The sequence below is a fragment of the Nannobrachium achirus genome, assembly GCF_963921795.1.
Source record: "Nannobrachium achirus genome assembly, chromosome: 21".
Lineage (NCBI taxonomy): Eukaryota > Metazoa > Chordata > Actinopteri > Myctophiformes > Myctophidae > Nannobrachium > Nannobrachium achirus.
In genome coordinates, this window is record NC_137828.1 from 9961771 (window position 1) to 10033859 (window position 72089).

The 72089-nt window shown below is 41.5% G+C and overlaps 1 protein-coding gene and 1 pseudogene across 2 annotated transcripts in view; both read right to left on the reverse strand.

The window, feature by feature from the left end:
* Window positions 1-2812: 2812 nt before the first annotated feature.
* sh3glb1a (SH3-domain GRB2-like endophilin B1a) lies at window positions 2813-37657 on the reverse strand. Its single transcript, XM_080751882.1, has 9 exons — window positions 37434-37657; window positions 34325-34466; window positions 30967-31095; window positions 26361-26494; window positions 22380-22472; window positions 12430-12519; window positions 10304-10404; window positions 8616-8865; window positions 2813-5435 (listed from the first exon to the last, which is right to left on the reverse strand). The coding sequence occupies exons 1-9, from the start codon at window positions 37494-37496 to the stop codon at window positions 5328-5330; spliced, it is 1110 nt and encodes a 369-aa protein (XP_080608008.1). The 5' UTR covers window positions 37497-37657; the 3' UTR covers window positions 2813-5327.
* A 10315-nt stretch (window positions 37658-47972) lies between these two features.
* LOC308306884 (crystallin J1B-like) overlaps window positions 47973-72089 on the reverse strand; it is a 28649-nt pseudogene continuing 4532 nt past the window's right edge. Inside the window, exons 3-10 of the transcript in view lie at window positions 68517-68696; window positions 67295-67393; window positions 65894-65989; window positions 64796-64952; window positions 54857-54974; window positions 52990-53067; window positions 49281-49420; window positions 47973-48074 (exon numbers count right to left, since the gene is read on the reverse strand). The product of the transcript in view is annotated as a crystallin J1B-like (transcript). The remainder of the gene's footprint in view (window positions 48075-49280; window positions 49421-52989; window positions 53068-54856; window positions 54975-64795; window positions 64953-65893; window positions 65990-67294; window positions 67394-68516; window positions 68697-72089) is intronic.

Sequence of the window (72089 nt, forward strand, 5' to 3'; positions counted from 1 at the left end):
TATTTTCAGACATTTAACCACTTAAATCGTTGATACTTGACCTTTCACTCTGTATTTGGTCTGCTCTTTTTTACCTCTACAACAAACCTATTTGCCGAAAATAGCCGATGTGAGGATTCAAGTTGTTAATTTAAAAGAATTGTATCACACACAGATTTGGCAGCCACCCCTGTAGTAACTCTGAGGATCAACTAGGGGTCCCAGACCCCCTGTTGAAGACCCCTGTCCTATAATTGATAGAAACCAAGCCATTTATTGGGTGAACTATCCCTTTAGCAGCGTCCGTATTTCCCCTCTGAGGGTGGGAAGGTTGCACTGGCTTTGACGGATCCCTACGAGAAGCCATGTGCCTGCTCTGCTGCAGTGCTTGCTCCGAGCACACAGACCCAAACCAGAAGGTAACCTAGAATACCTCTGTGGTGATGCTCTGGTGGGGGTGGTTGGAACAGAGACAGAGAGAAACCGGAGAGGAGCCTCACTGAAGCTTGGAGCCACAGCTACAGTGCTATAATAATAATAATACATAGGCCTACAATTTTAATAGCGCTTTTCTTGGTACCCAAAGTTGCTTTACAGGGGAAAAAAAATGTACAGCTTTCACAGCTGTACTGTCCTACAAAGAGAGTGCAGTAACTACGTACAAGAATTTCACTAAAAAATGGGTTTAAAAGTGTTACAACTTACAACTGATCAGCCAAATGAGATAAAGGCATTTAAGTGATATTACACTGATTAGGGCTGTCACAATTATTACATAATCGTCTAATCGTGATTATTTGACATAATCGTGATTATTTTTCATAATCGGCATAATCGTTTCCATGTCAAAAATAGTGGAAATAGCCAATCTACAAGCTCACAACGCGTCGCGTTTTTAAATTAAATCGTTAATCGCAATTATTTGAGTGACAATTAATCGTCATGTAAAATGTCATAATCGTGACAACCCTAACACTGATTGTATATCTGTTCTTGAGCTAATTGTTCATCCCCCAATATCATGAAGGCTAATTTGACCTTTGGGGGACACAAATAAGTCGCTGTGTCCGAAAACGTAGTTACTGTACTCTGCCTTTGTAGAGCAGTGTAGATTTCCCAGGTTAAATCAATGTTGATTCACAGTGATTTAGCTTTTTTGATTAATCGAATAATGTAGTGTTTCTTTTATATAATATACTGTATATATATTATATAGGCCTACATATACTGATTAATTACTTACTCGAATTCGAGTATTTTCTTTTTTTTAGTAATACTTCTAGTAGGATGTGGAACGTTAAAGCAGTGAGGAAGGGGAAGGCTATTTCTGTCCTGCACCCCCTGTGAGATGTACATTGTGTTAAGGTTAAGGAACTGCACAGGGCCCCATCATAGCCACGTGAGGCTGAGCAACAGGCATCTTTATTATAGGAGCTTAACAGGCACTTTTCTCAGGAAGGAAGTCAACAGGCTGCTCACCAGAGCCCCACTTCCACTTAACCCCTTCCGCTCACACCGTGGGCCTGGAGTGTCGACACAGGCAGGGCAGGGGTGTTGTGCCAAATTCTGGGCCCTGCCCAGGGTACAAGGATTCACTGCGGGCCCCCACCCCATGAATGTTCTTCATAGGGGGAGGGGGTTTAACCCACAAAAATAATATCTGTGACAGATATTTTTTTATCTGTATCTTACCATCCACTTCAATGGAGAAACAGATATTTGTATCTGTTTATCTGGCCCAGTGGGAATGGGCCTTAAAGGAGTAGTTGACCCCCAAACCGACTTTTTTTCTATTGATTACTCATGCCATGGAGAGTAGAGTTCAATAATATTTTTTGGTTTTTGTCACATTCCTAAGACAACAATTTGATTTGAGTACATTTACCCCCATTGATTCTGGATGGGGGCCCGTTTCGAAACGGGTTAGGATTTGATTTGATTTATTCCAGTTACAATGCTGATTCTGCTTATCGATTCCCCGTTTCGGGTTCCATAAATGTACAAATAAAGAAAAAAGGATAGAGCCAATGGCAAAAGTTACTAAAAATACTGGTGTTTAAATTAACCAAACACAAGTGTCCCCTGTAGTAATTTTACAGACATACTTGCCAACTTTAAGAGTAACCAGTCATTCCATGTCAACACAATGAAAAGCAGTAGTGGTTAAAAGCTTATTGTACCCTTTATTTATAGGAGAAATACTGGACCCGGCCGGTTCCTATTGGTAACCCAATTTCGATACTCAACCACAGCAATCAGTGTAATTGTGTTTGTTTTGTTTTTTTACGTCATGTTCATGTTTTTATGTTGGTTTCTTACTGAATAGGTGCTTGGTCTAGTTTTTTTATTTTATTTCCTAAATTACTATTTCTATGCATTCATGTTGATGTACTGATGTATTTATAACCTTGTACTGATGTTGATGTATTCCCTTGCTTATTGTAAATCGCTCTGGATTAAGAGCGTCTGCTAAATGCCTAAACTGTAAATTGTGGTTCAGTTAAATGACACCGTGCCAAAGGTATCCCCTTCCAGTTATATCTATTTACATATTTTGTAAATTAAATAAATCAATACATACATACTGTACAAAATAAAAGCACAGGATGGCTGTGCATATATACCATTGTACCTACTGTATACTGGACATTGTTCTGTTCTGCCCTCTGCTGGTTATATTTCGCAAGAACATCCACACACACAGATAATATTTACTTACTTTAATATGGCATATACAGTATTTATTTTACAATAGTATGCTATCATATCAGTTACACAAATAACAAAAAGCGGCCATTCAAGCCGTAATATATTTAAAGGGGAAGACCACCCATTTTCAATATTGAACTATGTCATTAATATACCTTAGAGGAGTTGTGTTGTGGAAATAGAAAATCTTTTTCCCCCTCTTCTGTGTTGCCTAAAACTGGAAGATTGATTTGGGGTTTGTATTGCAAATCAAAACTTGATGACATCACACATTGTACTTTACAATACAAACCCCCAAAATCAATCGAACCTCCAGTTCTAGGCAACACAGAAGAGGGGGAACTTTTTTTTTTTCCTCTAAGGTATATTAATGACATAGTTCAATATTGAAAATGGGTGGTCTTCCCCTTTAATAAACTCCCAGAACGCAATAATAAATGTTTGTTTTCTATGTGGACAGAGCTGAGCTTATAGGGAATGAGGAGGGGGGATAATAAAGACATGTTAGTAAGTCAAAACTAAGTCCACCTACGGCCTGTTATTCTTCAACGTAAACAGTGGGTCAAGAAAAACCACAAGGCACTCAACCTATCCCACATCATGAGCCTGTTCCATATTCATGAACCAAATTGGCCACAGCAGGTGTGGTTGTCTGGTTGAAACTATCTCTCGCTCACAAAGAAAACACTCAAGTCTCAGTGAATCCAATATAAAACGCAATAATAACCAGGGCTCAGTACGAAACGGTTTGAAATGGCTTTAAAATCGGAATACTTTCGGCATGGTTGCTAGAAATGGCGTTTTAACGTAAAGTCTCCACCACCGGCATTGTTGTTAAAGGACCAGGTCACCTCTGGGACAACCAGATCTTATTTTATTGTTGTGTGGGACACGATCAACACAATCCAGAATTATTTTTTGTGTTCAATCTGTGTTTTTAGATTTCAGCATGCTTCTGTGTTTTTAGATTTCAGCATGCTACAACTGGTCATATGATGCATTTTGCATCATATGACCAGTTGTAGCATGCTGAAATCGGCTGAAATACTAAAATATCTAAAAACACAGATTGAACACAAAAAATAACTCAGGATCGTGTCCCACACAACATTAAAATAAGATCTGGTTGTCCCAGAGGTGAACTACTCCTTTAAGACTCATCCCTCCGGTGTTGAGGATCTCTTTTAGGCACTTGAGACGGCATCTGGCAAGAGTTATTTTTTTTAATTACAATTTTAGGACGTCTCCTATTCAAGCCTCTCTCCATAATCCACTGGAAGTTACTGCAACACTTCTCTTCTGACTTAACTGTCCAGTAAAAGGCTGGGCGCGAAAGAGCAAGGCACACGTTAACACAATGGAACTATTCACACTAGTTTGATCCATGATGACCCCATGGGTCCTCAAACATCAAACGATTATCAATCATAAAATAAGACTTAAAAATAAACATCAACCCCAGCATCGTGTTCAGTCTCACGCTTTAAGTGCGTCTTTTGCGAATATTAAAAAAAAAGTGAAGAAAACGCATCATCACATCAAAAGAAAAAGCATTTTGGGTCACCATCTGAGTTATGTGTTGTAAACAAAGTAATTATCTTTCAAATGGATACGATTTTTACAAATTCTGGCACACGTGTAGCGGATGGCATGGAGGCAATCAGGAAGGCACGGAAAGCGGTTTACAAAATGTAAATGTACGTGGCAAGTTGGTATACATGACAAAGGAAGGCGCCCGTTACCCGTCCCTTCACTCAAATTCCGTTCATTTCGGGATACGACGGTGGAGCCGAGAGAATGGCTGGCTGGCTGGCCTCGGCTCTATGGCCCTGCGTTGGGAGAGATGTAGTAAGGGGATTTTATAAGATATTTGACCAATCTGCAAAGTAAATCGTTACCAAGACATTTCTTCACCAATGTGTTTCTAAAGGTGTGTAATAATGTGTACTAAAAGGTTGAAATTCAACTCCCGGGGGAAACCTCATAAAAAAACTGATTTGTGTTTGTATCCCATTAATTTACTACAGGAAAATACCAAAAATAAATGTGCTTTAAGTAGCATGTGAGGGGTCAAACTAGGGGTTTTTCATGCTGCTGAATCCATTGCAAGCATTTGTTTTGCATGAAAAACATTCCTTCTGCTAAACACAGACCCACAAAACGATGGTTTAGTGATGAATCATCACTTTTCACCATTTGTAGGGGCCATTTGTAGCCCACGGAATGTTTTTTCACGCAAAACAAATGCTTGCAATGGATTCAGCATCATTAAAAACCCCTAGTTTGACCCCTCACATGTTACTTAAAGCATATTTATTTTTTGTATTTTTTTCCTGTATAGTAAAGTTAATGGGACACAAACACGAATCATTTTTTATGAGGTTTCCCCCGGGAGTTGAATTTCAGCCTTTTAGTACATATTATTACACACCTTTAGAAACACATTGGTGAAGAAATGTCTTGGTAACGATTTACGTATCGTTACCAAGATTTTCTTATGTTCCCCTTACTAATGACATATTGTGACTGTTGCACTGAAACCGACTGAACGGGAAGTGAGAAAAGAGGCCCCCCTTCCCCTGTGGGCTGGATATAAATATGAGATGGCGGGCTGGGCTGGGTTTGGGACGACGTCTCTTTTAGTTAAGCAGCTCCAGGTAGGTGATGGGCACCTTGCCTTTCTGGTTGCCCCGCTCGCCCATCAGCCAGTCAGAGTCCATGCCGGGAACGCTGCTCACCGTGATCACCTGGAGGGACACAGCAGCAGGGGAATACGAGTTGTTGACACTTTCTTTAGTTGTTTCTTATTTGTCAAAGACTATAAATTGACTTTGACCTCTAAGGAACAATTGCTGTATTGACTTTGACCTCTAAGGACCTTCCAGGAAGAGTGCTCATGTGCGCCTTGCGGTGACACGCTTCCTAGTTTCTTCTTTTTTCGCACTGATTTTTGACACTGCACTATTAGGTTGTTAGTGTTGGTAGTTTCTGAGTATTTTTGCTTTGTTTTACAATGACAGTGAGATACTTGTTTGCACTAACTAGCATTGACTGCTATGGTATCTTTTGCAAGACACTTTATGTATATATACTTATATATTATTCGCCCCCTCTATTGATGCACCTTCTCCTTATTGGTACTGTACTGCTCTTGTCTTTGTTTTTTTTTTTTCCCTCTTATCTATCTTTCTTACGTCTCTGTAACTTTGTAAATAACTGTATACTGCTGTGCTACTACTGGACAACTAAATTTCCCCCTTGGGATAATAAAGGTATCTATCTATCTATAAAGGTGGTTGCACACTGCACTGCGTGTTTTCGTTGCGTTTTGGAAATCCGAAAGCCGTAGGCCAGGGAGAGAGAGAGGAAAGAGAGAGCGAGCAAGGGACTCAGTGCAACAGCTGCGAAAATCGGAAAAAAAATCAACCCTGGTCCGAAAATAAATACGAAACGGGCGGCAGTGTGCAAACGTGATTGACATAATGTGAGGTTGATTATTTTATTCACGCACTCCGATATTCGGCCCAAAAACGCAGCAGTGTGCAAAGACCTTAAGAGCAGGGGTCTTCGACGTTTTCAAGGACCAAGGACCCCTTAACTGAGAGAGAGATAAAGCAGGGACCCCCCTCTACATATTGTATAAATGCGTCATGCCGATTGTCATCGACTTCTTTGACAGCACTGTCATCAGTCTGTTGGATTCGTGTTAATGTTTTTTCAGACATTTAGCCGCTTCAATCGCCGATACGTAGTAAACTTGACCTTTCACTCTGTATTTGGTCTACTCTTTTTGACCTCTACACCAAACCTCTTTGCTGAAAAATAGCCGATTTACAAGCTCTCAACGCCTCGCGCTGCGAGGCGTTGAGAGCTTGTAGATCTGCTATTTTTGGCTAAAGTTGTCCTCAGAATAGGGACGCGAGGGTTCAAAGTTTTTTATTGAAAATAATTATCCCATCACACAAGGATTTGTTGCCCCCCCTGTAGTAACACAGAGGACCCCCCAAGGTGTCCCGGACCCCCTGTTGAAGACCCCTGTGATAGAGCACCGAAGTCTGACATACTCTACTACTTTTACGCATCCTACCCGGGTCGCGTTTCTTTTCCCCCCCATTCTGTGTTGCAATGTGTTGTGAGCTTGTAGAGAACTGCTCTTTTCTCAGAATGTTGGCCTATTATGACTTGGCCACATGTGGTTAAGACCCGGTGTGGTTACAACAATACACTGTAACACGGCTGAGAGGAGGGCCACAGGAACACACTTACAGTGATGTGGCAAATAAAATAAAAAAATGCTGTGCTTGCAGGTTTTTTTTTTTGTCATCTGAAGAGTTTTCCTCTCAGATGACAAAAATGAAAGTACCCGTGTGTTGCCAGATTTTGCAAGAGAAACAAGCGTCGAGGTCTTCTATGAAAACGAGATAAACTAGATAAAAAACAGAGCTATGATGACTAAAAGTGAGACTAAATATGTTGACGATTTCGTCAACAAATAAAAAAAATTAGAGACTAAAATGTTGTGGAGGGACCAGTGGAGAAGAGAAGAGATCCAGTTTATGTTTGGTTGCTCTGAAAATAACAGATCTACAAGCTCACAACGCGTCGCAACATGCAACCAAGTATAAAAAGACCACCAAGGATAGTTTGACGACATTTTTGTCGACAAACTCAACTGTGGATTTAGTCGACTAAACATCAAAACTAGACTAAAACGAGAACATTTAAAAACTAAAAACTAAAATATAACTAAAACTAAAGACTATTGTATGCTATAATAGACAGGGCCAGGGGGGGTATGTGCCTTTAAGAGTTGCCGGGCTGCAGAGGTGTATTATGGGATGCGCTTGGTGCTGTGTTTACTTTATGTTCTGGTAGAGAGAAGTGTGGCCACGCATAATACAGAGAAGTGATAGTTTTTGTTGTTACGAATGATACTGAAGCTAGAATCCTGGTTGTTCACGTGATTTTGTGGAATATATCGTTGTTATTAAAACACCAGTTCTCCAGCACAGACTCCTTACTTCTTTTAGTATAGAATAAAGTTAAGGATTACTCTAAAACGAAGAGGACAGTGGTTATAATATGACTAAAACTAAATACAGGGTTCCCACACATCTTTATCAATTAATTTCCAAAACTTTTCCAGAATATTTAACCCAATTTCCAGGACTATATAACAATAATTCAGCTCAATAACAGGTCGCTTACTCCTATGTGCAATATGCCTAAAGACAGGTAGTGTATGCCAGTGGTTCTCAACCTTTTCAGGCCGTGACCCCCAAAATAATCATGTTTTAACTGGGGACCCCCCACCCTGACGAGCACTAAAAGTTGAGGAATTTTGTGAGAGTAGAGGTTCTATTGTGAAAATAGCAGATCTACATGCTCACAACGCCTCGCAACGTTGTGAGCATGTAGATCGGCTATTTCCACAATTTCTGCCTCTAATATTTGACAATTTGGCCAATGTTTAATTTGTCATTTCAGAGGTATTAACAAAATCAATACCCAAAGACAATGCATAGCTATTTTCTTTAATTATAGGCGATAGGGCCTTTCTGTGTGGAGTTTGCATGTTCTCCCCGTGTCTCCTAGGGTTGATACCCTCACAAAAACATGCAGTAATCCTGGTCTCAATAATGCCTCCCCCTGGCCAGCCGGGGCGCCTGATGGAGGGGAAAGGAACTGGTTGGAATAACGTGTTCCTTCCACACGCTACGTCCATCCCAGGGAAATCCCCCCTGTCAGGTGAAAAGAAACAACTTGGACTACTCATGCATTGAAGGAAGCATGAGGTCAGTCCGTTGTCTCCCCAGGCGCGGCAGAGGGAGAGCAGAGCCCAGGATTACATAGGCAATTGGCACTGGGTGAAAATGGGTTGCAAAATCGTGGGATAAAAAATATAGAAGTAAAAAAAAGAACCCCACCTCGTCAGCCAGCAGGGAGAGCTCGCTGCTGCCAGCGGCGTCGTAGTCGTAGAGGACGCGGGCCTTGCGGCTGCCGCTGGAGCTCCGCAGCTCGCTGAAGCCTCCCGACGATCCAGCGGCCGCGCCGCCGCCGCTGCGGCCCGGGGTTGGGCTGGGCAGGGGGGCCGACACGGGGATGGTGGGCACCGAGATGCTGGCCCCGCCGCCGGACACAGACGACTGGTTGTTGTTGGAGAACGAAGACGGAAAGCTGCGGGGGAAGGGGGCGAAAATTAGCGGTTTTATGCGGTTTTGATCGTGTTTTATTCGGGTTTCCGCAGTCTATTTTTTAGCTAAATGTAACACAATCGGGAACGGCTTTCCTTGCATCTCCACATGCACCATCCAGCAAGATATATTCTGGATTTCTTGGTACCACTACCAACAGTCAGACAACAAGTGCCAGTTTCATAAAATCATTCAGTTCCCAGAGCTTTTCAGTTAATCTACTTAGTTACTCCTGCATGTTGGGGAAACGCCACGCATGCCATCGTACCATGCCATGCATAAAGCTAACTAGCCTTAAAGGACAACTTTAGTTTTTTACAACAAGGGTTCATATTTTAGATTGTAATTAAAGAATATAAAAGATGAGTGTTAAATTGATTTCATTTACTTCTTTCTATTGTTTTAGAGATTCTTATTTCAGTGGTTGGGGGCATGCGTACAAGTGGCTAAATATGTCATTTTACACACAATAAGCCCATTCCCAAGATACAACGCAACCTTTCATGGTTGGATGTGACTTATGGGGGCTAGAAGTGTTACTGGAAATAGCAGCAATAACTGCTGGCTTATTGTGTCTAAAAATACATATTTAGCCACTTGTACACATACCCCCATGCGTACGCATGCCCCACATTTTAGCACGGTAAACTAGATAAAACAATCGAACGAAGCAAATGGAAACATTTTAACACTCACTTTATCTTTTCTCTAATTACAATCTAAAATATGAACCCTTGTTGTAAAAAAAAGCAAAGTTGTCCTTTAAAAGATGAACCCGAACTAGGCCTATAGACAAGTGATTCTGTGAACTAAAATGGGACGATTCTCATTCTACAACTTCTGCCACCAAATGTAAATCACTGATTTCTTTCCAAACTCCCCTTCTCCTAAATGCAATTTCCCATTTCTCATTTTGTTTTGTTGTATTTGTTGACGACACATATTATCGTGTCATTTTTATGTTGACTTTTATGTTGAATATGATGAATTCAATACATACTGGTAGGACCAGTATGTATTTCTTTTTTGACTAAAAGTATTCGTGTTCCTCCATCCGCGTCATCAGCACCCACACCCTAGGTGGGGTTGGCGATAGGGCCTTTCTGTGGTGAGTTTGCATGTTCTCCCCGTGTCTCCTTGGGCATAGGCCCTTACACAAAAACATGCAGTAGTCCTGGTTTCTATACTACCTCCCCCTAGCCAGCCGGGTGCTCCCCAATGTCCCCTGGCGCGGCAGGGGGAGAGCGGAAACCAGGACTACAGGTTAGGTAGTCACCGGGTGAGAAAAATGGGTTACAAAAACGTGGGATCAAAAATATAAGGAAAAAAAAAGAAAGAAAAAAGTATTCAATTTCAAAGTGATTTTTAAGTATAGTTTAAAATCCTGCCAATAATAAATATGTGACGTACTGCCCTCTTACCTGCCCAGCTGCTTTTGCAGATCCACCATGTACTGGTAACACTGTGCGTAGTACGTTGTCTGAGCCTCCACAAAGTCGTTCAAGCAGCGCAGATGGTGCGCCTGGTCATCCAGAGATGGTGTGAGAAAATAAAGAGATAATTCAACATAAATTACAGTAAGTACCACCAGTATGACTTAACCCATTTAGGCCTAGAATTATTGAATGCTTTAACCAGTGAAAAATAGCAGATATACAAGCTCACAGCGCGGCACCGAGTGCCGCGCTGTGAGCTTGTAGATCTGCTATTTTTGAAAAAAGTCGTGAAAATGTGTGCAAATCTTTGAATATATGTATTTTCAAAGAGAACGTTTGTAACTCAAATTTTGCTTCTGGGTGGTCCCTGGAACGAAATAATTTGAGATGGGGGTCCGTGGCCAAATAAATATCATTTTGGGGGTCCTTCACATGAAAAGGTTTGAGCACCACTGACATAGTAGTCTCTCAAGAACAGACTAACTGAGCTCCAGTTAAGTGAAAAGGACCTTTTCTTTGACGATGGCCGGCCAGATTGCTGACATAGAAACATAGGTTTTTTCCCAAAATCTTAGAAGGATTCAAAAGACACTTATAGAATGGGGTCAAAATTCTAATTTTCACGATTTTTCAAAAATAGCAGATCTACAAGCTTGCAGCGCGGCACTCGGTGCCGCGCTGTGAGCTTGTAGATCTGCTATTTTTCAATAGTTAAAGCATAAAATATTGCGTCATAATGTGTTAAGGCCTAAATGGGTTAACCGCTATAAGGACCCTTTGGTGCCCCCTCAAGGATAGGACAGGGGGTCTGCTACACTATTGCTCCCAGTCCCAAACACTAGGGGGAGCAACCATGATCTCTGGTGGCACAACATGTTTAGAACAAACATGGAAAAGTTCTCTTTCTACTACTCTACCACCAAAATGTGGAATACCCTGACACCAGCCATTAAAGCAGTGGTTCTCAACCTGAGGGTCAGGACCCCAGTGGGGGGTCCCCAAATTATTTTGGGGGGTCCCCAGATGATTAACTTAATGTGCAACATTGTTTTCTCACTCAACAGTAAACAAACCAACATAAAGTTTAAGTGTATAGAGGGTATATGAACATTTCTAAAGTGACAATTTAATGAGTTTTTTTATACTTCTAAAATGACACGTTAAAAATTGGCCAAAATGTCAAATGTTAGAGGCAGAAATTGTGAAAATAGCAGATCTACATGCTCCCAACACCTCACGCATGCCATGTAGGTCTTGGTCTGAAAAGGTTGATAACCACTGCATTAAAGGATGTGTAACACTAGTTTTCTTTTTCTCCCAAAATTGGCCTGAAAAAACACAAGGGGAGGTAAATGTGATATTCACATCTCTTGTGTGTATATATAGTGTTTGTATTTGTTTAAGACAAGTATTTTTGTGTAATTCTTTTATGATATGTTGATGAACTGAATACATAGGACCTCAACAGAAACAAGTCCTTTGTTGTGATATCCCATGTACCACGTGCTGTTTTTACATTTCTGACCAGGGACGTGCTGGCCATAGGGAAAAGCGGGACAACTCCCGGCCATTAGGATAAATTAAAAATAAAATGTCGGCCTTCGTTCCATTTTGGGGGCTGTGCGGCCAACAAAGTAACTCGTCACTGTCGGGCAGAAACCTCGTATCTCCAAGTTTCAAATTTGTATTTTTTTTCGCAAAGCAAAGCCCTGCTTCATCATACAAGGCCGTTGCACAAAAGTAGTGAAAACAGCAGATCTACAAGCACACAACGCCTCGCGGTGCGAGGCGTTGTGTGCTTGTAGATCGGCTGTTTTCACTAGTTTAAATCATTTTTAAAATGATAAATACAAAACAAACGGTTTTGGACGTACAAGGTTTCCACCCGACAACGACGAAATATAACTCATGTAATTGCCCCGCTGGCTTGTCACTTGTCATGATCTGAAATGGCAAATATTTGAGTAGCAGCAGCGCTATAGAGAGAGAGAGATCTCTCTCTATAGCGCGCAATGAGGGCCTCCACAACTCTTTTTCCCGGGCTGAATCAGGGGCCCAGCACGTCCCTGTTTCTGACCACAAGTATTCAACATAACTAAAAATAAACGTACGTGTGTGCTGCTCACTCCCTCCAGGAGGAGGCGGGTGATCTCAGCCTGCCGGTCAAACTCACTTTGGGTCATCCGGAGCTCCTGCTCTGCCTGAGAACCACACACACACACACAGTTGCAGACGCTTTTAATCCAAAGCGACTTACAATAAGCAGATAAAACATCACAATAATAAACAGGATAATATGTCAGTACATCAACAGCAATATAACAAATGCAAATGGATATCTATCTAGGAAACTAAATAATCAGTCCAGAAAAGGTTCTAAAAACCTAAAAACAAATGCTGACTAGCTTCATGTATAGTCATTGAGTGTTTCAGTAGTGCTAAGGGTTTAGGTGGAGTCTGAAAAGGTGAGTCTTCAGTCCACGGCGAAAGCTAGCATGTGAGTCCGTTGTTCTAAGTGCGACAGGGAGTTTGTTCCACAACTTTGGGGCCAGGAGGGCAAACTGTCACACACACACACACAGACACACACATAGAAACACACACACTCAGATAAATCACGCTTTTACAGAGCTAATGCAAAACACATTACAGAGTTACCGTAATGAAAATGTATGTTCTCAAAACAGACTCAAATGTTTCAGGTCACAGCACAGCACAATGACTTGTCGACATACACCCTCTATACGTCATAAACACAAGAAAAGAAAAACATACAGAGCACGTGGGTTGAAATCTAATCTACAAAAACATATAAGTCAACTCAAATTTAATTATGATAAAAAGTGAGTGTGAAAATGATGATACAAAGAGTGCCGGGGCGACGCCATAAATAAACCCAGAATAAAATGACAGGCCAGAAGAAGTACTTCAACAAGAGTCCTCTTGAACAGGGAGGAGGGAGGGAGGGAGGGAGGGGGTGGTGACCAGCAATGTGTGAGCGCTAAATCAAACGGAATGATTCTGCCACAAGCGGAGCACGGGTTATTGGTGGTGGGGGGGGCCAGGGGCCTCACAAGGGGTAGGAAAGTGGGACTGAGTTACCAGGGCCCAAGGTGGAGGGGCCCTAATAACTAGCTATTGAAAAATAGCAGATATACAAGCTCACAGCGCGGCACCGAGTGCCGCGCTGCGAGCTTGTAGATCTGCTATTTTTGAAAAGTCGTGAAAATGTGCGCAAATCTTTGAATATATGTATTTTTTAAGTGAACATTTGTAACTCAAATTTTGCTTCTGGGGGGGTCCCTGGAACTAAATATTTTGAGATGGGGGGTCCTTCACATGAAAAAGTTTGAGCATCACTGACATGGAAACATAGGTTTCTTGGCACACATTTTCACGATTTTTCAAAAATAGCAGATCTACAAGCTCGCAGCGCGGCACTCGGTGCCGCGCTGTGAGCTTGTATATCTGCTATTTTTCAATAGTTAACATTCATGGGGGGCCCCGCAGTGAATCCTTGTACCCAGGGCCCAGAATTTGGTGTGACGCCCCTGGGGGGGCTGGGGGTGTTCCTTTTCCTCACACAGGATTTGTTATATCGGGCCGGATGGAACAATGGCATGTTGAGAGCGCCTACGTGAGGAAAGGTCTGGTAAACATAGAGCCTGATGCTTAGACTACACATGCACACAATGCCATTACTGTCCAGACTACACAGCTTGCATTACCCTTAGTTTGTGTGTGTGTGTGTGTGTGTGTGTGTGTGTGTGTGTGTGTGTGTGTGTGTGTGTGTGTGTGTGTGTGTGTGTGTGTGGTAGGGCATTCACAAATAGTGATTTTTAGTATTCGAATTATTCAACCTCAAAGTATTCAAATAGTCGAATATTCAACAGGACTGGCCAAACTGTCAAATATTAAGAGGCAGAAATTTTGAAAATAGCCGATCTACATGTGAGCATGTAGATCTGCTATTTTCACAATATTTATCTGCCCCAACTGAGTCACATTAAATGTAATACCTATAATTCCAAGTGCTTGTCAGGGTGGGGGTCCCCAGTTCAAATATGTTTATTTTGGGGGTCACGTCCTAAAAAGGTTTGAGAACCCCTGGTATAGAGCATTAACAAATTCATCCACCAGGGCCATTGACAACTCATTCTTATGACTTCCTATCTAGCCAAGCTTTATAAACTATAGATTTTTTAAAGAGGGGGAAAAAAAGAATATATATATATATATATATATATATATATATATATATATATATATTAAGGCTGGGACTTTAACTGATTAATTGCGATTAATTAATTACAGAAAATTAACGCGATTAAAAAAATTTACTCATTTTAATCGCACTAGCGATGCACTAACCAAGAAGAGACAACAAACGCAAAGGGAGAAGAAGCCGATCAGAGCGCTTTGCTTGGCCCAGTGGATGCGAAATTTAGATTTAAAAAACTCACTCGTTGATTCACTCGTACAACAAAATGTGTTTTACTTGATAAAAATGCTTCTCGTGTCAAATATCCATGTGCGATTAAAATGCGATTAATTGCGATTAATTAATCACAGAGCCTGTAATTAATTAGATTAAAAATTTTAATCGCATCCCAGCCCTAATATATATATATATATATTCGACTTCGGTGAACAACGTCGAATAGTGACTTTGATATTCGAATATTCGAATATTTGGTGAATGCCCTACTGTGTGTGTGTGTGTGGTGGGGATGGCATATTTGCTCCTGGTATATTCCACAAGGGGTTGATGTCTTCTTGGCACACATTTTCACGATTTTTCAAAAATAGCAGATCTACAAGCTCGCAGCGCGGCACTCGGTGCCGCGCTGTGAGCTTGTATATCTGCTATTTTTCAATAGTTAACATTAATGGGGGCCCCGCAGTGAATCCTTGTACCCAGGGCCCAGAATTTGGTGTGACGCCCTTGCCAGAGGCGACCAATAAATCCGAGTACACCGCTAGTTGGGAGAGCTGTGGATGTTCCCAGCAGGCGCGTGCGCACGCGTTGTGTACGTGTGTGTACGCGCGCGCACGTGTTGTGTACGCGTGCGCACGTGTGTGTGCACGCGTGTTCAGTTCAGTTCAGTTCAAAGATGGGCCCTGGCATTCCACTCACCTCTGTCACTTCCTCCGCTCACATCTGCTGGCTTGCATTTAAAACAGAACACAGTGACACAGTCGTTACTTATAGAGGCACAGCTGCTGCCACGCAGGCACGGCCACGGCAGCGGATCCTCACACTGTGTGCGCGTGTGTGTGTGTGTGCGTGCGTGTGTGTGGACAGGTTTTTATTACTTTGTGAGGACCAAATGTCCCCACAAGTATAGTAGAATTGGAGAAATAGACATTGTGGGGGACCAAATAGTAGGTCCCCACAACGGTTTGGGTTAGGTTTAGGTTTAGGTTTAGGGTTAGGTTTAGGGGTTAGGGTTAGGGATAGAGGTTAGGGTAAGGCCGCAGGCAATGAATGGAAGTCTATGTCCCCACAACCTATGAAAACTAAGTGTGTGTGTGTGTGTGTGTGTTTTGAGTGGCAAAAAAACTACTTTCTGGCCTTGACAGCCCATACATCCACACAGAAAAGTCCTATCTGATTGCATTAAACAACGTTAAACTCACTTTGCCACTCGATTTGCCATTCACGTTAGACATGCATCTATTCCAGACTTTTACTTGTAACAGAGTATGTCTATATTGATACTTTTACTTTGCCACTTTTCAACCTATCTTCATATACTGTAATAGGTCCTCACTAATAAAAAAATATAATAAAATTGCCAAAAAAAAAAAAAAAATCTACTCGGTCCAAGTCTCTTAGAAGAACTGTGGGATAGTTCAGAAATCCATAGTCTTGTGACATCATCGTTTGACAGATTTTCTTTCAAACAATATTTTTGAAAGAATATTTTAGATTTTTATTATCGCGAACCGAGAGCGAGAGAGCAACACACCAAGTGCACACAGCCTGTCCTGTCCATAGTTACCTCAGAAAACCACATCGGTTTACTTTTTTCACCTCGTAAAACAAACAAAAAACAAACACACGGACAAAAACACAAGTGTTATTCCTCACCGAATTGGAAAAAAATCCCATAACATAACATGAACGGCCGAGGTGTTTTTGCAAACCCTGTTGCCCTGTGCTAACCGGAGACTTATGCTGGAATGTGTGGGTCTGTTGTATGGTTTTCTAATCTGCCTCGCGGGTGCTGCCTGAGCCATTCTGCTGAGTAAACAGCGGAACCTGGAAGGGGGAGGCTAGGGGGGTCCCCGGCCGAAGCCCTATCCGTCTTCAAAACAGCGACTTGTGGAGGAGGTGACCTGGGGTCAGCCGGTCGTTTCGCAGCTTCTTCTAACCAACGGCGGCGCCGGCCTGTTCTTCTCACACCCCAAACATGTGTTCTTCCTTAGTGGCCGCGAGGAGGAATGCCCCCAGACATGAAAACAAACTTAAAGTGCTGTTGTGTATTTCTGGGACGCCTACACCAAGCATAAAAAAAGGGATCAAGTATAACTCTCAAATACCCGGAACGCGCCCGAGTCGCGTTAGATTTTAACCACTTTAACCATTATTTTATGCTTTAACTATTGAAAAACAGCAGATATACAAGCTCAGATCTGCTGTTTTTGAAAAATCTTGAAAATGTGTGCAAGTCTTTGAATATCTTTGACCCGATCTTTGACCCAACTTCTAAATCCTTCCTCGAAATCGGTGGTTCTCAAACTTTTTCATGTCAAGGACCCTCAAAATTACAGGTATTTGGCCACAGACTCTCATCTCAAAATATGTTGTTCCAGGGACCCCCAGAAGCAAATATTTGAGTTACAAATGTTCGCTTTTAAATAGATATATTCAAAGACTTGCAAAAGAAAATCTTGATTTTTCAAAAATAGCAGATCTACAAGCTTGCAGCGCGGCACTCGGTGCCGCGCTGTGAGCTTGCATATCTGCTATTTTTCAATAGTTAAAACATTCAATAATTCTAGGTCTAAATGGGTTAAAGTGCTGTTGTGTATTTCTGGGACGCCTACACCAAGCATAAAAAAAGGGATCAAGTTAGTATAAAGAGGATTGTGTAATGGTGCGTTAGGGATCAGTGTTTCCATTCTCTGAGGTTTATGGGGATTATTAAATTTTTCCCCCAAAGACAAGATCACCTCAACTTCAGGTTTGTGAGAAACGGATTGAGAGAGCAAACACTGTAAGGGGCTTTGATCGAGGAGGACGATGACTTTGTCCAAGTTCACAGGGACATTATGTCTTAACACATCTGGTGCCAACCCCGAGTTTCCCGAGTTTGTATTGATACCAACGCTGTGCCAACCCCGAGTTTCCCGAGTTTGGGCCGTTTTTGAAAAAAAAAAAAAGTCTTTTTTTTTTCAAGTTTTTTTTTTTTTCAAAAATTTTTTTTGGACCTCCAGAAATGTATTAGGCATGATCGCGATCGCGAAATTGCATGTTTAACCCCCATACCAACCCATTCTTTCAAACATGGCAGCCATGTTTGTTTACATCTGTAGAAAACATAATGGCTGATAAATCATGAATGCCTGAACGGATTTCCAAGCGGATTTTTTTGTTTGAAAGCTGTGAACAGCATCTACACACGTGGTGCATCATCTAGGCATGGGCGTGCACTTTTTACACACTTGCACAATTACATGGAAGTCTATGGTAACCATGGCAACGCGAGACATTGAAGAGAAAAAATCATTGCAACATAAGTGTTAACTTCAACCTCAACAGGGGTTTCAGTTCCCATCGGTGCCTCTAGTGCAGTGATTCTCAACCTCTCTTTTCTCAGGGATGGGAATGGCTTGGAGACGGGCATACTGTACTCGCAGATACCCGGTACCAGCATTTTAGGCAGTGTTGGCAGCTTTCCTAGCCATCTATTAGCAACAGAAGTCCGAGATCTCAAAACGTTTGATATCAAGTGTCACTAGGGCTGTCACGGACATTAGGACATTTTACATGACGATTAATTGTCACTCAAATAATTGCGATTAACGATTTAATTGTGTATTTGTTGTTCACAATTACATTTCTGTTTGGCTTTTAGGCTTTGAAGTTGCACATGGTAGATATGAAACATAACCTAAATATACAAAGAAATTACTGACATATTTGAAAAATGTATACTTAAAAAATAACGTTGATGGTGGAAATACCCGATCTACAAGCTGACAACGCGTCGCGATTGCGACGCGTTGTCAGCTTGTAGATCTGCTATTTCCGCTATTTTTGACTTAAAAAAAATATATGAACATTTTCCAACATGGAAACGATTATGACGATTATGAAAAATAGTCGCGATTAAGTAAAATAATTGCGATTAGACGATTATGTAATAATTGTGACAGCCCTAAGTGTCACATCATCATCATGTCCCATTAGGCCAGTTCAGCCCCGTAATGCAGCAGAGTGGACCATGTGACACACTGGTCTGGTGACAGACGGCACAGAGCAGCTAACGTCTCCCTTTGGGATACATCCCACATGGACTGTGGCAGCGCCGGTGATTTGTTACTAAATTTAGCCAAGAAGCAACCAGTAGTTCCTCCAATAAACACAACATCCAAAAGAATGCCCACAGAGTATAGTCAGAGTGTTTCAGGCAAAAATCGTGCACTTTATGAAAGAAGCATGACATTTGGCACACAGTTAGAACATGCCATATGGAACATTTTTGGCTATAGGGCCATCGCAGATTTGTCTTGGGAAACTTGTGGGAGCCAATCAAATGCTTTATGTAGCATGTAAGGGGTCAAACTAGGTGTTGTTCGGGATTCTGATTCCAATGCAAGCATTTGTTTTGCACAAAAAACATTCTTTTCTGAGAAACAGCCGCCACGAAAAGTGATGACTCATCACTAAACCATAGTTTTATGGGGTCCGTTTTTAGCCCAAGGAATGTTTTTCCTGCAAAACAAATGTTTGCATTGGATTCAGAATCCCGAAAAACACCTAGTTTGACCCCTTAAATGCTACTTAAAACATTTTTTTTTGTATTATTTTACTCTATAGTAAAGTCTATGGGGGCCCAACTTTGATTGGCTCCCACAAGTTTCCCAAGACAAATCTGCGATGCCCCTATAGCCAAAAATGTTCCATATGGCCTGTTCTAACTGTGTGCCAAATTTCATGCTTCTTTCATAAAGTGCACGATTTCATCAAAATACTGCCCGAACCGCCTGGACTAGTAGCACACGACACAAAACGAAGGGCGGATGAATGCACGGAAGATGCAAGAAGAGAAGGGGATTGTGAGGAGAGAAAGGCTGGACTCAAGACATAATGTAAGCTTCAGCCAACGCATCTGAAACGCAAGACGATAACGTATTTCCCCATGTTATCTTGCGGGTGGTGGGCATACTTTTCAAAGTATAAAAAAAAAGAATTCACCTATAACAGGGGGTCCGGGACCCCTAGGGGGTCCTCAGAGTTACTACAGGGAGTCCTCCAATTCTTTGAGTGATAGAAACTATTTGCTTCTTTTTTATTATTAACCACTTGAACCCTAGTGTCCATATTCTGAGAACTTTAGCCAAAAATAGCAGATCTACAAGCTCACAACGCCTCGCAGCGCGAGGCGTTGTGAGCTTGTAGATCGGCAATTTTCGGCAAAGAGGTTTGGTGTAGAGGGGGCAAAGAGCAGACTAAGTACATAGTGAAAGGTCAACTTTATGAAGTATTTAAGTTCAAGTGGTTAAATATCTGAAAACACAAATGGACATGAATCCAAAACACACTGACGATTGTGCTGTCAAACGATGAAACTATATGGAATCTACGAAAAGGTTTTGGGGGGTCCCTGCTTCATCTCTCTCAACTAAGGGGTCTGAAAACGTTGAAGACCCCTGACCTACACTACAGGTTGTGCTCAAAATGATTCAACCCCCCTCCCTCTGCAAATCTGCTTTACTGGCTAAATTCACAAACTGACAACTGAATGAAATAAATAAATCATACAAGAACAATGTAAATAGCTCAACAAAAGTAAAATTCGTTGTGCTTTTTTTCCAAATTCAATGCTAAATGCCACTTTTGCCACTTTCACTTTTAATTATTCAACTATTAATTATACCTGAAAACATCTAGGTAATAAACTGCAATCGATTAATCAAGGGCTTAAATAGTTGCATCAGATGTGCAATCTGGACTGACTAGAAGTGTGTTGACTTGTTGACTGTGATTAGAGCAGTTAGAAACATGGCAAAGTCTAAGGAATGGTCAGAAAAGTTCAGAGAAGAGATTATTGCTTAAAAAAAAAAAGTATATAAAACAATTGCAAAGACACTGAATGTTCCAAAAAGTACAATTTTCAGCATAGTTGACAAGTTCTAAGTCATTGATTGATTGATTGAAGACTTTATTAGAAGTTTGCATAGGAAAAGGTACAGTTTCATGACGGTACAGTTCACTGGTACAAGGTCTACTAAAAGGAGATCCATGAAAAGACTAAGCTTATTTCCACTGGAAACCATTTAAGTATCTCATATAACATTGAATGACAGACAAATAGAACACAGTACTATGCAGTAGATATGTAAAGAAAAACAAAAAAGAAAACAGTAAGTCTAAACAAACAGTATATACAAAGAAGGGGGAGGGTAGGGTTGGGCTAGGTTCATTTTTTACCAGTTGCGAACGGCTGCTGCCTGTAAGTGGTTTTTTAGGGCAATTTTAAAGGATGCTAGTGATCCACACTCCTTTATGGCCTTCGGTAAGGCTTTCCACATTTTGGTGGTATAGCAGAAAAACGAGTTTGACCCTTTGTTGGTTTTGACTCTGGGTTGGAAGTGATCTGTGGCGCTGCCTCTGGTGTTGTAGTTATGGACATCCTTAATGTTTATAAAGTATTTTGACAGGTACTTGGGTATCATAGTGGTGTAGTGTATGTATGTCAAAGGAACAGTGGTTACACTAATGAACAAACTTGTCAGAGGGGGTTGAATAATTTCGAGCACAACTCGTATAAGACCAAAATAGGGACACCAGGATGAAAGCGAACAACTCTGGAGCGTGTAAAAAAAAAAGAAAGAGAAAAAGCAAACCCGTAGGGGATTGTGCTGTGCAGTTTAAAAAAAGGGAACTTGAAAGTTGAAAAACTCCCGTGGCCACGCCATGTGACAGTGTTTCAGTCATGGGAGGAGAACGGGTGGTTGTGTGTTGTGAAACCCAATGTGGATCAATCATGATGACCTCGTACGACAGAAGGAGGGATGGTGGGCGACTAGGGGTGTAACGATATAGTAACTGCATCGAAATATCGTTTTTAACTCGAAGTAGATCGAAATGAAAACAGCTAAAATCGAATCGCATCGTTTTATTTTGTATCGTATCGAATCGGCAGTGTAAAGAATCGATTGTATCGATACTACCTACTTGTGCATTGTATTTAGCATTTTTAAGAAGAAAAAATTAAAAGGAGGAGTTTAATTACTTTTCCTTTGCATATAGCTACACTGGTCTATCGATAAATGTGTTTAATCTCTGGGTTCATGTCAAGGTGCAGGTTTGTCAATATACAATGTCCATGTATTTGGCAGATAATCACTGTGTTTACTTCTTTATATCCATAATAAAACATGTTTCCCTTAACAACCTGCACTATCCACACCTGTCACACAGATTTAATTTCTTTGCTAAATAGTTACTATATCGATTTTAAATCATTGAATCGAATCATATCGTATCGCCATGAATGAACCAATATCGTCCATGTATCGTATCGTCAACCATGTATCGTGATATGCATCGAATCGCTATTAAAACGTATCGTTACACCCCTAATCATGACCTCGTACGACAGAAGGACGGATGGTGGTGGGCGACGCACAGATAGCGTTTGATACTCTGAATAAAGGAAGTGGCTCGTTACTCGGAAGCACGCGGAACTTTCCAACACTGCTCATCAAGCTACGCTGATATGAAATGACGTGTGTGTGTGTGTGTGTGTGTGTGTGTGTGTGTGTGTGTGTGTGTGTGTGTGTGCGTGTGTGCGTGCGTGCGCGTGTGCGTGCACGTCCTACTCACCACAACGCGAGCGTCGGTCATCCTAGCCTTCTTTAGCCTGGTTTTCGCCGCGTCCAGATCCAAGCGCTTGACCTGCAGCAGCTTCCGTTCTTTCTGGATTCCAAGAAAATCCCCCCCCAAAAAAAGAACATGTCAAATTAAGAGTAGTCATATGATTTATTTTTTGTATTGTTTGATTCTTTTGTTTTTAAATGTGTAATTGTTTTTATATGTTAGTACTTTAATGTACGTTTTTAACTTATTTTTGTCAACTTAAAGGTGTCTCACAACTCCCAGTGAGTGGTCCTCAAACTGTGATGTGAAATATGCTGCTTGTTTTTTATCAAATGTATGGTCTGAGGAGTGACACTATAATAAAGTTTCTATCTATCTATCTATCTATCTATCTATCTATCTATGATATTGTACAAAAGAAATACAGTATAACCACTGCAAACTTTAGGGGTTTTCTTAATCAACTTGAGGTAAGGTTTTTGGCAGATATAGTATTTCTTCCGTTGTTTCATGTCTCTTGCATCTTGTAACATAGAGGCATGGTGTATGCAAGTCAAGAGATTTCAAGATTCAAGATTAATTCATTTGGTCCCGAGGGAAATGTGTCTTGGACATGCTAGGCTGCTACATAACATACAACAGGACAAGACAAACAGAAAGAAAGAAAAATTACAACGAATAGTTTAAAGAAACACAGTGCTGACATACAGGTCAAGTGCATACATTACATTACACTAGAGTCACCACACCTCACTAACGGCCTGAGTTTAACTCATACCTCGCGATCCCCGTAGAGACCGTAGATTTCCCGCTGTACCGCGCTGCCATGCCCGTAGAGCCCGCAAAGTTTAATTAGCTTTAATCATTATGAAAGGATTAAAAGTATTAGCGCAGATTTTCGCTGATTCTGGCTCTTTAGGCCCGCCCCCCTAACTGTATCCGGTCATTTCCGGTCTGGACCGGATCCAGCTTTCCGTATCCAGTCTGAGCCTGGGCCATAGTCCCGCCTCCATTGGTTTACTGTGTAACAGAAGTGGAAGCTACTGGGCGATGGAACGCTCGTTTTTCAATCGGATTTTTGCGTTTGGAAACTTTGATCCAGTCTCTACACGCCTGGATTATGATCCCCGCACATATCGTGCGTTTTGTGCGCGAACGTGTCCACGTGTTACCATAGCGCACAGTTGGCTTTTTTCAATGCTTTTTCATGTAAACACTGGCTGATAAGCAGAGATACAGCGTGGCAACGGATATGTCTTTTTCAATGGGGTTTTTTGTATTCGAAAGCTTGTCACAGAGTCTACACGTCTACTAGATGAGTCGCGCACAGATTGTGCACGATGCGTGCGCGTGCCCACGTTAAAAGGTAAGGACAATTTGGCTGCTGCTTACTACAGCTATGTTTAAAATGGCAGAGAAAAAGTTAACAGAGTTACGGATATGGGAATAAATGAGTATTTGTATCTATTGAGATGTCTTTTCTTGTTTTTAACTGGGACTCTGTAGCGTCTACCAGAGGGTAGCAGTTCGTATTCTGAATGAAGGACACGAGAGGGGTCTGCAATTATTAAGTCACAGTGTAAGATTCTTACTGGGACCTTAATACATAATATAGAAACTGGTAGCACGATCTTATGTTGGCAAGTCACATAAGTATCAAACTTCAAGTGGTGCTGCTTATTGTTTTCATAAGAGATAAGCAGCAGCATGAGATGGCAAACACACTACCAAGTGATTGTGATCTGCAGAGCTAATCAGGTTTCACAATGATTGTCCGACTGAACCATATTTAGGCAAGAGTTGAACACTAGCTGAATAACGTGGCTGTGTGTCATTATTTCACAACCACACTTCACTGTTAATGAGATGACAGTGGGTCTCTGACAACACGCAAAGATATGTCCGTACATTTAGCTCGAATGTATTACATTTATTTTCCACTAGAGCCCGACCGAGCCCTGTCATTACGTTAAGCGTTGTGGCCTAAAGAGTCTGAGACCTGTCAAGAACATGGTCCTCTACAAGAAAGAGTGCAAAACTGTCAGCATGTTCACTTTCTTCTGGCATTAGTTGTGCTTGTAAAGGTTTAGAATGAGCCTATTGGCACTAAAAATGCTCTCTCGGAAGGAACGCTGGTACTGTACGTCAGTGCGCTAGACACAATTCTCCTGGTAATGGAAATTCACCACAATACCATTACCTTGACAGTTTTCAGCGGAAACAAAAGATCTAATTTTATATCCTTCCATCCGTACTGACAGCTAGGGCTGACACGATTATGACATTTTACAAGACGATTAATTTTCACTCAAATAATTGCGATTAACAATTTAATTGTGTTTTTGTCGTTGACAATTGCATTTCCGTTTGGCTTTTAGGCTTTGAAGTTGCACATGGTAGATATGATACATAACCTAAATATACAAAGACATTACTGACATATTTGAAAACGTTATACTTAAAAAAGAACATTGATAGTGGAAATAGCGTGTTGTGAGCTTGTAGATCTGCTACTATGTTTTACTTTAAAAACTATATATTGTCGTTGTCGGGTGGAAACCTCGTATCTCCAAGTTTCAAATTTGTACGTTCTTTCGCAAAGTTAAGCACTGCTTCATCATACAAGGCCGTTGCACAAAAGTAGTGAAAACAGCAGATCTACAAGCACACAACGCCTCGCGGCGCGAGGCGTTGTGTGCTTGTAGATCGGCTGTTTTCACTAGTTTAAATCATTTTTAAAATGTATGTATTTTGGACTTACAAGGTTTTCACCCGACAGCGACGATATGAAAACGTTTCAACGTGGAAACGATTATGACGATTATGAAAAATAATCGCGGTCACGTCAAATAATCGCGATCAGACGATTATGTAATAATTGTGACAGCCCTACTGACAGCCATGAGATGGCGACTCACCCATAGACTGTAGAAAAATATGGACGAAGCGAAGCCATTGGTTTCTATGCAGCACAAATGGCCCTTTCTACCCCGTGGAATGGGACGTCGCCATCATAGAATTGTAAAGGCATCAGAGATGCTATTGGCTGCCAACGGTCACGTGCAACCGCAGAGATACATGGGAGAATGTGGTCGGAGCCTCCCGAAATACAGCACACGAAGAAGAACACAGCCGGCTGGTATTAGTTTAGTTGGCCACGCCCCCCCGCAACTTTATAATTTATTTTAAAATAAATTGGACCACATTTCGACAAAACGAATATGATGGTGATTGAAAGGCAATTTTTAACTAGCGATAGGAACCATACGGTATTCATGAAAATGTTAATTAAGGTTAGAAAACGAAAGGGGAAAATGAATGGGATCCAATGGAGGGCAATTCTTTTTGCGATCGGCCGGGGGGGAAAACAGCGCAACTAGCGGCCAATCATAGGAAGTTTTACTTCCGTATTGGAGTCATTTTAAATAGGCAGAACTATGCCCCTGAACTTAGCCTGATTTCAGACTCTATGCTGGGGCTTGAGTCTGAACCTGTCTCCATTCTATTTGATTGAAAAGGGGAGGGGATTTAACATTTGAAATTCCCAATCACAAGAGATCTGGTGGGAGGGGTTGTGTTTGACTTTTGCACACAAAACATTCCCTCCTCCCCCTCCCCTCAATGACATGCACCAAACAGGTCATTGTCTTTGATGTTTCATTGATTAGAGAGAATCACTAACGAGCTATTGGACACTTGTATGGCTCAATCAATGACTGCAGTTCGGAGCCCTTTTGAAGTTCAAAGGGAGCAATTAAGAACTCTGGTGAGCCACGCAGCCACCCCTCCCTCCACTGTTTCTGTTGATTTTCAAAAGTTAGACCCGCCCCTCCTCCGCATTGCATTGATTTCATTGGTCGGTTTCGGTCGGTTTGAGAAGCTTTCGGTAGCAAGAGACACGTCATATGACACATCCAGACCAAGAGATGCAGTTCACTCAGAGAGTGGGCGGGTCTATTGGCTGGAGCCAGGCTACCCTGGACTCACCAGAATCGTTTTGAAGTCGCCTTCCAGGAAGTTCCTGAAGGGGGTCAGGAAGTTTATAGCGGCGCTCTGGATCAGCTCTCGCTCGGCCCCGGCGACCTGCTTCTCCGTCTCGCCACATTTTATCAGGGCATTTCCTGCAAGAGGGTCAGAGGTCAGACACACCGGACAACTGGAGACGACACACACACACACAGCAACAGAGGAAAGTGTCTCATTCTCAGCTCTGGAGTCTGTAGCAGGGGTCTTCTTCAACAGGGGGTCCGGGACCGCCAGGGGGTCCTCAAGAGTTACTACAGGGGGGGGGGCGCCAAATCTTTGTGTGATATTAGGATCATGTTTTTTTACATGAACCAATTGAACCCTAGCATCCTTATTCTTAGTGGAATCGCGCTGTGAGGCGTTGTAAGCTTGTAGATCTGCTATTTTTGGCAAAGAGTTTTGTATAAATGGTAAATGGTAAATGGTGCATTTATATAGCGCTTTTATCCAAATCGCTTTACAGAGATTGTGCATTACATTCACCCATTCACGCACACATTCATACACCGGTGGCGGAGGAAACCATGCAAGGCACCAACCAGCTCACCGGGAGCAATGTGGGGTTCAGAGTCTTGCCCAAGGACCCTTCGACATTAACTCAGGGGGAGCCCGGATTCGAACTGGGAACCCTTCCGGGAACCCTTCGTGCTCTAATAACGGTTTCTCTACCCCTGAGAAAAAGAAGAGCAGACTAAGTATTTGACGGTTCAAGTGGTTAAATGTCTGAAAATAAACATTACTCCAACTTGATTACAGTGCTGTCAAACAATTCTAAGCTGTTTAAGAAATCTATGAACACAATTTTATACAATATGTAGTGGGGGTTCCCTGCTTCATCTCTCTCTCAGCTAAGGGGTCCCTTGCCTGAAAACGTTGAAGACCTCTGGTCTATAGTTAGAGGCACTTCTTTTTTTTACCTGAATCCTATCCGTCTGTGAAATCATTTGCTTCGCTTTTGTACATTCTTCTCCCAATTTAGTCATTTTTACAAATTCCCAATTTTCCCCACAGACTTCTAGTCCCTGTGGCTCATGTAGGAGGGTATAGACAACCACGTGTCTCCTCTGATAACATTATTTAGGTAGTTATAAACCTGATTTATTGGTTGAGCAATAAATATCGCCTTTTTCTTATATGCGTTTATACTCTTTTAACCCATTTAGGCCTAGATTTATTGAATGCTTTAACCAGTGAAAAATAGCAGATATACAAGCTCACAGTGCGGCACCGAGTGCCGCGCTGCGAGCTTGTAGATCTGCTATTTTTGAAAAAGTCGTGAAAATCTGTGCAAATCTTTGAATATATGTATTTTCAAAGCGAACGTTTGTAACTCAAATTTTGCTTCTGGGTGGTCCCTGGAACTAAATATTTTGAGATGGGGGTCCGTGGCCAAATAAATATAATTTTGGGGGTCCTTCACATGGAAAGGTTTGAGAACCACCGACATAGTAGTCTCTCAAGAACAGACTAACTGAGCTCCAGTTAAGTGAAAAGGACCTTTTCTTTGACGATGGCTATAGCCAGATTGCTGACATAGAAACATAGGGTTTTTAAAAAAAAACCTTGGAAGGATTCAAAAGACACTTATAGAATCGGGTCAATATTCGAATTTTCACGATTTTTCAAAAATAGCAGATCTACAAGCTCGCACTTGTATATCTGCTATTTTTCAATAGTTAAAGTTGTACCATGTAACTTTTTTTATAAAACAAATCTTAAAATTGTCCTAACTGTTAAATCGCTAAAGTTTTAGAACACCCACTCCGTTATTTTCAGCTTCTGAAGCCTTCTCTTTATATGTTTTCTTCTTAGCAGTGACAGGGGCGGGATTTCGCGCCAAAATGACGTAATCTGCATCATCTGTATACGTTGTGTATACGTTGCCCAATCACATCGCCGATCATGCACACATGGTACACTACCGGCCAATCACAGCTTATCTGCTCTGGTCTCCAGGAAGCGCCTCCGCTTGGCTACAGTGTTTACCATGGTGAAGGATTTTAACCTCTTAATCCACAAATCCTGGCCAGAAAATTACTTCTACCATGCGTTCTACCCCTCCACGGATTACTATCGGTCGCGGTGGTTTGCGGCGCCGCTCCGGTGGTCCGCGGCGGTGGTCCGCGACGACTCCGGCCGAAAAACGGCCGAAAAAAGCAATACCGCTACTGATCACTAGTTGAGCAACTTACACAGTATAGCTTTAAAGCATAAAATAATGATACACAAAATGTGTACCCGTTCTAAATGGGTTAAGTTACTGTTTTCCCCAAGACCACACAAGGAACACAAAGTTTCCAGCCACTTCTTTTCATCTGACAGTGGAGTTTCATCCTCTCTTGAATAAAGTCTTGAATATGCAGTACAGTGGCATTTGAATGGAGATATAAATAGTAGACTGCTGCACTATCCGACTGACAGAAATGGAGCACGCCAATATCCCATTGCATGTGCCACCTTTTTTAACCCCCTTTATTTCTTTCAGTGAGTATTACCATGCCTGAGAAAAGTTATAATGGAAACACTATACAGCAGGGGTCTTCAACAGGGGGTCCGGGACCCCTAGGGGGTCCTCAGAGTTACTACAGGGGGTCCTCCAAATCTTTTTTTCTTTTTTATATTAACCACTTGAACCCTAGCGTCCATATTCTGAGAACTTTAGCCAAAAATAGTAGATCTACAAGCTCACAACGCCTCGCTTGTAGATTGGCTATTTTGGGCAAAGAGCTTCGGTGTAGAGGGGGAAAAGAGCAGACTAAGTACATAGTGAAAGGTCATGTTTATTAAGTATTGACGGTTCAAGTGGTTAAATATCTGAAAACACAAATTGACATGAATGCAAAATACACTGATAATCGTGCTGTCAAAAGATGAAACTATATGGAATCTATGAACAGGTTGTGGGGGTCCCTGCTTCATCTCTCTCTCAACTAAGGGGTCCTTGGCCTGAAAACGTTGAAGACCCCTGGTATATAGGATCCTGTTGAAATCCAGTACAGCTATGCTGTGACTGAGTCTACCTAGATGTGATGGTATACTGGAATAAACTATATAATGGATGGTTGTAATCTCTACAACAAGATGTTAGTGTTGTTGTCCATGAACGGGCCACAGGGGTTTGAGGATTCAGTTTCTCCCACAGAGAAGTTAATTCACTTAAATGAAATTAGCTATTAGATAAAGGGAAGACTGACAAAACACAGGTGGATAGCCTGTTAAAGTATCTACAGGGTTCCCACACATTTTTACCAATTAATTTCCAAAACCTTTCCAAAACTTTTCCAGAATATTTAACCCAATTTCCAGGACTATATAACAATAATTCAGCTCAATAACAAGTCGCTTACTCCTATGCGCAATGCCCAAAGACAGGTATAGTGTATGCCAGTGGTTCTCAACCTTTTCAGGCTGTGACCCCTGAAATAATCATATTTTAACTGGGGACCCGGCACCCTGACGAGCACTAAGAGTTGAGGAATTTTGTAGAACACGTTGCGAGGCGTTGTGAGCATGTAGATCTGCTATTTTCACAATTTCTGCCTCATACACTACCTATCTTTGGGCATTGCGCATAGGAGTACGACTTGTTATTGAGCTGAATTATTGTTATATAGTCCTGGAAATCAGGTTAAATATTCTGGTTAAATATTCTGGTTAAATATTCTGGTTAAATGCCTATTTGACAATTTGGCTAATCATTAATTTGTCATTTTAGAGGTATTAACAAAATCAATAACCAAAGACAATGCATAGCTATTTTCTCCAGGACCTTCCAGGACCCTTGATCAATTCCAAAACTTTTCCAGTACTGGAAAAATATTTTTCTAATTTCAAAATATTTCTAGGAATTTCATGACCGTGGGGGGAACCCTGTATCTAGTACACAAAGTGGGATCTGGGAACCACCTCAAGGCATCATTAAAAGGTCAAGGTCAAATTAAGTATTGACGGTTCAAGTGGTTAAATATCTGAAAATACTGGGGGTGTCGCGGGTTCGACTCCTGATCATTTCCAGTCAGTCTACTGTAATCAATTAACTCATTGACTGCCAAGGCCCGAGTTTCCCGAGTTATTACAGTAGTCCCAGGCTGCCAGAGCCCGAGTTTCCCGAGTTGGAAGCCATTTTGAAGAAAAAAAAAAAAAAAAAAAATCAAATTTTTTTTTTATAAAAAAAATTCTAAAAATGCCTCAAATGTATTAGGCATGATCGCAATTGTGAAATTGCATGTGTAGCCCCATAACAAACAAACACATCTTTCAAAATGTCAAAAATGGCTGTTTTGTCTGACTTTGAAGGCTTGTAACTCATGAATGCCTGAACGGATTTCCAAGCGGATTTTTTTGTTTGAAAGCTGTTAAAAAGTACTACACATATGATGCATATATGGTGCATGGGCGTGCACGATCCGTGCACTAAAAATTGATCCGTGCACTAGAAATCTAGGATAGTGGCAGTCTGGTACTTGGGGGCCATCTTGAAATGGCATTCAATGAGTTAATAAAGGCCAAAATAAATCTAGTGGTCCTTATAGTCTGGGGGGATAATTTGTGTGCAACAATCACTCACCATAGGCTGTCCCTGGTCCAAACTCGTTGCCAGACTCTATCATAGATTGACCCAGCATCTCGTGGTTGTTCGTTCGCGAAGGCGCTTTCTTCTCCAGCTTCTCATAAACAAACTCCTCCAGTCGCACATCTGCAGATTGAAAGACCAAAACTCAATTAGACAAGAGTCACAAGACTGTGATGAGGCAGCAGGCCAGTGACCTTAATACCTCAAGGACGGCACGCCACGTTTTGGTCAACATTCAAGTAGAGTAGTAGTCCAGTTCACAGCAGGACATTCCACTGTACTCCTGGGTCCACTTCCAGTCCACGTGCACTGATTTAAGGCCCATTCCCACTGGGCCAGATAACAGATAAAAAAAAATCTCTTTCTCCAGATATTTTTACATTCAAAGTGGATGGTAGATGCAGATAAAAAACTTATCTGCCACAGATAAAAGAAATAGAGATTTTTTTATCTGTTATCTGGCCCAGTGGGAATGGGCCTTGAGGGCTACAGATGTATTCATACAATTTTGTCCTTCCAGACACTGATTCTGATATAACTCATAACTTGAGTATCGAATACAGAGTACCTATCCGTCACTAATGTGTAATTATTAGACCCCCAATAAGAGTTATGGGGGTTCTTGAAATTAAAAATAATTAGAGCCACCGATCTAGGAACAAATAAAAATGCCATTAATGATTGTTAAAGTGCAGCTAGAATTAGTAGTATAAAACACCATTTAAGGCCTGGACGGCTGGCCTAGCGGTCCGGGCACTTGGGCTCTAATGTTGCCCGACACATCCTCGTGATCTATTTGCATGTCTCTCCCCATCTTTCTCTCCCTCTTTCCTGTCCATCTCCACTATATACCATAAAAAAGACCCTCCAAAAATATTACAATATCCTAATAATAATAATAATAACAATAACAATAGATTACTGTAAATGACAAAAAATAAAATATACTTCTCTATTCTACTAACACGTTATCGGTTATTGATTCTAAATATCAGTGTTGTACTGACTGTTCTGACATGGCATATACTAATATTGGCTCAATGTCCAAGTGTATGTGAAGTGTGAGATTCTACGTTGCTGCTTGAAGTACACAGAACAATTCACACCATGTTTCAACTGTCACACAACTGTACAGGGTCCCCACACATCTTTACCAATTAATTTCCAAAACTTTTCCAGAATATTTAACCAGATTTCCAGGACTATATAACAATAATTCAGCTCAATAACAAGTCGCTTACTTCTATGCACAATGCCCAAAGACAGGTAGTGTATGCCAGTGGTTCTCAACCTTTTCAGGCCGTGACCCACAAAATAATCATATTTGAACTGGGGACCCAGGCACCCTGACGAGCACTAAGAGTAGATGAATTTTGTATAACACAGTGAAAATAGCTGATCTACATGCTCACAACGCCTTGCGTTGCGAGGCGTTGTGAGTATGTAGATCAGCTATTTTCACAATTTCTGCCTCTAATATTTGATAATTTGGCCAGTGTTTAATTTGTCATTTCAGAAGCATTAACAAAATCAATGCATAGATATTTTTCCAGGACCTTCCAGGACCCTTGATCAATTCCAAAACTTTTTTAGTACTGGAAAAATATTTTTCTAAATTCTAATTTCAAAATATTTCCAGGAATTTCATGACTGTGGGAACCCTGACTGTACAGCGACACTCTCTTTTTGGTTAGCCTGGTGAACCATCTCGGTAGCGTGAATTCACATCATCCTGAGAGCGGTCTGGCCCCAAGCGCTGTGTGTGTGTGTGTGTGTGTGTGTGTGTGTGTGTGTGTGTGTGTGTGTGTGTGTGTGTGTGTGTGTGTTTTGCAGAAACCAAAAAAGAGGAGGTGTCAATCAGTGTCTGCGCTGAGGGACCTGTGATTGACAGGCTACTTTTTGGTTACATTTATACTCTTATTACAGTAAATGTTTTGTATATTGTTTGATGTTCTTATTGCGACCGTAGGTCGCATTTACTATCAAAACCTCCACAAAGTGTAAGTAGTGTAAGTAGTGTCAGTCCCTCTGTCTGTCACACCTCACACGTCACACTCTTGCCCTGCTCATATCTCCGCAACCGTTGCCCCGATCCATGCCAAATTTTGCACACACGTTCCTTGCCTGCCAAACTACAACCTCCAAGGACCCCCGGAGCTCCAGGGACCCCCAGGTCCCTGGGGGACCCCCAGATGTAAAAAATGACCAAATGTGCAAAAATGACCAAATGACCACGCCAACGGGGCTGCTCACGGGGAATTCCCGGGGAATTCCCGGGGACCACCGACTCCTGGTGCTCCAGAACGGATGCAAAAGTGGTGGCGCCCCCAGTGGAGGACCCCCTCCACTGCAGCTCACATAAAATGCCGTAACTCCTACAGATTTTGCCCTAAAATCACGAAAATCACTACACAGCATGTCTACACTCATGTCATCAACATGGATCAGGAAGATTTAGGAAAAAAAATGTTTTGCCCTATTTGTGGAGATAAGCGACGCTTATCTCCCGATTAGGGAGTCTTACTGGTTTTTATGTGTGTGTGTGTGTGTGTGTGTGTGTGTGTGTGTGTGTGTGTGTGTGTGTGTGTGTGTGTAAATGGTAGATAAATATAGTATTGTTGCATTTATATAGCGCCTTTATCCAAGGCGCTTTACAGAGATTGTGCATTACATTCACACACACATTCATACACCGATGGCAGAGGAAACCATGCAAGGCACCAACCTGCTCACCGGGAGCAACTAGGGGTTCAGAGTCTTGCTCAAGGACTCTTCCACACACTCTCTGGGGGAGCCCGGGATCGAACCTTCGGGAACCCTACGTGCTCTAAGACGGCGACTCTACCCCGAACCACTGCCGCCCTGTATGTGGGGGCGACAGTGTGTGTATGTGTGTGTGTGTGCAGGGACGTGCTGGCCATTGGGAAAAGCGGGACAACTCCCGAACGGCCGGTTCATTCTCGGGCCGGTCCAGGCCGGGCCATTAGGAAAAAATTAAACTGTTTGCACAAAAGTAAAAATTAAACTGTTTGCACAAAAGTAGTGATCGGCTGTTTTCACTAGTTTAAATCATTTTTTAAATGATAAATACAAAACAAACGGTTTTGGACATACAAGGTTTCCACCCGACAACAGCGAAATAAAGGCCTAATTCATGTAATTGGCCCACTGGCTTGTCACTTGTCATGATCTGAAATGGCAAATCTTTGAGTAGCAGCAGCAGCGCTATAGAGAGAGATCTCTCTCTATAGCGCGCAATGAGGGCCTCTCCAACTCTTTTTCCCGGGCTGAATCAGGGGCCCAGCACGTCCCTGTGTGTGTGTGTGTGGTTGTGATGAAGGGGTGGTCTTACTGGGGTTGGGTTGCAGCAGCACCTCGGTCTGCTTCATGATCCTCTCGGTCCACAGCTTGGTACACTCGGCTCTGGCCAGGAGGTTCTCCAGGTGGGCATCCAACTCCGTCTTCTCAGCCTGGCCAAACTTCTCCTCTGTAAACTGACACACAAGAGACGGTTGTGAGTGAGTGATGCCCTTGGCTTGGTCCCAGCCAATCTACAAGCTCAACTCACACCACGTCGCAGACCGAGGCCTCGCTCTCACGGTAGAAGCAGCTCTCCTGTCCTTCTCCTTGGGGGATGAGGGGCTTAATAGAGGCATGAAACCGTGTGACTTCCATAGGGAATGAATTGGACGACGCCCCCAAGGACAAGGACAGGACTTCTACTGTTAGCTGGGGACCCAGTCACCCAAAATGTGAGATGACCTGTGATGTCAAGCCGCACTTTTTATTTCAGTTTTATCTATTCGTTTGGATGCTATCCCGGAAACAACGCAAAAAAAAGTTATGGCCATTTTGACTTCACTATACAGGAAAAGAAAAATATTAAAAAAAAGAAGAAATCTGCTTTAAGTAGCATGTGAGGGGTCAAACTAGGGGTTCTTCGTGATTCTGAATCCATTGCAAGCATTTGTTTTGGGCTAAACACTGCCCCACAAGACTGTGAAAAGTGATGATTGAGTCATCACTTTTTTCTTCTTCTCCTGTATAGTGAAGTCAATGGGACAGACAGTGAATATACAAGTGGCCATTGTGATGTTTCCGGCATAGCAGACCTCTCATTCTGTGGACCTTAAAGACCAAACTAATAGATAAAACAGAAATAAAAAGTACGGCATGACATCACAGGTTCTACCCTATTCCTTGAGCTTTTGGCCCTGTGGGTCCCTAACTATGTGAGAACGAGGCTTGAGAGGATCACACTTGATAGATTGGCTATTAGTTGGCGAAGAGGTTTGGTGTGTAGAGGTAAAATCACACCTGTGTGAAGTGATTGGTGCTGATGGACCCACGTAACATCACTGGATAGGGATATACAGTACGACATCGGTATTTGATACCATGGAAAAATACATGGTCATACACGTAAATTCATGTATTCAAAAATAAATAAAAAGAAGAACCAGACCAAGTACAAAGCCAAAGGTTAAAGGAGCTATAGTCAACTTTTTCATTGTAGGGCCGACACTTTGTTTACATCCTAGTCTATAGACAAAATGATTATTTTATCATTATTTTACGCTTTTTGTGGTCATTTTTGAATAGAAACATATATGAAGCTTATTTTTTTATAAAATATTTTCGAAACATTATTTTTATTTTAGCATCCGTTTTTCAAGAAAAAGTTGACTATAGCTCCTTTAAATCTAAACAGTATTGAGAGTTTAAGTGGTCAAATGTCTGAAAACACACACATATGACATGGATCCATGTGGGTCCAACTCCTCACCCAGGACAGTTTTTTTTAACATAGTAGATGTAATTCCCTGTGACCACACCGCACCACATAAAAATATCTACATTTTCCATTACACAAAAGTACCCCTATCGGTAAGAAACAAATTGACCCTTTTAACTGTGATTATAATACAATATATATTTGTATTACAACTATCCTAATTATAATGCACTATAATGAATTATAACTGTGATTATAATACATTATAAATAATTAATGTATTATTATGATAATTAAAATACACTATAATAGATTATAATAGTGGTTATAACACAATAGAATCTATATTACAACTATATCCTGGTGTTCCAAATGAAAAGTCAGTGAGTGATCAGTCATTATGATGTGTTTGGCCCTGTTTGGCCTAGCTCAGACCTACTCTAGAGTGGATACTTTTTAGTACCCTGTTTAGTACCACTTTCACATCACTCTACCCAGGTCCTTGTAGTGGAAAACCTGGCAGTGGCACAAGTGGGCGGTGTGGTGTGGTGTGGACTGGAGTGGTGTGGAGTTGGGCCAGTGGAAAAGGGGCTTTAGAGGGGTCTAAATTGACCCATACAAGTCTGTAACTCTGACAGTGTACAAAATGGAACCTGTCAGAGTTAAGGGGAGACCTGGAAAATGTGAAAGTTTGAGAACCACTGCACCAGAACATTATCTATAGCCAGCCAGCCAGCCAGCTAGCTTAACGTTGCTGCAGGCTGTCAGTCAGCATACAAACTTGTGTTTGTTTTTAACGACTTCAACGTGTGTGTGTGTGTGTGTGTGTGTGTGTGTGTGTGTGTGTGTGTGTGTGTGTGTGTGTGTGTGTGTGTGTGTGTGTGTGTGTGTGTGTGTGTGTGATCTGCCACGTCCAGTGTGACACTAGTATTAGTAGAATACAAAGCGGCCACACAGAGACAGGGACAGGGTGAATGTTTTCTGGTGTTTTCTGTTGACAGTGTGTGTGTGTGTGTGTGTGTGTGTGTGTGTGTGTGTGTGTGTGTGTGTGTGTGTGTGTGTGTGTGTGTGTGTGTGTGTGTGTGTGTGTGTGCGTGGGGGGGGGGGGGGCTGCTTTATGCCAAAGGAAAGGAAACAACAGGGTTTAGCATGCTAGCGCTAGCAGCTATGCTAACGTCACCACCAGTGGTGTAAAGTAACTATAAGTACATTTACTCAAGTACTTTACTTATAAGTACACTTTTGATGTATTTCCACTTTACTTGAGTATTTCCAATTTCCAATACGTTTACTTCTACTTCTACTACATCTCTCTGGGGAAAATACTGTACTTTTTACTCCACTGCGTTTATTTGAAAACTTTAGCTACTATTACTTTGTAATTGCAGATGTAAATTATATTATTATAAAACATACATAACATAACCCACTTTAGCCCCATTTAATACCTGAAAATAGAAGATCTACAAGCTCACGAGTTTGTAGATCTGCTATTTTCAAACATTTTTATGTACTTTTTACTTTTGGTACTTTAAGTCTTCAATCAATCAAGTCCCTCTTGCTACCAATACTTTCGTTACTTTTACCCAAGTACATTTCGAATTCCGTACGATCTACATGTAACATTATAGTGTTGATGATACATGTATACTTGAGTAAAAACATGCGAGTACTTTTTTCCACAACTGCCATCATCATAACGAGGAAGAATAAAACACTAACTTACTTGTACGGCACGGCTCAGAAACGTGCCAGCGTCTGCTGCTAATCGCTTCACATTGAAATCCATGGTGTTGTTGTTAAATAAACAGTTTATTTTTCTTTAGATAAATTAGTATAGTTCCACGGCCCGTGGACTCAGACTTCCATCCCTGTAGAAAATGTCATTGAAGCAACTTTATAATTTTTTTCCGCTCTCTCTCTCTCTCTCTCTCAGCGCTCAGCTCGGAGTTCCTCCTCCACCCAGCTGTGTGGACTACAAACAAAGATCAGCGAGAGGAGACGAGATCACCTCTTGGACTACAAATAAAGATCAGAGAGAGGAGACGAGATCAGCTCTTGGACTACAAATAAAGATCAGCGAGAGGAGACGGAATCTGGAGATCAGCTGTTGGACTACAAATAAAGATCAGCGAGAGGAGACGAGATCAGCTGTTGGACTACAAGCGGAGGAATGTACACTGTACATGATCGGGATGGTGTTTTCCTCTGGTGTTTCAGTCCGAGTGTATCAAAGGGTGCGTTCGGAAATGCGCACCGGGTGGCGAGTATTCCTACCGTAGGAGACGGGTGGACTGCGCGGGCGTTTATCGTGGGCTTGCCCAGCACGATTGCATTCACCACGGCTTCGTAACTCGCGCGGCGCGGCCCTGGCCGCTTGCAATGTCGTGGACAATAACCGCTCTACCCCACCCGGTGCGCATTTACGAACGCACCCTTTGATACACTCTGACTGAATCACCAGTAGAAAACACTCTCTCGTACTGGATCTGCAGTCAACTTGTGTCAAAGAGTACATTAAAGAAGGAGGTCGCAACGACAGAGTTCCTCCGCACAGGAGGTGGTGGCGACGTAAGACTGTTCCTTCTTACATAGCTGTCTGCTGACAGATGTCACAGGCAAGGGTCACAGGCAGGACGCAATGCTACCCTCCATAGGATGTGAAAGGCACGATCTATTATGCTTCTTGAATCATCCATGAAAACATATAGTCCAGTAAAAATAAGGCTGAGGTTGGACAACATTTTATTATTTGTTTTTTCAACTGATTCTGACAGGAAATTAGGTCTACTAGCCAGGATAAAAAAATCTACCATGTTCTGCTCACTGCAAATACCCACAGTGGCCAAATCAAGTTGGGCTCCCATCGACTTTCTCTTGGATAAAAGGAAGCGATGACCGGAGAACAGCATTGACAGTTCGCTGGTTGTAGATAAGATGGATTGGTCAATGCAAGTGTACTCTATTACAAGTCGAAGTCCAGTAGGCCTATTCAAAATTTACATGAGTAAAAGTATAAAAGTATTGGTAATGGTATCAAAATGTACTTAAAGTACCAACAGTAAAAGTAGGCCTACTCATTGTGCAGAATGTCCCTTTCAAGTTATCAAAACATCTTTTGAAAATAGCATGGATTTAACATTGTAAGCTTGTAGATCGGCTATTTTCAAATGTTCAAAATATATGTATATGCTGAAGTGGTTAATGATGTTTTGTAATAATAATCAAAAGTATAGTAGGCCTAGCATTAGGCCTACTAACTAAAGTTTTGAAATAAATGCAGTGGAGTAAAAGCAGGCCTACAATATTTGGATCAGAGATGTAGTGGAGAAGAAGTAAAAATATTGGCAAAGTACATATAACTCAAAAGTGTAGGCCTACTTAAGTACAGTACTTAAGTAAATATACTTAATTACTTTACACCACATAGCGTGCCTACAGCCAGTTATTGGGCCACTGCCAAGACCACTTGCAATTTGACTCGGCCATTACTCGGTCAAAAAATTAAAATTTAAACGTGTCCATATTCACTGGAATGTCTGCTTTCATTTGCTGGTGCTCATTATTGTTTCCCATAAAAGATATCACGCTAAAATCGCGACTTCGGCTGTCCATGCATGAGCGCAGAAAGAGCACAAGCAGATCAGAACAGCCATCACATTCATCCATTGCTTTGGAAATAAAGATCAGTTTATAATAATATAACATTCCCTATAAACAGTAGGCCTAAAATGTTACAATATTTGGATCAGAGATGTAGTGGAGAAGAAGTAAAAATATTGGAAAGTACATATAACTCAAAAGTGTACTTAAGTACAGTACTTAAGTAAATATACTTAATTACTTTACACCACATAGCGTGCCTACAGCCAGTTATTGGGCCACTGCCAAGACCACTTGCAATTTGACCCGGCCATTACTCGGTCAATTTTCATCAAGAAATTAAAATTTAAACGTGTCCATATTCACTGGAATGTCTGCTTTCATTTGCTGGTGCTCATTATTGTCTCCCAATAAAAAGATATCACGCTAAAATCACGACTTCGGCTGTCCATGCATGAGCGCAGAAAGAGCACAAGCAGATCAGAACAGCCATCACATTCATCCGTTGCTTTAGAAATAAAGATCGGTTTATAATAATATAACATTCCCTATAAACAGTAAAATGTGTGTGATCGTTATGTTGATCAAATATGGTTTTATTGAAATGCAATCAAAGCCTAGAGCAATTGAATTGAAGTAAAAGTATCGTTGCTTGCTCAACAAGTAGAACTAGTACAGACTGATCTTGATGCATCCAAGACCTAGCAATGGCAATGGCCGCCAAAGTGGGCGGAGTTAAGCCCTGAATCTTGCGGTGATGTCATAACCGACAGTCCCTATACAGGAGGAAAATACCCAGAAAAAATTTGCTTCAAGTAGGATGTGAGGGGTCTAACTAGGGGTTTGTCATGATGCTGAATCCATTGCAAGTATTTGTTTTGCACAAAAACATTCATTGGCCCCATAAAACGCCCACAAAACTGTGGAAAAGTGATGACTCGTCACTTTTCATCACTAAACCATAATTTTCTGGGGCCATTGTTAGCCCACTGAATGTTTTTTGTGCAAAACAAATGCTTGCAATGGATTCAGCATCATGTCAAACCCCTAGTTAGACCCCTCACATCCTACTTAAAGCAGATTTTTTTTCTGGGTATTTTTCCTCCTGTATAGAAAGTCGATGGGAGCCCAACTTGATTTGGCCGCTGTGGGTATTTGCAGTGAGCAGATCATGGTAGATTTTTTTATCCTGGCTAGTAGACCTAATTTCCTGTCAGAATCAGTTGAAAAACTAAATAATAACATTTTGTCCAACCTGAGTGTATTTTTTCCCTAGATTTACAAGACTAATAGCCGCTTTTCTTGTTCATGCATTTTCATCTGGCCTATTTATTTGATTATAAAGAACATCTTTGCTAAAAAAGAAATCAGGTCACAACAAAAGGCCTACCACTAGCTACAAAAACAACTTTATCATCTAATCTGAGTTTTAAACTTGGGTGCTATGCTTATGCCTAGTAGTGGTTCTCAAAGTGGGGTCCTGGGACCCTGTCCCAGATGTCCTTGAGGGGATTCATTGGGTCCCAACCAAGCAAAATGAGTGACACGTAGTTTAGCCACTGTAACCTAGTGTGTGAAGACAATCATTTATTGGTTGGTCACCTGTCTCTCCTGGTTCATGTTAGTATCATGTTTTGTCTTATTTATTTTTATAATTTGTGAATGAATTGGGCCTGTGAAATACATTTGAATCAATTTGGAAATTACTTTATAATTAAGAGTAATTGGGTAAAATAACTTGTGTAAAATTGGCCTTAACCATATTTGAGTTAATGAGTTACCAATTCATGATTACTGGTATGGTTTGCCTCACCTGCTTAAAAGGCATGTATAAATGGTAAATGGTGCATTTATATAGCGCTTTTATCCAAAGCGCTTTACAGAGATTGTGCATTACATTCACCCATTCACGCACACATTCATACACCGGTGGCGGAGGAAACCATGCAAGGCACCAACCAGCTCACGGGGAGCAATGTGGGGTTCAGAGTCTTGCCCAAGGACCCTTTGACATTAACTCAGGGGGAGCCCGGATTCGAACTGGGAACCCTTCGTGCTCTAATAACGGTTTCTCTACCCCTGAGGTATGCCAATAAGTGGTTGAGAAGGTGACAACACTGTATAGAGCTTCCAAGGTCCTAGATAGAAGGGGCATTGCCTGAGTTTCAGTTTCTTAAGTCTTGGTTTGTTGTTTTTCCTTAGTTCCTCGTCAAGCGCTTAGGACTATTTCCTATTTTTGGAACTTCGTTTTTGGGAAAGTCTTGTTTATTTTAGTATTTTGTTGCCGGCTCTTTTGTAGTTAAATACTGAAAACTGTATTCGTGGACCTGTCTACTGTACTTTTTGGTAGCCTTCAAGCAGTGATATATCTACTTTGAAGAAGACTAAACGTCGAAACGTCAGTCACCCTGTCGCTCTAAAAATGAACGTGCAGACCAGTTGAGTGCTCCATCTTTTTTATCTGGGTAGTCATTTTTTAAGTGCCCAGGTAATTTGTCTTTTTGATATAGTTTGTCCTTGTTGAGCACCAACGAGTCCTTCTACCGATCTGCTGGCTGAAGCGCGCAGACATCTCCTACTTGAGTGATATATCTGGCTATGCGAGGCTAACTTTTTTGCCATCGGCCAGCCTTTTCACAGTTACTTTATGGTAGTACCTGGGACCCCGGCACAAAATTCACAGCCAAATCTATTTGGGGGCCTTTTTTTAATACTTTTTGTTGCATTGATTTCGATTTATTACATCTCTTATATTCATATTATATTATGTCCATATATTATTTAACAACAAAATACATATACACCAGGTGAAAAATATGTGGGGGCCTTGACATGGAAATGTGTGAGAACCACATGCACACTCAATCGTCTTGATTTGAGGATTATTTTCAGCCTCAAGCCTGACAAAGGGAAACATTTCAAAACCGAATGAAGAAAGTAGTGCACGCACATCCGTGGCCCGCAGGTTCCTTCTTACATAGCTGTCTGCTGACAGCAGTGTTGCCAGACGTACGATAATTATCGTATTTGTACGATAATTTGACCCTCTGTACGATGTACGATCAATAAGTCCAAAAATGCCCAAATGTACGATAATTTCGGCATATCATCAAAAAGAGCGTGAATTCACTATTTTCCCTGGCTGCTAATCTGGGATCTGGTTTGGCTTCTCAAAATAAGCCAGGAAATCAGTCAATCTGACCCTAGATCTGTACTTGGAGGCATTAAAAACACTGGTTGCATCTTTCCAGACCAGTTTCAGGCTTTTATTTGTGTAAGCTCCAAGAAGTTGCCTGCCTCCACACAGCAAATCTGATGCGTTTTTGTCACGCAGGAGTCTAAAGCGAGGTCGTTGCTTACACTACAGACGCATTTTTTGGTGAAATTACGTTTTTACGCGAGTGATTTCTCTTTTTTGGCCGTGTACGATAGTTTCATGTCAAATACGATAATTCTGAGCCTCCGGTACGATAATTCAACATTTCCCATCTGGTAACACTGGCTGACAGAGTCATCACAGGCAGGACGCAATGCTACCCTCCATAGGATGTGAAAGGCATGATCTATTATGCTTCTTGAATCATCCACGAAAACATACTCATTGGCCCCATAAAACGCCCACAAAACTGTGGAAAATTCTGGGGCCATTGTTAGCCCAAGGAATGTTTTTTGTGCAAAACAAATGCTTGCAATGGATTCAGCATCATGTCAAACCCCTAGTTAGACCCCTCACATCCTACTTAAAGCAGATTTATTTTCTGGGTATTTTCCTCCTGTATAGAAAGTCGATGGGAGCCCAACTTGATTTGGCCACTGTGGGTATTTGCAGTGAGCAGATCATGGTAGATTTTTTATCCTGGCTAGTAGACCTAATTTCCTGTCAGAATCAGTTGAAAAACTAAATAATAACATTTTGTCCAACCTGAGTGTATTTTTTCCCTAGATTTACTAGACTAATAGCCGCTTTTCTTGTTCATGCATTTTCATCTGGCCTATTTATTTGATTATAAAGAACATCTTTGCTAAAAATAAATCAGGTCACAACAAAAGGCCTACCACTAGCTACAAAAACAACTTAATCATAATAGTCTAATCTGAGTTTTAAACTTGGTATGCTTATGCCTAGTAGTGGTTCTCAAAGTGGGGTCCTGGGACCCTGTCCCAGATGTCCTTGAGGGGATTCATGGGGTCCCAACCAAGCAAAATGAGTGACACGTAGTTTAGCCACTGTAACCTAGTGTGTGAAGATGTTCATTTATTGGTTGGTCACCTGTCTCTCCTGGTTCATGTTAGTATCATGTTTTGTCTTATTTATTTTTTATAATTTGTGAATGAATTGGGCCTGTGAAATACATTTGAATCAGTTTGGAAATTACTTTATAATTAAGAGTAATTGGGTAAAATAACTTGTGTAAAATTGGCCTTAACCATATTTGAGTTAATGAGTTACCAATTCATGATTACTGGTATGGTTTGCCTCACCTGCTTAAAAGGCATGTATGCTGCTTGTGAAAGTGGTTGAGAAGGTAGTAGGAAAGCTTCCAAGGTCCTAGATAGAAGGGGCATTGCCTGAGTTTCAGTTTCTTAAGTCTTGGTTTGTTGTTTTTCCTTAGTTCCTCGTCAAGCGTTTAGGACTATTTCCTATTTTTGGAACTTCGTTTTTGGGAAAGTCTTGTTTATTTTAGTATTTTGTTGCCGGCTCTTTTGTAGTTAAATACTGAAAACTGTATTCGTGGACCTGTCTACTGTACTTTTTGGTAGCCTTCAAGCAGTGATATATCTACTTTGAAGAAGACTAAACGTCGAAACGTCAGTCACCCTGTCGCTCTAAAAATGAACGTGCAGACCAGTTGAGTGCTCCATCTTTTTTATCTGGGTAGTCATTTTTTAAGTGCCCAGGTAATTTGTCTTTTTGATATAGTTTGTCCTTGTTGAGCACCAACGAGTCCTTCTACCGATCTGCTGGCTGAAGCGCGCAGACATCTCCTACTTGAGTGATATATCTGGCTATGCGAGGCTAACTTTTTTGCCATCGGCCAGCCTTTTCACAGTTACTTTATGGTAGTACCTGGGACCCCGGCACAAAATTCACAGCCAAATCTATTTGGGGGCCTTTTTTTTATACTTTTTGTTGCATTGATTTCGATTTATTACATCTCTTATATTCATATTATATTATGTCCATATATTATTTAACAACAAAATACATATACACCAGGTGAAAAATATGTGGGGGCCTTGACATGGAAATGTGTGAGAACCACATGCACACTCAATCGTTCTGATTTGAGGGTTATTTTCAGCCTCAAGCCTGACAAAGGGAAACATTTCAAAACCGAATGAAGAAAGTAGTGCACGCACATCCGTGGCCCGCAGGTACAAGACAAGCAGAATCATCAAGAAGGACATATAGTCTGCACCAGGGACGTGCTGGCCATTGGGAAAAGCAGGACAACTCCCGAACGGCCGGTTCATTCCCGGCCAGTCCAGGCTGGCCATTAGGAAAAAAATAAAAATAAATAGTTGGCCTTCGTTCCATTTTTGGGTCTGGGCGGCCAACAAAGTAAATTGTCACTGTCGGGCAGAAACCTTGTATCTCCAAGTTTCAAATTTGTACATTTTTTTCGCTAAGCAAAGCCCTGCTTCATCATACAAGGCCGTTGCACAAAAGTAGTGAAAACAGCAGATCTACAAGCACACAACGCCTCGCACCGCGAGGCGTTGTGTGCTTGTAGATCGGCTGTTTTCACTAGTTTAAATCATTTTTTAAATGATAAATACAAAACAAACGGTTTTGGACATACAAGGTTTCCACCCGACAACAACGAAATATAACTCATGTACAGTAATTGGCCCACTGGCTTGTCACTTGTCATGATCTGAAATGGCAAATCTTTGAGTAGCAGCAGCGCTATAGAGAGAGATCTCTCTCTATAGCGCGCAATGAGGGCCTCTCCAACTCTTTTTCCCGGGCTGAATCAGGGGCCCAGCACGTCCCTGTCCGTGGCCCGCAGGTACAAGACAAGCAGAATCATCAAGAAGGACATAATAGTCTGCACACAAACATTTCAAAACCGACACCATTGCCTCTCCTCTTGAACCCTCTGCTCTTTTCTGTGAAGTCCTTTGAAGAAGTGGACAGGGTTAGATTTGGGGAAACAAAACCTTTGAGGTCTGGATACAATTATTCCAGATAGCCTCTTTTACCTGCTGTGTGGGGGGAAGTGGGAGAGAGAGAGTCATCAAATGACTTCCTCCCAGTTGGCTGCAAATGCCCGGGCAGTGGTAGGCTACTCCGATTTCTTACTTGAGTAGTAAAAAGTACTCTTTTTTTACAAGAAAAAAAGGTATGTTACTCAAACTAGTCCTTACCCGTTCAAAGATATGAGCTCCAAAATGATGTGCAGTGTGTGGGTTATGGGATGTGCACTGTGCACACAGTATATGAGGGATGGAAAGTAACTTTAACTGGTGCTTGCATGATGTAGGAGCATCAATGTAAGAAACCCGTTTCGTTTAATGGCTACAGAGATACTGTTCCACCCCCCCCCCCCCCCCCCCCCTCCCAGCCCGCCCGCCCGCCCACCCGCCTGCACACACACCCGCCTGCCTGCACACACACACACACACACACAGAGCTGGTTAAACATTTTGCCTCAAGCTAGATGCAGAATAGATGTGCCTCATGCTAGATGCAGAATAGATATAGATACAGCATAAAAATGCTAATATACAGCATACGATTTGTGAAAGTGACAAACGGGCTTCACAGTTATGTCAGGTGTGTTCATATGCTAATGGTGATGCGATTTCAGATCAATTGCTCCAGCCACTGAGGAGAAACGCTGTTTCAGACATACAGACACTCACTCAGACAGACATTCGCAAAATTATAGTATAGATGTTACTTGATTAAAAGTACAAAAGTATTGCCATCAAAATAATACATAAGGTAAAATTACTGACATTAGGCTGACAGCGTGTTGCGGGTTTGATTCCCGATCCCGATAACCTTTGCTGCTGTGTGTCACTCCCTGTTTCTCACTCCCTGTCTGTCTCTGCCCATGTCATACATATTTCCTGTCAAACTACTGTTCAAAATCAATAAAGGCAGATAAAGCCAAAAAAGATATAATTTAAAATAAAAAAAAATAAAAAAGTAGGGTGAAGTTTTGTGTTTTGAGATTGTTGATCTGCTACTTTTTGAGCGGTGCAAACCGCTCCTATAAGTGGCTGTGCGTGTGTCCGTAGCCTTTTTCCTCAGCGTTTTGCCATAGTCACGCGTAGCATCATGTTTGTCTAGTGATGTCATATGTCGTATGTCTGTAGCCTTCTTCCTCAGCGTTTTGCCATAGCAAAATGTGTGTGTGTCCGTAGCTGTGCGCGTGTCCGTAGCCTTTTTCCTCAGCGTTTTGCCATAGTAAAATGTGTGTGCGTAGCATCATGTTTGTCTAGTGATGTCATATGTCGTATGTCTGTAGCCTTTTTCCTCAGCGTTTTGCCATAGCAAAATGTGTGTGTGTAGCATAGCCTGTACATCCTAGACTTAAATCCTAGTCTGAAGATGTTATGCAAGCACGACCACCGCTCACTTCACATTGGGTGTGATTTTTTTTTCTTTTTCTTTTTTACTTGGAATCCTGAAAAGTAACAGTTTTGGACACTCCGAGACAAAATACAGTAAATACAATGAACTCAGAGCTTACTCAGTGAATTATGTATCATATTAACTGCAAAGACTGACTTACAACAGCAATCCACATGTTGGAATACTTTGAATGTGTTTTCAAATAAAGTTGCCATCAAATTGTCACATTATTTTATGCTGAACTACGGGTATAAACGTCATGTTATGGATAATGCTGAGCATCCGATAGAAACAGCTTTTATTGGGTCTTCTCTTGCAGACAAACTGTGGAAATGTACTCAAGGATTGAATAGTGGCTACACTTTTAGCTTTTTTCATAACCACATACAGTATACCACAGTATGTCAAAGATATTACGGCATTTGGCGTTGTGTTTATGGACACCATTCAAAATAGTTTGGTCGGTTGCACTGTTCAGCGCGTGGATGATGGAAGTCAGCAGTTTAAAGTAAAGCTGCTCCAAGGGGGAGTATAGGTTGTAGACTCTTTGCTTGTTCCACAGTATAAATCTCATCTGTTTTTCACTTCAGAACAACACAACGGGTTCGAGGGAATATTGAGGTTCAAAAATAGCTGGAACACACTTCCACGTTGAGCAAAAATGACCGTCTTTGCTCTGATCCAGTTTTCAGAGGTTATGAAAAGTCAACATAAAAATAAAAGCAAACAAATGACCCAGTATTGTATAGACAGCCAGATGGAACGGTTCTTTATTTACCCTTGTTGACAAGGCAATAGTTATGTAACAATGTAATGGCAGTTATTGTTTAAATTTGTATATCTATATACATTTACTTAGTTACATGATGCTGCTTTGACAGAGGCAATAGTGATCAAGTTTCATTCAGTGCAAGACTTTAGAATGACACTTTCATGAGTTGCCAATAACAAAGTACAACTGCAACTTGAAATGTAACTTTCAAAAGTAGTTATTTTTTAAAGTAAATGACATACAAGCACGTTTTCCTACAAACTAATGTGTTCCAGAATGCAACTTTTAAATTGATAGCATGACTAGACTAGTTGTGTGCTGACTATGGTCTTGGCTAACTCCAGCAACCGAGGATATCGAAATGTCCTGTTCTTCCATGACTCTGGGATTCCTTGGAGGCCGGCCTGAAAACATACATCAAATAGACTGTTAAATAGACTGTGCTCAGATATATCTTGTTCCTTAAAGTCTCAGCAGATAAGAAAAATGTCAGCGTATACAACATTTATAATGCTTCTTTAAACATTTAATAAACACATACACAAATAATCCCTCCCCCACCAAAAAACTAAAACTAACAAAAACACACACATTGCATCTATCCATTATTTTCATAGTGATAATCAAGAAGCTTGTTTGCATAAAATTAACCAATAGCGCGAACCACAAGCTTACAACACAATTGAAGTAAAAATTAAATGTAAAAAAAAAAATCGAACCTCTGTTCGAAGTGGAGCTGTGTGTGTGTGTGTGTGTGTGTGTGTGTGTGTGTGTGTGTGTGTGTGTGTGTGTGTGTGTGGGTGTCTGGCCTGGCCTGAACAACAGCGCCCTCGTGTGGTCACAAAAGGTCCTGTAGGCTACAGACAGACAGACAGACAGACACACAGACACGGCCACACACACGGCCACGTATAGGGAGCTTGTGTTCCACACAGCTCCAAAAATAACCCCACCTATAATCACAACCCGAAATTGAGAATACATCTATGAATCTATTATTTATTAAATACTTGATTATATATGTTTTAATAATCAATTAAATCGATTAGTTGGATTAACTGTTGCGGCCCTATTCACAAGTGTCATGTTTTGTCCATTCAACGTTGTGCCTCAGCCCAGGGACGTGCTGGGCCCCTGATTCAGCCCGGGAAAAAGAGTTGCAGAGGCCCTCATTCTCATTGCGCGCTATAGAGAGATCTCTCTCTATAGCGCTGCTGCTATCAAAGATTTGCCATTTCAGATCATGACAAGTGACAAGCCAGTGGGCCAATTACATGAATTAGGCCTATATTTCGTTGTTGTCGGGTGGAAACCTTGTATGTCCAAAACCGTTTGTTTTGTATATATATTTAAAAAATGATTTGAACTAGTGAAAACAGCCGATCTACAAACACACAACGCCTCGCACCGCGAGGCGTTGTGTGCTTGTAGATCTGCTGTTTTCACTACTTTTGTGCAAACAGTTTAATTTTTACTTTTCTGAAAAAACAGTTTAATTTTTTCCTAATGGCCTGGCCTGGACCGGCCGAGAATGAACCGGCCGTTCGGGAGTTGTCCCGCTTTTCCCAATGGCCAGCACGTCCCTGCCTCAGCCTGTTCCACTCTCTTACCTGCGCGCCGAAACAGGCTCCTATGAAGGCAGCTCGGCTGGCGGTGCACCCCCCGCAGCGCATGGTGGTCCTGACGGCTTCGTCCAACTGGTTCAGTGTCAGCACCGCGTGGAGCGCCCCCTGGAATGCACCTGGCACGGCTGGCCAAAGAACCCCAACGTTAAGAATGACGACGTTGACACATTTACTCATAGTAAACTGATAGGCAAACAACAGCAATAGGTCCATAGGTTTGGTTGCGACCGTCAGGTCGCAGTTACTATCAAAACCTCGACCAGCTGTCAGTCTGTCAGTCTGTCACACATCACACGTCACACTTTTGCCATGCTCATATCTCTGCAACCGTTTCCCTGTTCCATGCCAAATTTTGCACACACACTCCTTGCCTGCCAAATCACAACCTCAATTCTCACATGACCCTCTTCTAACGCCACCATGAGGCCGATTCTTGCAAAACACATTTTTGGGCACTGCTCCTACAAATTTTGAACAAAAATCACGCAAATCGGTACACACTTGGTCTACACTCATGTCTTCAACATGGATCTGTCCCATATAGCGCCACCATCAGGACGATTTTTATCAAACTCATTTTTGGACACTTCTCCTACAGATTTTGCCCTAAAACCAGTAAGACTCCCTAATCGGGAGATAAGCGACCAAATATCACCAGTAAGACTCCCTAATCGGGAGATAAGCGACCGTTGGTCGCTTATCTCCACAAATAGGCCAAAGGTTTGTTTTACCAATTATTACACTCTATGTGAACATTTACATCAACAAATCCCAAGTACTATGCAGAACGACCCATTTCAAGTTTTTAATGTACAACAATATTTAGAAAATAGGTCTACAAGCTCACAATGCTACGCATTGTCCTCGTCCCTTATATTCCCATAGGTTATATGGAGATCTCACTGTTTGTCAGTCCTTGTTCATTTATGCCCATATATGGACATCTCTATATCTACTGTAACAGTCCTTGTCCCTTTATGCCCGGAGATCTCTTAACTGTAAGTCCTTGTCCCTTTTATGCCCATATATGGATATTCCTGATGTCATCAGTATATGAACATATATGGGCTTTCTGATATGCCCATATATGGAGATCTCTTAACTGTAAGCCCTTGTCCCTTTTATGCCCATATATGGATATCCCTGATGTCATCCGTATATGCCCATATATGGGCTTTCTAATATGCCCATATATGGAGATCTCTGTATCTCCATATATGGGTATAAAAGGATACTTCAGGTCTGACATCAGGTTTGTTTATATTGGGTTGCTAGGTTTGACATCACAAACTCCATGGGCCATCTGACCTAGAGATCTATATTTGGGCATAGATGACTCATCGTGACCTCATCATGATTTCAATCGCTATAAAAGGACTCTCAGTGACATACACTCTCCACAGATAAAGCAGTCAACCAGCCTACCAGTCAACCCATTCTTTGATTACTTTGTATACAACTAGATTAACTTTTCAATGGCATCCCCACTGGAATTGACCGAAATGTACGACAGACAATGCCGGTCTTATACCAGGAAAGAAGCATTTCTTCGACTCAGACCTTATCGCAAGGGTTGGCTTATAGCAGCTGTCGGTAGATAATGCCGGTCTTATATAAGGGTCAATTGTGTACGGTGTGATTTGCCATGGTTACTCATTGAAGTTGAATCTCCATATATGGAGATAACCTACGCATCACACTAAGTCTGACCTCACCAGCCCATATTTGGGCATGAGCAACTTATGTCTCCATATATGGAGATATGATGACATCACACAGTCCTCAGCCGATGATGTGGCGTGATGTCATACAATACACAAACGAGCCCAGATATGAGCAGGGCAAAGGTGTGACGTGTGACGTGTGACCGACCGACCGACCGACCGACGGACGGACGGCCGGTGGAGGTTTTGATACTAAACTGCGACCTTACGGTCGCAATCACGCAAATCGGTACACAGTACGTCTACACTCATCTCATCACCATGGATCTGTCCCATATAGCGCCACCATCATAAAATTTACTTCTTCCCATGTTAGAGCACAAATCCTTTGTTATCCCCCAGTAAAAAAACCCGAGCCACTCTGCTCAGCAGGGTGCGCCAGAGAAAAAGAAAAAGAGGGGAGGGGGAGAGAGATCATTAATTTTTAGATCAAAGGTAAGAAAGAGCACCTTCTTGGAGCGAGACTAACGGATATGCTGACGGGAAGGGAAATGCGAGCCACCGTGCCAAGTCAACAGACCCCAGCCCCGCTGGGGTCTGTTGACTTGGCTGGCGAGCAGTGGTAGAAGAGGTACTCTGCATTTTTAAAGTAAAGAGTAAAGAGTAACAATACTCTTGCTAAAAGTAAAAGTCCTGTATTCAAAAATGTACTTGAGTATAGGCAAGGGGTTCCCAAACCTTTTTGTCTCAGGGCACCCCATACATTTAAAAAAAAAAACCGAGGCACCCCTATATTTTTCACTCCCAGCACCTTATATCTGTAGCATATCATCGTCGTTGTCGGGTCGAAACCTTGTATGTCCAAAACGGTTTGGTATTTTTCATCTATAAAATGTGCTAAACTAGTGAAAACAGCCGATCTACAAGCACACAACGCCTCGCGGTGCGAGGCGTTGTGTGCTCGTAGATCGGCTGTTTTCGCTAGTTTTGTGCGACAGTCTTGTATGATGAAGCAGGGCTTTGCTTTACCAAAAGACCTACACATTTTGAAACTTGGAGATACGAGGTTTCTGCCCGACAGTGACGATATTTTAATGATTATGTTGCGAGGAAAACGTTGAGATAATAGCCATTTTGCTTAGAATTGAGATACTAAATATTTAAGTGTCCAGATATCTCGTGGCACCCCTGGAATGCCGTCGCGGCACCCCAGGGTGCCCCGTCACCCACTTTGAAAACCCCTGGTATAGGCTACTATTTGCATGGTATACTTAGGGCGCGGTCACACCGCACTTTGTTTTTTGGCAGAAAAAAACCCGCAAGTGACAGCAAACCGCTCCATTCCCATTTAAATGCATCGGCAGAATCCGCCCTCGTGGGTAGAATAAAAGTGTGGTGTGCCCTTAAAGAACCAAAGTAAAAGTAAAACATATTTTTGTAATGTGACAATCCTTTTCAAAAATAGCTCAAGTTCACCACCATGACGTGTTGTGAGCAAAATATAAAATAGGCCGTGTTTAATCTATGTTTTGTCATACATATAAAAGATAGATAGATAGATAGATACCTTTATTATCCCAAGGGGGAAATTCAGTTGTCCAGTAGAAGCACAGCAGTATACAGTTATTTACAAAGTTACAGAGACGTAAGAAAAGATAGATAAGAGGGGGAAAAAAACGAAAAAAAAAACAAAGACAAGAGCAGTACAGTAAATAAAAACAAAGACCACCCAGACAAATGCCCGGTCTGGCCCGTGTGAAGAAGGGTCACACAGAAGGAAAGAAACACGTAAGGGGAAGAAAAAAAGAAAAAGAAGGAAAAAACTGCGAGAGCTACTCTGGACACATCTGCCCTCGAGGAGCGACGCGTCTGTGCAGTATAGTAAGAGAGTCATATAAATGATACAAAATAAATAAAAAGAATACTGAAGTAAAATAAAAGTATGTTGCAATTGTACTTAAGCACAGCACTCAGAGTGGAGTAAAAGGTGTTAGTTACTTTTACACCACAGCTGGCGTGCACACGCTCACCTCATGTGTTTGTGAACACCGCAGGTATGAGCTGTTGGGAAGTCCTGGCCAGGTTCTCCTTCACCTGATGGATCTGGGCTGCAAACAGACATGTGGTATGTGGATGATTTAACCCATTTAGGCCGAGGATTATTGACAGCTTTAACTATTGAAAAATAGCAGATATACAAGCTCACAGCGCGGCACCGAGTGCCGCGCTGCGAGCTTGTAGATCTGCTATTTTTGAAAAATCATGATTTTTTTTTGCAAGTCTTTGAATATATCTACTTAAAAGCGAACATTTGTAACTCAAATATTTGCTTCTGGGTGGTCCCTGGAACAACATATTTTGAGATGGGGGTCCGTGGCAAAAATACCTGTAATTTTGGGGGTCCTTGACATGAAAGGTTTTGAGAACCACAGATTTAGAGGAAGGATTTAGAAGTCGGGTCAAAGATCGGGGTCAAAGATATTCAAAGACTTGCACTCATTTTCACGATTTTTCAAAAATAGCAGATCTACAAGCTCGCAGCGCGGCACTCGGTGCCGCGCTGTGAGCTTGTATATCTGCTGTTTTTCTAAAAGTTAAAGCATAAAATAATGGTTAAAGTGGTTAAAATCTAACGCGACTCGGGCGCGTTCCAGGTATTTGATAGTTAAAATGCACTGCCTAGAGAAATGACCAGTGTTGTTTCAGACTACAAGTACCAGTGTGGAAACAGCAGGATGTCACAGATACTCTACAGAAATAGAATGCCACATCGCTGTCGGCTTGAAACCCTAGCATGTCCAAAACCGTTACTTTCAAAGTTTCTGCAAATGCATTAAAACAGTGGTTCTCAACCAGTGGTCCGGGGACCACCAGTGGTCCTTGAGGGGGTTCCAGGAGGTCCCCATGCAGCTAATGATGGAGAGTTGGTAACCAAATGAAACCAAAGAGTTTAAATGCTTTTGTTGTAGCTGTTATTAATTCATGCGCTCTTAATACTTTTAAATAATTTGTGAAATATAAAAAAAAAACACACTCAAAAGCAGTGAAAATAGCTTTGAGTTCGTCATGCAACAACCCATTATGAGCTTATAGATCGTCTATTTTCACTTCTTTTGCACATCACTCTTGTACAACAAGTCATTAATTTACGGAAAAAAACATGAAATATGGTAGTTTTGTGCCCGACAGCGACAGTATGTTGAAAGCAGGGGCATAGTTCCGCCGATTTAAAATGAGCCCAATACGGAACTAAAACGTCCTATGATTGGCCGCTATTTGCGCTGTTTTCCCCCTGGCCGGTTGCAAAAAGAATTGTTCTCCATTGGATCCCATTAATTTTCCCCTTTCGTGTTCTAACCTTAATTAACATTTTCATGAATACTTTATGGTTCCTATCGCTAGTTAAAAATTGCCTTTCAATCACGATGATATGCGTTTTGTGAAAATAAGGTCCCATTTATGTTAAAATTGATGATAAAGTTGCGGGGGGCGTGGCCAACTAAACTGATACCAGCCAGCTGTGTTCTTCTTCGTGTGCTGTATTTCGGGAGGCTCCGACCACATTCTCCCATGTATCCCTACGGTTGCACGTGACCGTTGGCAGCCAATAGCCTCCTCTGGTTGCATTTCAATCTATGATGGCAACACCCATGCCAAGGACCCATATTGTGTCATTTGCACTGCATAGAAACCAATGGCGTCGCTTTGTCCATATCTTTTATACAGTCTATGGTTGAAAGTAAGTGAAGGCAAAGGCAAGGTGTGTGTGTGTGTGTGTGTGTGTGTGTGTGTGTGTGTGTGTGTGTGTGTGTGTGTGTGTGTGTGTGTGTGTGTGTGTGCGTGCGCGTGCGCGTGTGCGTGTGCGTGTGTGTGTGTGTGTGTGGTGTTAACTATTACCAACGACAGCCTTGTCCAGCACCTGCAGGGGTTGTGCCTGTTTGGGTCATTCATCTGGGCCAGCACTGCAGCCAGAGCATCAGGGTCCCGACCATTCAAAATGAAATGCTCTATAAATCTGAGATCGCACACACGCATACCGCCACGAGCGCACGCACGCACATGCGCACACACACACGCGCGCACGCACGCACGCACACACACACACACACACACACACACACACACACACACACACACACACACACACACACACACACACTATTATTTGAGAGCAGAAACATAATTTCCGTTTGGTTCGTAGGGTTCGTAATCAAGAATTGCACAGGGGCAGATATGACAAATAGCCAAGTTATCTGCAATTTTCAAAAGATTTTTATACATTTGAGTGAAAGTGAAATAGGACATTCTGCATAATGAGTAGGCTACGTTCTACTTTTGGTACTTTAAGTACATTTTGATGACAATTATACTTTTGTAGGCTACTTTTTTTACTCATGTAAATGTTGTATTTCTACTTTGCAGTAAGTCGCATCGCAGTGAGGTGTCGGAAGCAAACAGCCCATTCATTTTTAACATAGGGTTTTTCATTATCAGCCACAAAGTCGTAGCAATTCAATGTATACGAAGATGACGATAAGAGCGTCCATAGAGATGAAATCACTACATGTCAGGCCATATGCTGGCCTGGATAACTAAACTGAGCGTGATTTAAGGGATATATTTCAGGAAACGAGTGTCATTCGCAATGCATTCTGGGAGTGTAATGATGTACACAATCTTGTACCCTGCCCTTTTTTCAGCTTTCTAATTAATCGTTGCATTAAAAAAAAATGAATATTGTCATGATTCCTCACCAGCCGAGGTGGCTTTATCCGAGGCTTAAAAACGTTTAAAGTTATACCATGTAACTTTTTTTATAAAACAAATCTTAAAATTGTCCTAACTGTTAAATCGCTAAAGTTTTAGAACACCCACTCTGTTATTTTCAGCTTCTGAAGCCTTCTCTTTATATGTTTTCTATGAGTTGTGAGGGGGGAGAATTTCCCGGCAAAATGATGTCATCTCCCACATGATACACTACCGGCCAATCACAGCGTCTTGCTGTCTCTAAAGGAAGTAGCTTCCCTCAGCAATTGTGTTTACATTGGTGAAGGAATCTTGCAGGCTACTCCCTCAATTCTGGTCTAAAAATGACGGGAGACGGCTCTACGGATGCGTATCGGCGAGGCGGAGGTGATCGCGGCGGCCGCGGTGGTCCGCGGCGACTCCGGCCGAAAAAAGCAATACCGCTACTGACCACTAGTTGAGCAGCTTCCACAGTACAGCTTTAAATAAATACTTTATGAAATGTCTATGGAAGAAATGAATGGGGAAAACGCTTCCGACACCAGAGTGAAGACGGGGTGGGGCTTCAACTGTGATGCTCTATATTGGAATGATATACCGTAAATTCTCTAATAATATCCTGTATTCAATAAAAAAACGGACCTTCTTTAATTTCAGGGGCACCAAAAACACTTACAAGCCGTCGTTCCAATATAAGCCTCTAGAGGGCGATGTTTACTATGGTACCGTGTGAGCAGCGTGACCTGCTCCTGTCTCCAAACTACTTCCATAACAACAACATAACAACAACACATAACATGCTAGTTTAGCTATGATGTAGCCACCATGATTCAATGCGTGACAAACACAACCCAGTGTGAAGGATACAAAACATATCTACTCAAAAGTGAGTGATTGAAATAAGAAATGTCTGTCTATTTTCCCCCTCCTCCTCTCATCCTCTCCTCCTTCTGTCTGTCTGTCTGTCTGTCTGTCTGTCTGTCTGTCTGTCTGTCTGTCTGTCTGTCTGTCTGTCTGTCTCATAGAGTTAGGTCTGTCTGCATTGAAGTTTTGCTTTGACATTGGAATGTGTTCTTATTGAGTCACATCTGCTTAATTTGAACTGTTCATGTGTTGTTAATGTCAGCTGTTATTTGCAGCTGAACTTATCTGTTAGGTTAAAATGACCAGTGTCCACCTGTAAGTGCACTGTGCATTTAATACAGTATGAACCCAGTACATTTTACTGGCTTCAAACTGACACAAAATATTGATTTATTCATTCTGATCTTTTTGAAAAATAGGAATATAGGCCTTCTCTCTTATACACGCCTCCTTCCAATAAAAGCCTGGTGCCCACTCTACTCTTGAGACAAATAAAAGCCTGGGTTTCTATTTAAGAGAATTTCTTTCAGCTGTTACAATTCCAAACATGCAAACATGACCCACTTTAATTACTTCAGTATATATTAGCTTGACTAGTGGGCTATTACAATGTTATTGTCTTTTTTTTATGTTCAATGTATTTTAAGTTCATGAAGTATAACGAAATTAATCTGAAAATATATAAAAATGCTACTTTTCATGATTCCAAAGCAAAAAATAAATAAATGCGTGACGAGGTTTGAGCTTGTCGATCGGCTTCATGACAACTTTTGTGTGACATAGAATGACGACAATGTAGGTTGTTAATTTACGAAAAAAGCATAAAAATATGGAGATAACAGATTGCTGCCTGACAGTATATGGAGTGAGTGTGGAAATATAGTGTCCCTCTCCATCATCAAAGTTTCCCACTCTGCAGTAGGTAAAACAGTCGAGTACCTTTTCCAGGGACGTGCTGGCCATTGGGAAAAGCGGGACAACTCCCGAATGGCCGGTTCATTCCCGGCCGGTCCAGGCCGGCCATTTGGAAAAAGATTAAAATAAAATGTCGGCCTTTGTTCCATTTTGGGGGCTGGGCGGCAAACAAAGTAAATCGTCACTGTCGGGCAGAGACCTCGTATCTCCAAGTTTCAAATTTTTTTTTTTTTTTATAAAATTTTTATTGGATATACTTTACATTGTAATGTTATGTAATCCTTTTTTTTTTTTTTTAACACATTGCACGTGACGAGCAATCGTCACTCAGCAAGACAACACATGGCAACAACATAACATACAATAACAACTTAAAATCAAGAGCAAAACAGGACAAGACAAAACAAAACAAAACAAAACAAAAAAGTGGGTCACATCATGGGTCAGTCAATTGTCAGTGAAAGAGACATTGTCCGTCACGGCCACCATCCATATCCAGTGTGTACCTCCAAAGTATGTATTCCTATACTAGTGAATTAAAGTATTCAATAAATGGACTCCATGTTTCGTAGAAGCTCTTAATTGTTCCTCTGAGAGAGAACTTGATTTTCTCCAAACTTAAAAAGTACATCACATCATTGAGCCAGGTTGAGTGAGAGGGTGGTATTGGAGATTTCCAAGCTAACAAAATTCTTCTTTTGGCTAATAGCATTGCAAAGGCGATAATTTCCATTTTTTGATTTGTAAATTGCAGAGGGTTTAGTGGTGTGCCAAATATGGCCAGCAATGGACATGGTTGCAGCGTGACTTCAAAAATCTCAGACAATGTGCCGAACACCGACGACCAAAACCGCTGCAAGTGCGGACACGACCAATACATGTGTGTCAGGTGTGCTTGTGGCTGGGCGCAACGGTCACACTTTGAGTCAGCCTCAGGGTACATTTCAGCTACTCTGGCTTTACTAAGGTGGGCTCTATGTGCAACTTTAAGTTGGATCAAACTGAGGCGGGCGCATGAAGTGGTTGAGTTGACTCTGTGTAAAGCGTCTGCCCACCACTCATCTGACAAATCTGTGTTCAGTTCTCTTTCCCATTTATTTTTTGTTCGTTGTGTGTTAGTACCAGTAAGGGATGATATGAATGTGTAACTATTTGAAATAAATCCATTCTCTGTTGGTGATAATAAGAGCAGTTTTTCCCACTTCTGGTTATTAGGCAGGTGTGGAAATGCACCAAAAACGTGTTTAACAAAATTGCGAATTTGGAAAAATCTAAAAAGATTATCAGTGGAGAGGTTAAATTCAGCACAAAGGGAAGAAAAACTATGGAATATATTATCTTTATATAAATCCTTAAAACACCTAATTCCTAGCTCGTACCATCTATCAAATGATAGGTCTATGATAGAAGGAGTAAATAAGTGATTCATTTTTATGGGCGAGTATATAGATGGTGAGATGAATTTGAAGTGCCGTCGGAATTGGATCCAAATCTTTAATGTTGATAATACTACTGGGTTCAGTGAGTATCGGGAGGGGGATAAAGGAAGAGAGGAGTATACTAGAGCTGGTAGGGAGGATAAGTGACACGATTGAAGCTCCAAGGAGCACCAATCTGTGTCAGGTGCGTGTAGCCAATAGTTTATCTTCTGAATATTAGCTCCCCAGTAGTAATTCAAAAAATTTGGTAAGGCTAGACCACCTTCAACCTTTTTGCTCTGTAAGATGGTTTTACTAATTCTGGGAGTTTTGTTATTCCAAATAAAGCTAATTACAAGTTGGTCTATGGTTTTAAAAAATGATTTAGGTAGGAAAATTGGAAGGCATTGAACCAAGTATAGAAACTTTGGAAACGTAGTCATTTTTACACATTGCACTCTTCCCGCTAAGGATAGAGGTAAGTTGCTCCAACGTTGAAAGTCTGCTTTTATATTTGTTATCAGGGGTCCAAAGTTTGCATCATAGAGAAGGGAGAGTTTTGGTGTAATATTGATTCCCAAGTATGTGAAGCCGGAATATGATAGTTGGAAAGTGGTGTCTTTCTGTTGAATTTGTTGATCCACGGTGTTGATAGGGAAACATATACTCTTTTTGAGATTTACTTTATAACCGGAGAATGAGCCAAATTCTTTTAATATCTTTTCAGCGGCAGGGATTGATTGTATTGGATTTTTAATGTAAAGTAAGAGATCATCTGCGTACAAAGAGGTCTTATATTCTTTACCAAATCGAGTAATTCCTTGGATGGTTTGAGATTCTTTTAGAGCCATGGATAATGGTTGAATCGCGATAGCGAAAAGTAACCCAGATAGCGGACAGCCTTGACGTGTCCCTCTAGCTAAACGAAAGAAGGAAGAGTGCAATGAGTTTGTGTTTACACTTGCAAGTGGATTTGAGTACAACAGCTGGATCCAAGACACAAAAGTTTCTCCAAAACCAAATCTTCGAAGAACAGAAAAAAGGTATGGCCACTCCACACGGTCGAACGCCTTCTCCGCATCCAGAGAAATAACAACCTCTGGAGGGAGAAGTGAGCTTGACGTGTAGATAATGTTTAACAATTTTCTAATATTGAAGAACAAATGGCGTCCCTTAATGAATCCTGTTTGGTCTGTTGAAATTACCTGGGCTATGACAGATTCCATTCGTAAAGCTAGGATCTTTGCTAAAATCTTTTGTTCTTGGTTTAACAATGAAATAGGTCGATATGAGGCACACTCAGTAGGGTCTTTGTCTTTTTTTAAAAGAAGAGTTATTGTGGCTTGTGTAAGTGTTAGTGGTAAAGCTTTGTTTTCAAATGATTCATTAAAAACGTCTAACAGAATGGGAGACAATTTATCAATAAACTTTTTATAAAAGTCAGTTGTGAACCCATCTGGGCCTGGAGCCTTGCCGCAAGACAACGATTTAATAGCTATGATGATCTCTTGCAGTTCTATGGGTTTATCCAAGTTATTTTTTCCCTCCACATTAATGGTAGGAAAATTAAGAGTATCCAAAAAAGATTTCATCTTCGTTTGATTAACTGATTGAGAAGTGTATAACGTTGAATAGTAGGTCTTAAACACCTCATTTATTTCTTGAGGGTCGGAGGTAATTTGATTTGCATTACCTTTGATTTGGTGAATTAAACGTGAGGCTGCTTGACGTTTGATCTGATGTGCAAGTAACCTGCTGGCTTTGTCTCCATATTCATATGTTTGGCCGTGAGATTGTAATAGCATTCTTTCAGCATTAGTGGTCGAGAGAATATTATACTCCGACTGAAGACTGGTTCTTTTTTGAATGAGTTGTGGTGATGGGTTCATCACACATTGTTTATCAACGGTGGATATTGCCTTTGTGAGTTCTGTAATACGTTTGTTTTTATTTTTATTTTCACGGGATGAGAAAGATATTATCTCACCACGTAGAACAGCCTTTAATGTTTCCCAGAGCAGTGATTCTGGTACGGAGTCTGATTTATTTTCAACCATGAAGTTATCAATAGATCTATCTATTTTTTTACAGAAGTCGTCGTTTCTAAGCAGCAAGGCATCCAGTCGCCAGGGGGGGCGTATTTTAATATTTAAAGGAAATGAGATGTCCAGTTGAAGTGGTGCATGATCAGAGATTATAATCGGCAAGTACTTCACAGATACAACATGATTTAGGAAATACGTATCTATAAAAAAATAATCGATGCGGGAGAAAACTCGATGAACATTTGAAAAAAAGGAGAAACTTTTAGCCAGGGGGTTTAGTGCCCTCCACGGGTCAACACATCCACTATCTTCCATGAACGTTGATAATGATTTGGACATCTTCAATACAGAGAGGTTTTTAGGGTTCGAACGGTCCAATAAAGGGTTAATAGTTAGGTTCAAGTCTCCTCCAAAAATTAACTTGTGAGTATTTAAGTCTGGAAGGCCAGATAGAAGTCTGTTCATAAATTCTATGTCATCCCAATTAGGGGCATAGACATTCACTAGTAGGACTGGGGTTTGAAAAAGTATTCCTGAAATTATTAAGTATCTTCCATTTATATCTGATTTGATAGTTGAGACTGTAAATTGAATTTTACTATTTATCAGTATTGCCACTCCTCTGGCTCTTGCATTAAATTTGGAGTGATAAATTTGACTAATCCAATTATTTTTTAACCGCTTATGATCTTCATTTTTTAAATGGGTTTCCTGTAAAAATATAATGTCAGCTTTTAAGGTTTTAATATGGTTAAACACTCTACACCGTTTCACTGGACTGTTCAAACCCTTTACATTCCAACTAAACATCCTAACAGAACAGTCAGGATTGTTCATATTGTTTCTCATGTCAGACATTAATTAGGATTCAGTAAGAGATGAAAATAGCAAAGTAGGTTACTTAAAGAAACAAGGAGAAACTGGAAAACATTTCTGGTTATTCGATTAGAGATCGAGTAGCCTTGACTCTGTCTCTGACCCATAAACAATACTGGACCCATGATGTGACTACCACATAACAAAAAACACAAAACAAAAACACGACAAAAAACTAAAAACTGAAAGCCTAAGTTCCCTTGAAAAATAAAAAGTGGGAACTGCAGGTTGCCTTTGTTGTACCACCGGTGCATTAGCCTACCTCTTTCTAAGACGGTGGCTCTCTCTTTAAATATAGTGTAATAACAATTTCTAGCTCAAAAGAAAAAATCCAAAATTAAAAGAAAAGGAAGGAGAGAAAAAGAGAAGGGAAAAAAAAAGAAAAGGACGAAAAAGTCACTCCAGTAAGCGTCAATGCATTTTGAATTATCTTTTTACATTTGTAATTATTGATTTTTAAGTTTTAAATTTTTTTTTTTTTTTTTTTTTTTTTTATATATATTTTTTTTTTTCAACACTCAGGGTGTCTATATACTGTACATAACTTAAGCTTTGCTTTTCAATCTTTTCAATCTTCTTCATAGCATACGGTGCTGAGATCTTTATCAAAACAACTTTATAGATAATGTCTTTATCACAGTTCAACATAGGGTTTAACATTTATTTATTTTAATGCAAAAAAGTAAGAGTTCAACTTAGGGTTTAACATTTATTCATTTTAATGCAAAAAAGTGAGAAAAAGAAAAGAAAAGTAAAAAAAAAAAAAAAACAATAAGTGGCCTTTTGCCACTAATGAGAGAAAAAAAAAAACTCAGCACCTTTAACCAGTATCATTCAGCTTCGGTGTGTGACCCTGTGTGTGTGTGTGTGTGTGTGTGTGTGTGTGTGTGTGTGTGTGTGTGTGTGTGTGTGTGTGTGTGTGTGTGCGCGCGCGCGCGCGCGCGCGCATATGTATGCCCACGTATATGCGTGTCTATATATAGGTATGTGAGCAATAGCAAGTATCAAACGTGAGGCAACATCATCATCGCAAGAAAGCAGATAGTATTAATACAGTACATCATACAAAGCTTCATCCTTTTTCATTGTATCCGCTTTATCTCAATGGAGATTGTTGTGTGTGCCCGCGCGTCCGTGTGTGTGTGTGTGTGTGTGTGTGTGTGTGCATTCTTCACTCCGTTGGCACGGGAGGCGCTTGCGTGATTACGCAGCGCGTGCACGTGTGCGCAGCGCGGCGCACGGGCGCAGGAGGCGAATAGTAACCAGGCTTGCACAGTACATGACGTTCTACACTTTGCAATACATTGTTAGTAGGAGAAGTGTGTCTTTAGTAATAATAGTAACCAGCTTAGGCGTGGATAGTCTCCAGGGTGCATGATTTGTGTCCTATAATAACGTGATTCGTGTAGAGTCATAACGTGTTCTTCTCTCGCCTCCTGCGCAGTGTCTGTGTATGCTTTGGTTCACTCACCCTCAGTCTGTCCCTCGCTCTGTCCCCACTGTAAATCATAAAAGGCTTGCGCCTCGTCAGCAGTGTTGAAGAAGTAAACCTGCTCATCTTTCTTTATCCTTAGTCGACACGGGTGTTGTAGCCTCACCGACGCTCCTTTTTTGTAGAAGCTGGTCATGATGGCGTTGAAAGCTGAGCGTTTCCTGGACAGGTCGGCGCTGATATCATTGAAGAATCTTAGCTTCTGGCCGCGGAAGGTCAGGTCCTGGTTCCTTTTGGACATCACCAGCTCTTTGTGTTGAAAGTAGTGGAACCGAACTATGAATGGTCGGGGTGCTCTCCTCGTTGCGTCGTCCTCATTCAGTCTCCCAAGGCGATGTGCACGGTCCAGTGCTAATGGTGGCGAGAAGAACTGTTCTCCAAAGATCTCGTTGAATACAGTAGTCATGAACTTTAGCTGGTCTGTCTTGCCCATTGTTTCTGAAATTCCAATTACTTTTAAATTGGATCGCTTAGACTGATTTTCCAATGTATCCAGCTTAGTCAGCGTTTGCTCATATTGAGTTTTCAGCCGACTGTAACTCGATTCTAAGTTAACAACCCTGTCACTTTGGCTTGAGAGAGCTCCCTCCATCTCAGAAATGCGCTCACTCTGTGCGCCGATATTTGTCTGAATAGCTGCCAGAGTAGCATTAATCGGGGCGAGGGCAGTAGCTAGGGCTATGTCCACTGTCATGGACAGGTCCTTTTGAATCGCCGTTCTCAAGTTGTCCAGGTCTTTAGGTTGTAAACCTGGGCTTGCTTCTTCAGCAGTCGGCGGCTTTGTTTGGCCTGGTGCGGCGGTGGCTCCAGCCATTGTTCGGTTCCCCTCCCCCACTGCTGCCTCTGATTCAGGTCGTGGCTGTGGGTTGTTGTTCTTTTTCGCTATTTTGTCTTTTTTGACCGACCTGGTAGTTGCAGGTCTGTCTGGGCTAATCTTAAAATAAGCCTTTTGCGACATAAAAGCTGGATATAGTCTGCTAGAAATTAGATGAACATAAAAGTTTGAGAGAGAGCCACCAACTCGTGCCTCCTACCCTCTCATGCTCAACCGGAAGGGTTTCAAATTTGTAAATTTTTTCATAAAGCAAAGCCCTGCTTCATCATACAAGGCCGTCGCACAAAAGTAGTGAAAACAGGCGTTGTGTGCTTGTAGATCGGCTGTTTTCACTAGTTTAAATCATTTTTAAAATGATAAATACAAAACAAACGGTTTTGGACATACAAGGTTTCCACCCGACAACGACGGAATACAACTCATGTACAGTAATTGGCCCACTGGCTTGTCACTTGTCATGATCTGAAATGGCAAATCATTGAGTAGCAGCAGCGCTATGGAGAGAGATCTCTCTCTATAGCACGCAATGAGGGCCTCTCCACTCCAACTCTTTTTCCCGGGCTGAATCAGGGGCCCAGCACGTCCCTGCTGCAGTAGGTAAAACAGTGGAGTACCTTTTCCCCCCCTGATGGATTAGATACTGACCTCGCTGCAGCCAGTGTCACTGCCACACACATGTCATTGTTCTGGGTGACCCTCACAGCAGCCTCCACTTTGTCCAGCATGTCCGCTCGCCCGGCGAACATGGCCACCACGGGGGCCAGCTTAGTGATGCCGTCCATCTGACAGTCCACCTCACAGCCTCACATGCACACATCAACATGGGTTTATGTACTTAGCTCATTTTATCTTGTCATCATGTCACCTTTCTTGTTATTTGTATGAGGACCCCAATGGAAATAGGTCATGGACTTTATAGTTTTATTCTCTGTCTGCCGATTAAAGGTGTATTCAGTGATAATGAAAATGGCCGGGGGTCATCTTGTCACAGCGTGGAAATGTTTAGTTTTTTATACATTTTCTACACCATTATAATGTTCTCGTTTTGATCATTAGACCCAATCACTGAATATCGGTAGGCCTACGTCTCCAGCTTCAGGATATGTATGATACTGATTTACTACCAGACTATGGCATTTTATGAGTTCAGTAGTTTACAATCTAGAATTTAGCAGATGTTCTTAATTCAGAGCGACTGTGGTTCTCAAAACTTTTATTTTGACCATCATAACTAAACATCATAACATAACTACGGCCATACTCTAGCCTGATTGGTCGAGGACTGGCTGGCCACCTCTGAAAACTGAATCTAGCTATGCTCGTAACACGGGCCATGGTGGAAGTCCTTATGGTCAGCACACATTCTAGTGAGGAGAATGAATGGAAAATTTACCAATTATATTTTTATTTGAATGAATTACAATCACTGAATATACCTTTAACCAACCCTGCACATGCCTTCTAAATGTTCTCAAACTTTTTTTTGTGCCAATTGGGACCCCCAAATATGATATGTATTTGGCCGCGGACCCCCATCTGAAAATGTTTTGTGCCGGGAATTTGTGTGGTTATTATTATTTGAAGTTAAACTGAACTAAACTAAGCTAGAAGACTAAACCAAACTACCCATGCAACATCAACTCAAGATAGTTTTCTGTAGTGTGTGCGTGTGTGCTTGTGCGTGCCTGCAGCTTGTGCATGCCGGCGTGTGCTTGTTTGTGTACGGATGTGTGTGTCCCCTACCGGTTTCTGCTTTGCCGCTGTCCACGTTTCTAAAGAACGCCTTCAGGCTCCCGTTCAGCCACGGGCCGTCAATGGGGAGCACAGGTTTGGGACCCACTGCAAGGTGTTCAGTTGAAAGGAGAGAGTTGTACAGGCTTATAATGGATATGTCAGGAGGGGGAATGTAAAGATTATTCCATCTCAGATGGTTTCAAACCGGGACCCCAATTCTGTGTTGACCTTGAAGTCAGAGACTAAGTACATTAAATAACACAATCTTCTCCTCCTAACGTGGTTCTTTGTCTGAGACCCTGCCAGGACATCTGACAAGCTACTTTCAGGTCCTCAGGTTTCTTCTCAGGCTGAGAAAAAGGAGTCTCTGGTATAGATACACATGTGACAAAATGGGACAAGGCACGCCAGGATATGTGCAAAAGATTTTTCCATGTAAATCATATGATACAGTAATCAGGGGCGTCACAAGGGGTAGGAAAGTGGGACTGAGTTACCAGGGCCCAAGGTGGAGGGGCCCTAGTAACTTTAGCTATTGAAAAATAGCAGATATACAAGCTCACAGCGCGGCACCGAGTGCCGCGCTGCGAGCTTGTAGATCTGCTATTTTTTTGAAAAGTCATGAAAATGTGTGCAAATCTTTGAATATATGTATTTTTTAACTTTGTAACTCAAATTTTGCTTCTGGGGGGGGGGGGGGGGGGTCCCTGGAACTAAATATTTTGAGATGGAGGTCCGTGGCCAAATGCATATCATCTTGAGAGCCACTGACATGGAAACATAGGTTTCTTGCACACATTTTCACAATTTTTATCAAAAATAGCAGATCTACAAGCTCGCAGCGCGGCACTCGGTGCCGCGCTGTGAGCTTGTATATCTGCTATTTTTCAATAGTTAACATTCATGGGGGGCCCGCAGTGAGTCTTTGTACCCAGGGCCCAGAATTTGGTGTGACGCCCCTGACAGTAATCCTATAGCCATACCGCTCCTGTGATCTTGCTGTCAGTTGTGACAGGTTTGGCTGCAGCTTGGCATTAGACTGTAAGGACTGTTTGCTTTGTAATGCTTATAGAGGAATAAAGTCATTTCTAGCACTGACCGTTTAGCTGGAACATATGGTTCTCTGTGAAATTAGCAGGAACTCTATATTATAATAACCAACTGGACTGGAAAAAAATACAGAATTTCCCCAAAAGAGGGAAGCGTGAGTGCATGGAATATTTTTCATGGAAAGGTGATTCCCCAGCGAGTAGTTATGGGACACATGAGTGTTATCGGAAAGCGCTTTCATTTCAATGTCCTCAGCAAAGGCCTGGGTAACTATTAACTCTTTGATATTATTACAAAGTCCACTTGTTATTTATGACGAGATACGCCTTCATAAAGTGATATGGAAGACTGACACGGTACCTCCTTTCTGTCGGTATGGGTTGTTGAGAGGCAGATCGTACACTGTTCCCGATCCAAAGAACTTGTAGGTGCGTTCGGTCAAATCATCCACACTGACACCTGTTGACAGACAGTTAAAGGAGTAGTTCACTCCCAAAATGACTTTTTTTCTATTGAATACTCACACCATGGAGGAGACTAGAGTTCAGATTTTGTATTTGTCGCTTTCCTAAAACAAAAATTTGATTAAATACATTTAGCCCCATTGATTCCGGATGGGTACCAAATGCATTTGGGTCCCCATCCGGAATCAAAGGGGGTACATTGATTGTAATCACATTTTTGTCTTAGGAATGCAACAAAAAACCAAAAAATATTATTGAACTCAAGTCTCCATAGCGTGAGTAATCAATAGGAAAAAAGTAATTATGGGGTTGAACTACTCCTTAAAGGTCCTACACCATGCATTTAAAAATAATTTATATAACACTGTTTGTGTCCCAAAAACGTTTTTGAAAAGTTTTGAGGCTAAATTACCACTCCTGAATACAGAGCCCCTGTCATTTCTGCCTGGCTTTCAGAGCATTTTCAGCTGCAGTACCACCTTGTCCTGAGTGGGAGGACTGCGCTATTGAGCCGGTTTTGGCCCCACACTCCTCCCCACCTCCTGCTCAGCAGGCCTGCCCACCCCTCCCCAACCCTCTCCCAGCTCCTCCTGCCTCCTTCTCAGGCCTGCCCACCCCTCCCCAACCCTCTCCCAGCTCCTCCTGCCTCCTTCTCAGGCCTTGTGACATCACAAATCTGACCTTTCACAATCAGGACCGTTCTGAGACATGCTAACATAGATCTGTCCATAAACTGATTTTTGCTATTTTGTTTGTTCATCATGACAATATTGTTGTTCAATGAGGTGTGGCCTTATAGATAGTAAATGTGTCTGTTTTCTGTGCGTTTCCTCAATGTTTTGACTACTCATGTAGTGTGTTGCAAAATCATTGTCTAATAAATATCTCTCCTTTTCTGATTTAATTTATTTAGTTGGATGAGATAGTCAGATATTTGTCTCGTATGTCACATATTTAAGATGGCTATTAACCATTGGTAAGCCTTATATGCTTAATACTATACTACTGTATATGCCGAATAGCAAAAATACAACATCATCTTAGAATTGTTTTGGGGGAAAAAAAGAGACATTTTGGGTAAATCTATTCAGACTAGGGATGCCAGTGTTTTAGGCTACCTCCACACTGGCTCAGGGACTCCAACAGGACATAGGCCTGGTCTCCATAGCAGGTCTGTTCCCCTGTTGCCCTGCGGTAGAACGGGTTGGCCGACTCGGGACGAAATTCTGGACATGGCTCCAGATCCGACAGGACTTCTTTCAGTTTGTCTGGCTTGTAGATCCAATGCATGGGCTGGGCTACACGGGAGGAGAGCACACACACACAAGCACACATACAGAACAATATACATTAAGAACTACACATGCAAAACAAACATCATCAAACAAAGTGAGTTTTTAGCAACTTCTTTAAAGGAGTAGTTCACCACTTTTCAACCTGTCTTCATATAATAGGTCCTCACTAATGTTCATGATAAAATATCACAATTTTTTTCTACTCAGTCCAAGTCTCCTAGGAGAGCTGTGGGAAGTTCAAAATCCATCGTCTTGTGACATCATCATTTTCCACAAAAAAATTGAATCAATATTTTTGAAAAAGATATTTTGATTTTTATTATGGCGAGAACAATGGCTTCCACTTTAAAATTGCAACTTTTCAGGAATAGAAAGCCTGCAGTTTATATAAGCTGGATTGGCAATCGATGGGTTTCTGACCTGCCCACAGCCCTCCTCTGAGAAAAAAAATAAAAAAGCTATTTTTTGAGTGAGGACCAATTATATGAACATAGGTTGAAAAGTGATGGAGTGCCCCTTTAAAAAAAAGACAAAAGAAAAACCTCAAAGTAACTTAGTTTTAGCTAGTTTTTGGGATATCTATTTAACAAATTATTAATTTGTTCTCCTGCTAGGCCGCAAAAATGTGGAATACCCTACCGACGGCCTTAAAGGAGTGTAAATCCCTACACTCCTTTAAAACTGCTGTGAAAAGTCACTTACGCAACTTGATGCAACTGGTAAAAAAGACAAAGCCTTACCCTTACCTCCCCTGACATTTCTACTGTAAATACCATTCATTTGTTTTCCGACTGTGTTATGATATTTTCTGCATAGTACTGTGTTCTATGTGTCTGTCATTTTATGTTTATGAGTATGAGTTGTAAAAAGGGACCCCAATTTAAACAAGCCAAAAGCTGTCTTGTGGTGTTTATCCTTTTAGTTGACGTTGTACCAGTGAACTGTACTGTCCTGTACCTTTTCCTATGCAAACCTCTAATAAAGTCTTCAATCAATCTCAAGGTCTCACATTGGCAAGAGGATGATAATGTTATGTGGGGGACCAGCAGCCCATGTGGAGCTTTAGAAGTGATAAAAAGGATTTCAAATTTCCAGTTCCAGTTGAGCTGCAGTAGAATGTTTACAGTTGTTTACGGTATATAACCTGAAACAAGTCATAGTGAGGCCCTGCCTCTCTGCACCTTATCAGCAGAAGCAACGTGCACATGTGTCTTACTGATTGTGTTCCGATGGTGTTCACAAGCACAACAGGAGAATAGCTTATAATACCATCTCATAGTGTGTGTAACCCATATTCACCATAACCCGCTCTGCAACTAGAGCACAGAACCAAGGCTGCATAGCATGCCCCACTTCTGGCTTTATGGAATATTCATGTCTTGGATGTGATTATAATGTTATGTAATCACAGTCAAATGATTGACTGTCAAACATAGTCCAATATGTGATCTATTCAGTTACATTGTGTGACTTGACTTTGATATTGGTTTTAACTACTTTGAACCTGGCTATTTGTGGTACAACAAAGTATGTACTCTGTATATTATCCATTATCTGCTGGGTGAAGCTGAAACTGAGGCCATGGCTACACGGAGCTGGATATTTCATATATCCCGGTTTTTCAGATATCCGCATAGAAAAATATCTAAGTCCACACGACAAAGATATCTAGGTCTAACAAGCACACACACAGTAAAGTCTTCAGAGATATCCGGGTTCCCTGTCTACACGGATCCAGTGAATCGGATATTTTTCAATCTCTCCACTTATTTATCCGGTTTAAAAAATATCCAGCTTCGCGGCCCGAAATATCCAGCTTCATGTGGCTGCAAGCTAGTCCAGTATCTGGCTTAAAGTCCTGTTCGCAATTTGGTGTTAGGGGAGTTTCTCACCTGAACTGAGTCAGTGGGTCCCTAGACATGAAAAATCACAGAGGTGCTCGTCCGCCATAGTGCCAGGAATGGCGCAATGGCCAAATCAAATATGGCTGCCATCGGCTATGATGAAAATCCAACTTTTCTGTTTCTGGGTGTATATGCACATGTAATACCTCTATTTGGACTAATTGTGGTGTGGGGAATTCATTTCTGATATTGTTTTGACCATTTTGGGCGATTTGGACCTCAAAAGGTCATGGTCAAGGTCATTTTGCTATTCCGAAGACCGTGGGCCATAACTTGGCCATTGTTAGGAGTAAAAACAGGTGCAGTAGGTCTAAATCAACTAATGCTGACATGTATAATTCATTTCTGACATTGTTTTGACCATTAAGGATCATCTTGTCTTTGAAATATCAATGTCAATGCCATTTTTCAAAAACGATTTTGTTCATTACTTGCACTTTTATAGTATTTTGTGTAAGTTTGTTACTATTTTATAGTAAGATTGTTTTGTTTATAACAAAAGACATACTAGTGAGAAATACAACAAGTAAGCATCCACATTTAACTTTAAATTGGGGTTTAAAATGGGTGTTTAAATGAGCAAATAAGACTATTTACGAATAAAAGTGACAAATAAAATTACACAACAAAATCACACACACAATTAAATAACAATTTCCCTCAAAGTGCACCATATTGGGATTGTGTGCATGCAAGTTAGTATGAGGTGTTTTTACAGGATTGATTTGGCATTGTTCCATGGCAAAATATGATGCACAGAACTCCATCAGTGTCGAGTGTCTTGCTTCAGACATGGCAGGAGTGTACTAAAGTCAAAGTGCTCCTTCCATCCATCAGAGCTTGACATTGACTTTTTGAGGCAGTTGTCCTTTGGACAAGTATATTTCCCATTCACTTGTCCGGAGACAAAAGTCACTTGTCCGGATAAAAATTTCATACATTGAAATAATAACAAAAGGACGGCTAATGACCCCCCTTGCTCCCTCCACTCCATAGTATGGGCACTTGTCCCGGACAACAGGACAAGCCTTTATGTCATGCCCTGTTCCATGTTCCATTGGTTCTAGTCTTTCCTCAGGTTCCTTGGCTGTTCAAGCAGGTGGCAAGAAATGCGCTAGAAAGGTGCCTTGTTGGTCTCAGCAGTTGTACTTCTCTGCTACCAATACTGTGTCTTGTTCTGTCAAGGTCTTTGCCTCTCCAAAGTTTGTTAGACATTGTACTCGGTCAGAAGCCATAACTACATGTTTAATCCTCACCTGGCCCATGCAGTCATCTCCTGTCTCCAAGGCATATGTGCCTTGATCACTGTCTTGGCTAGTGGTGCTCCAAGATGAGACTGCTTGATGCAGTGCAAGTGAGTCTCACCAGTGCCATACTGCTGCCAGATCTCCTTCATCCCCAGTGCTTGGAAATATGGGGTGTAGTATAGCAGTAATGTGAAGGAGACAACAACTCTCTGGGGTCCGCTCATAGTTCCGACATCCCATTATTC

Coding starts and splice junctions, on each gene's coding strand:
- sh3glb1a (XM_080751882.1), bottom strand. CDS start 37,496: ATGGATTTCAATGTGAAGCGATTAGCAGCAGACGCTGGCACGTTTCTG. Junction 34,467..37,433: donor TTCTGAGCCGTGCCGTACAA/GTAAGTTAGTGT, acceptor CTTGTGTGTCAG/TTTACAGAGGAGAAGTTTGG. Junction 10,405..12,429: donor AGGGAGTGAGCAGCACACAC/GTACGTTTATTT, acceptor CTGGATGACCAG/GCGCACCATCTGCGCTGCTT.